Raw genomic sequence first — 72,089 nt, 5'->3', positions numbered from 1 at the left:
AGATAATTCTGAAGGATTTGGGATAAAAAATGTTATCTGTCCCCAGAGAAATAACTGATAGAGGCTGAATGTAGGTTGAAGCATATTTTTTCACTTTTTTTCTTTCTTTGTTTTTTTTTTTGCAACATGATTAATATTAAAATAATTTTACATGATTTCTCATGTATAAGTGATACCACATTTCTTGCCTTCTCAAGGTGTGAGAGGGAGAACGTTTTCTACTCTAAATTATTCTTAAATGAATGTTTAAAATAACTAATAAATCTTCAAATAGAAACTTGGAATAAAAAAACTAAAATAAATTCCTTCTTTTGGTTTTATTTTTTTTTACTATAATAAAGGGATGAGATTTTTATACTGTCCCAACATGATTCAAACCCATTGAATTTTGTTCCATTCAATATATCTTGAAGAGGGAAGGAAATAAAAAATAGGAGATAGGCAAACAAACAGATATGTAATCCTCAAGGAATTCATATTTTTCTTGTAGTTTTACAACTGATTGTCTATATTTTAAACATTAGGCATTCATTTCTACTGTATAAATTCCCAAGGTTCATTGAAGTAAAATTTTAAAAACAACATCATTTCTATGAAAAGGTGGATTTTTTCATGTGTATGAACTCAATTACTCAAATAGTACTATCCAATATAGTACTATCAGATGTTTAAGAGCCTATAATCCCATCCCAGGAAGTAATCCTCATCCCAATCCTTTTTTTTATGTATTTATGTATTTATTTATTTTTAATGTATGAGGTATTTTATTTTTTCCGTTACATGTAAAGATAGTTCTCAACTTTTGTTTATACATGCTTTACAATTTCAGATTTTTCTCCCTCCTTCCCCTCCCTCCCCCCTCCCCTAGACAGCAGGTAATCTGATATAGGTTATATTATATATCTCTATACATATACATATACATATATATATATATATATACACACACACACACATATATATATATACACACACACACATATATATATATACACATAATAACATTAATCCTATTTCTGCATTAATCCTGTTACAAGAGAAAGAATCAGAGCAGTGATGCAAAACCTCAAAATAGAAAAAAAAAAAACAGCACCCTGTGTAATTTAAGATTCTAAATGTGGATTCTAATGTGTTCCCCCAGTTTGGGGGAAACTGACTAAAAATCACTGATAAAACGAGTTTAGGGTTTTAAGGGTTTATTGGAAAATAGAAAGAAAAAGATTGAGAACAGAATTCTAACAGTCTGGCATTCCTATCTTTCCTCAAATCTCCTGTGAAGTCCTCTGCCGCCACCACCATCAAGTCCGGAAGCCAAAAGGGCCTGCGCTCCCTGCGCAGGCTCCCTTTCCTCCTTCCTGTCTCCTCCCAGACCATAGGAGGCTCCTCCAGTTGATTGGCTGGTAGACTTGATAGACAGCACCCATGAGCAAGCGTCATTTCCTGACGCCAAGGAAAAGCCACAATGCCTCTGAGGCATTTTCCTCATGGTGGAGCTCTCCACAGCAAGTCTCCAGTAGGTGGCGTCATTCCAATCATTACAGTCCCCCCTGTTGTTCCTCAAGAAACAAAATGTTTCCTTGACGGAACACTGAAAAACTGGATTCTCTTCTTTAACTGTTTGAATTGCTGTATTTTTACTAAACCTTAGCATAGCATTGTCAATGATCAAATTAATAAATTCCATTACATTCCTTCCTTTATATGGTTAGACTTGTAATAGAGGGTTGAGGTAGTTATGCAATGTGTAACACTTTTTACCACCATGTGTCTGGATCAAAGCCAAATTTAGTATGTGTTCATGACACCTGAAAATGTTATGGAAAGGTTATCATACCATATCTCATGGTTCCAAGACAGCCAGTGATTGTGCTAGGCCACAGGTGAGTTCAACTGAGTGAGATAAAAAGATAATTAAGTTCAGTTAAATTAGGTTAAATTAGGAGGGAGAGAGGATGAATACTGGACTGTGCCTAGTAATTGTGCTCTACATAGTCACCATCATAAGCAAACCATGGACTTACATATACCTGTCTCTCCTTTTGTTGCACATATATTCTCTACAGGGCCTGCATCAGAGTTCACAGCAAATTAGTCTCTGAAATGATAAGTTTCCATACTTCCAAAATCTCATTAATTTCACCAAAGACAGTATGATGGTAAAAATGCGTGCTATGCTGCATAACTGAGAATATATTAGTGATATATACAATAATTCCAAACCATACCCAGAGTATGATGACATATAAATAATAAACGAATGTAAATAGCTGATTACATTAGACATTATCACATAATCTTCTTTTAGCTAGTAAACCACATCATCTTATACATGAATTCTCTAGTATAACAGTAGCAGATACTTAAAGTGGTGATTAATTTTTCAAAAAGAAATAAGATTTCAATATTCAATGTTTTCAGTGAGGTATCAAGCAATAGGGTTCAATAACCCTTTCTGGTCTTTTTTAGTTAAACAGAACAACATAAAAGAGAAAGGAGAAAAAATAAATAAATAAAACAAAACTCATTAGAACTCATGGTTCTCTCAAAAAGAAAGAGTAAAAAAAAAAGAATTCTGGTAGCTTCTGAGGCCCGATAGCCTCACCCACAGCATATACTTAAAATGTCTTTGAATAATCACTTAGTTTATAAAATTTAGTTTTAAAGAAAAGCAAAAGAAACAAAAGTCAAGAAACAAAGCAAAACCAAAAATAAAAATAAAAAACAAAAGATTCGCTAAGCACCCTTTTGTGCTTTTAAAGAACTTAAAGGTGTGGTGAATTCCAGGTTTTTTTAGTGCCTTTCAAAAGTCAAAACAAAAGAATTTTTAAAAAATAGTTGAGGTGGGCCAGAAAACTAGGCCATGTGCTTCAGTGCTTTTGCCTGTAGAAGGAAATGCTTGTTAAATTATAAGGTATTTAAGCTGCTAGAGTTTGGGGTATGCCACATTGTTTTAACTGGTTCCCCAATTCTCTGCAAGCCAAAGTGGCAGGGGTTTCTGAATTGTCATTGATCTTTCTAATGCTGTCATAATGTTCTTTATGGTAGAAAATGTGGAGTTCTCTAGCATCAGGTTTGTCTGTGCCACTGATTTTCAATAAAGGCTGATTTAATTGATGAACCACAACATTCAGCTGATGCTGCTTAGCAAATGCTACAATTGTATCATTTCCTCCCCACTTTCCAAATTTCTTTAATTCATCAACATATTCTTCAAAAGGGGAGTCATTTACTATAAAAGACTCAAACTCTTGTCTATGGTTAATCATATAAGAAGCAGCTTCTTGTCTGTGTCTGAGATGATTTCTACAGTGACCTTTTAGCTGGTCTGCTAAAGCCCTAAAAAGGCAATTTCCGTCTCCTGATACTTTACGAAGACTGAGTCCCAAAGCATTTAACTGATCAGTGGGATTATCAAATGGGAACTGCCTATTTCCTCTGAACTCTCTTTGCTCTTTAACAGTTGCTATCGTTAGGGTTTTTAGCTTTTTAGCATCTACCTCAGGTCTATCTGAAATCTCTTCACCTATGAATGGTGCAGGCTTTATATGAGAGCAATGAATCCATGAGTCTTTTTCACCAATTTTAATGGCAGTAGGAGTTGTCAATAATACCTGAAAAGGTCCTTCCCAGGCAGGTTGGGTTCCACTGGTTCTCTGAAAATTCTTTACATATATTTTATCTCCTGGGTTGAAGTTATGCAATGAAAAGTCTAATGGGCCTGCCTGGACCACAGCTCCTGCCTCATGGAGTTCACGTAGCCTGGTCTGTAATTCCTGTATATAGGAGGCAACAGAAGTATCACCTCCCACCAGTGATGTATAAACTGGGGAAAAAGTTTTAGCTTGGATAGGAAGGTGACCAAAAAGCATTTCATAAGGAGATATATGAAGTTCTCCCCTTGGTCTACTTCGTAGATAGAATAATGCCAATGGTAGAACATCAGGCCATTTCAAATGGGTTTCAGTACATAATTTGCCAATCATGCTCTTAAGCTCTTTATTCATACGTTCAACTTGGCCTGAACTTTGTGGATGGTAGGGCGTGTGGAATTTTGGAGTCACTCCCAAGAAAGAGTAGATTTGGGATAAAATCGAATCAGTGAAATGTGTGCCTTTGTCAGAATCGATGCGGGCTGGTGGGCCAAAACGAGGTACTATCTCTTTAAGAAGAATTTTGGCAACAAAGGCAGCTGTGGCTCGGGGGCTGGGAAAGGCCTCCACCCACCGAGTGAGCTGATCAACTATAACAAGGCAAAATTTATAATGTCCTGCTTTTGGCATAGTAATATAATCAATTTGTAAGTGCTCAAAAGGTGTATATGCTAGAGGACGCCCTCCATAAGCTTTGGCCTTAAAAGCATACTGATTATAAGACTGACATGTGGAACAGCCCGAGCAGATTCGAGATGCTGTATTAGTTACACCTGGTGCTATCCAGGTTCTCTTAATAGAGTCTACAATGCCTTGTGTACCAAAATGGCCTTTTCTGTGAACAGAGAGGCATACCTGGTGGTAGAATTTCCGGGGAAGAAATGGCTTACCTTCCGGAGACACCCAGATGCCATTGATCTGTTTCGCCTTAAATTTCTTTTTCCACTTTTCTACTTCAGAATCGTCATAGGTTAGGTTGGAAGGAATATCCTCAGAAGGTGAAAGGTTAAATACATGTTCAGGAGCTTCTAATGCAGCAAGCTTGGCTGCAGAATCGGCTCGTGCATTTCCCTTTGAAACAGGATCACTATTCCCTGTGTGGGCAGGGCAATGTACAACAGCTAGGGAAGAAGGCAGTTTCAGGGCATCTAAGAGGTCCTTGATAAGGTCCCCATTGGCAATAGCCTTGCCCGAGGATGTTAGAAAGCCTCGTTGACGCCAAATCATACCAATAAAGTGGCATATGCCAAAGCCATATTTCGAGTCAGTAAAAATAGTGGCACTCTTACCTTTGGCTATATTACAGGCCTGTGTAAGAGCCACAAGTTCAGCAGCCTGTGCACTAAAATGGCAAGGCAGAGAAGCTGCCCAGAGGGTGTCATAATCAGAAACTACAGCAGCTCCAGTAAAACGGGTTCCCTCTCTCATAAATGAGGAACCATCTGTATAGAGGACAAGATCAGGATTTTCTAAAGGTGTATCAAAAAGATCATCACGGGGTTTTTCAGCCATATCAACTAAAGAAGCACAGTCATGCAACGGTTCCCCCGAGAATGGTAAATTAGGGAGTAGTGTTGCTGGATTAAGAACTGTGCAGCGTTTTAAAGTGATATTCTCATTACCTAACAGGGTTATTTCATACTTAGCCAGCCTTTGATCTGAAAAGGCTTGTGTCCTGTGACGTAGTAAGAGAGCCTCCACTTCATGAGGGCATTGCACAGTTAGAGGGTTACCTAGGACCAAATCAGAGGCTTTTTCTACCAAAAGGGCTGTGGCCGCCACTGCTCTAAGGCAAGGTGGCACTCCAGCCGCTACAGGGTCCAGCTGAATTGAATAGTAGGCTATAGGGCGTTGGTTAGGCCCCAGTGACTGAGTCAGGACTCCAGAAGCCACCCCCCTTTGTTCATGCACAAAGAGAGTGAAAGGCTTACTATAATCTGGTAGTCCCAGGGCAGGTGCTGATAACAAGGCCCGTTTTAATTCTTTTATGGCTGAGAGATGCTGGGGATCCAACTGTAAAATGTCTGGAACAGAACTTTTTGTAAGAGCTATGAGGGGTTTAGTAATTTCACCAAAAGAGGGTATCCATTGTCTACAGTACCCAACTGCTCCCAGAATGGCTCTCAACTGCCTCTTAGTAGTGGGGGCAGAGAGTTGTTGAATGGCCTGGACTCGCTTAGAAGAGACAGAGCGAGTTCCAGCAGCCAAAATAAATCCTAAATATTCTACCTGGGGCAAACACCATTGTACCTTTGTCTTGGAAACCTTGTGTCCTCTCTTGTGCAACTCCAGCAGTAAGTGACGGCTATCTTCCTGACAAATTTCAGCATTAGGAGAGGCCAAAAGTAAGTCATCAACATATTGTACTAGTGTGGAGGCTTTAAAGGTAATAGAGGCCAGATCCTGCTGTAAAATTTGGGAAAATAATGTGGGACTGTCTACAAATCCCTGTGGGAGTCTAGTCCAGGTCCACTGTCTATTTTTCCAGGTAAAAGCAAATAAATATTGGAAGTCCTCATGTACTGGTATGGAGAAAAAGGCAGAGCAGAGGTCTACCACTGTGAAACATGTAGATTCATAGGGAATGGAAGAAAGTATGGTAGAAGGGGAAGCCAATATAGCATGTCTAGGGATAACATAATTATTAATTGCTCTAAGATCTTGCACAAAACGATAAACAGGTTTACCATCTGGCCCAGGCTTGGGTTTTTTAACTGGCAAAATGGGAGTATTGCATGGAGAGTGATGACATGGAATAATAATACCCTGGCTTTTCAAAGCCTCAATTATAGGGGTGATCCCTTCTATTGCTTCCCTACACAATGGATACTGTGGAATGGAGGGGGGTGGTCCCCCCTTAACTTTAAAGGTAACAGGTATGGCAGACTTAAGGAGCCCCACCTCATTAGGGGATGAGGCCCATAAAGACTCAGGAATGTCAGAGGGGATTTTGGATACCTCCCCTGCTGTTCCTTGAGCTTCTGTAAGTAAAATTGGTAATAAATGAACAGTATCCTCTGGCAATTGTAGGGAGACACCCCCATCTGGAGCACAAGATATGGTTGCTCTAAGCTTACAAAGGAGATCACGACCTAATAAATTTACAGGGGCATCAGGCATGAGTAAAAATGAATGTTCTACTGTTAAGGGCCCCATAGATACCATGCGAGGATTCAATTTTGCCACTCTCTGGCTCTTTCCTGAGACTCCTACTACATTTAAAAATCCTACAGGTCTACACCCAGCATCTGGTTTGCTTATTAATACTGATTTAGAAGCTCCTGTGTCTAGTAAACAGTCATAATACGTGTCCCCTACTTTGAGGGTCACATGAGGTTCATTACTCTGGGGAGGTGAATGAACTGGCACAAGCGCATTCAAAAAATCCAGATCTGGGAATATGTTGCTTTCATTATCTTTGTTCCATTCCTCCCCTTCCTCTTGTCAATCCTGTGCTCCCCTTTGAGGGAGTCCATGGTTACCCTGATTCTGGTTCTGTCCTTCTGTTCCTCCCTGATAGGGTGTACGGTTATCCTGATACTGTCTCTTTGTATCCCCCTGAAAAGATTTATATCCATTTTGATTCTGCCTGTAATAAGGGTTATAATTACTCCGGTTGTTTCCTTTCTGATAGAAGTTTCCAAAATTATTTCGATTTCCCCCAAAGAATTCCTCAAGGCTCTCGGTCATTGTCCTCTTAAGGTCTTGTTTTCTAGTTCTACATTCCCTCAAGAAGTGTCCTTGTTTTTTGCAGTACTCACAAAATTTAGGGGGTTGATAACGATTTTCAATTTTCCAGTTTCTCTGCCCTGTTGTTTCCTGTACTGGAGCTAAAATGTCCTGTCTGTTCCTTTCTTCTCTCTCATTTCCTTCGTAAATATATGTTGCTATTTCTTTAAGTCTGTCAGGACTCAAACTATTCCACCCAGGACATTGCTTTTTAAAATATTTCCGAATTTCTGGTAATGACTGGTTTACAAAATGAGAGCAGATAATATGGGCATCTCTACTGTCTAATGGGTCTAGTCTAGCATATTGCCTGGCATACTTACACAGCCTGTCATAAAATCTATTAGGTCTCTCATCAGGTCCCTGAACTATATCTATAAATTTTTGCCAGTTATCAGTCTTTCTAATACAGGATTCCATTGCCTTCAGCAATGTTTCCCTTGCATCTTTCAACATATCAAAATGCTCAGGGTTATTGGGGTCCCAGTCAGGGTCTTGAATAGGCCACCCAATATCAACCTTTCCCGTGGCTTCCAGGCTGTTTGCTGCAGCTACTATATCTGCTCTTTCTCCTGGGGACAATATTATTTCCATAAGGTCAGTAACATCATTCCAAGTGGGCTGATATGCTCTAAAAATTGCTCTAAACTGCCTGATAACTGCTGTGGGATCTTCATCAAATTTAGGAGTGCTTTGTCCCCATAAAGCCAAATCCTTGGGTGTAAAAGGTGTGTATTGTCTGAGCTTACGTATAGTACCTTTTTGACCATGGGTGAGGATCTCTTGAAGGGGAAAAATTTTTACTTTCTCTGTCTCCTCTACAGGGAAATCATTTCTTTCTTTCTTTATTTGTTTGTTTGGCATGGAGGAAGTAGAGGGTGAGGGAATAAGAGTTGGGTCATTTGGAATTTCAGTCTGAATGGCCTTGGATTTAGTTGTTCTGTTGGGCATTTCGGTTAGGCAGGCCATGTCTGTCTGCCAGTCTATCGTTTCAGTTTGGGTGGCAGACTCAGATGTAAACTGGGGCCTGGATTTTCCTCGTTTTATATTTTTAGTATGATAATTTTCACTTGCTCTGGCCCAGATTTTCCAATAACGTAAATGTTCAGGTGGACATCTACTTAGGGTTCTTTGCAAATGCCTCAATGTTTGGGGATCAAATGACCCATATTTGGGCCATTCTTCCTGTAATTCCTCATGCCACATAAAACACAGTCTGATAAGCTCTCCTCTGGTCATGGTTGTATTTAGTCTAAGTTTTCCCTCATTCCAATCCATAAGTAGCTTTCCTAATGGGGAATCCCAGGGAATCATCTTTATTCTAACATTATCTAGGACATGCCAAATTCTCCATACCACACCAAAAAGCCCCACAAAACCACAAAGAGTAATAAAAATATATTCAAGTTCAAGCTGGCCAACATCTTTGATTAGTGAAGGTAAAGCTAGAAAAGGGGTACTTAGGGTGTTTAAAAGATCCATTTGAAATTTAAAATAGCCTATACTTGGTAGTTCTTTCCAATTTAAGGGGACAAGGGAGGGGAAATCTTACCCAATCAGAAGATCAGAAGATGAACGTTCGGTTTTCCTCTTCGTGGTCAGCCAAACTGTGTAATTTAAGATTCTAAATGTGGATTCTAATGTGTTCCCCCAGTTTGGGGGAAACTGACTAAAAATCACTGATAAAACGAGTTTAGGGTTTTAAGGGTTTATTGGAAAATAGAAAGAAAAAGATTGAGAACAGAATTCTAACAGTCTGGCATTCCTATCTTTCCTCAAATCTCCTGTGAAGTCCTCTGCCACCACCACCATCAAGTCCGGAAGCCAAAAGGGCCTGAGCTCCCTGCGCAGGCTCCCTTTCCTCCTTCCTGTCTCCTCCCAGACCATAGGAGGCTCCTCCAGTTGATTGGCTGGTAGACTTGATAGACAGCACCCATGAGCAAGCGTCATTTCCTGACGCCAAGGAAAAGCCACAATGCCTCTGAGGCATTTTCCTCATGGTGGAGCTCTCCACAGCAAGTCTCCAGTAGGTGGCGTCATTCCAATCATTACAACCCAAAACAAAAGAAATAATATGGTTCAATCGGCATCTATACTCCACAGTTCTTTCTTTCTTTTTTTTTCTTGGATTTGGAGATCCTCTTCTATCATGAGTTCCCTGGAACTCTTCTGTACCATTGCATTGGTGAGAAGAATATAGTCCATCACAGTAGGTCAACACTCAATGTTGATGATACTGTTTACATCCCAATCCTTTTAAGAGGTACTTGTTGTTCAGCCTTTGAGGGAAAACCCATATATCAAAAATCCTTAAAAGATTTGGATACAAAAATCAAGGCATAAAATATATATATATATATATATATATATATATATATATATATATATATATAATGGATGATGTTAAATATTTGAAAGCTTGTTAAATATTGAAAGAGGGGAAAACATCTGTTTTTCAAAGCTTAAAATGGAAGAACTATGATGAATAGGTAGGAATTAAGAGGGGGGGACATTCATATTTTCATTTTTAGGAAGACCTAACCTAACCATCAGAGTTATCCAAAATCAGAATTGCCTTCACTGAATTCCTGTTGCTTGAGATGTTCAAACCTGACTTACCATTTATGTGACTCATATAGGAGCGAATCATTAATCTCTGGGGGAAGCAAGGTGTTAAATTGGATGTCCTTCAACATCCTGACTATTCTTCTATGTTTGTATTATATTACTTCTAATAATAGGAGACCTGTTACCTTATTAGAAAGTTTATGTCATTTTTCTTGGTATATGTAGGGAGGTCCCATATGTTTCAAGGGCTATTTTCCACATGTAACATGACAGTGTGGCTGTGTAACTTTAAAAAGGTGTCAGAATAGAACTCTCTAGCCTCTTTTCTCCCCACCCTTCTACAAGGGGGCACTTCCATAATTCCTATCAGAACAGGAACTAGGAAGTTGGGACCAGAGACCACCATTCTGCTCTCTATAGAAACAAAGGGTACCAGGCTATAATTAGGTTTAATTATTAAGAGATAAGAGGAATCTAAGCTTTATGTCCAAAACTTGACCTCTTTCTCACCAAATACCACTTCCATAATGAATATATATAATACTTAGCCAAGAATCTCATTTATTCAAATTGGTAGCAAAGTATAAGTTAGAGAAAGTATAACTGAGAATATATTCTACATGATACAGAATGAAAAAGCTCTCCCATTGAGAATGTATTCAAACAAGTAAGTGTCCCATATCTCAACAAAGGGATAATTACCCCATATCTGTAGTGTAACAAGCTGTTAATAGAAAAATAATGGATACTGCCAAATCTTCTTACATCAGTTTATTCACAGTCTTTTCCAGGAACCTGGAATGAGTTTGGCATTTTGCATCTTCTCTCTTAAATTTGGAAGTCAAAAGTGAAGTGCCTGATGTCTGAAGAGACTCAAAGAAAACTGAAGAGAATGACACTCAATATTATATTTGCTAGCTTTTCCCCATCTCTCACAAAGGCCCATGCCTTTGATTGATCTTCATTGATAATTGACATTGATCTTTAATAATAAGGAGAGAGTCTCATACCAATAGGGTTTGAGAATGTTGTTACACATATCTCTAGTACTGTTATTTATTTTAAGGCTACGTATACTTTGCTTTAATTTAACCCCATTGTTTCTCATGTGCCCTGAAACAGTATAGAAGAAACCTAATTTTGATTCCAAATGGTAATTATTCAGATATTTTAAATTAGAAATTATAAATCTTGATAAGGAAAGGACCATGTCTTATTAAAAAAAAAAAAAAAACATTTCTATTTATAGTTTTGAATTCCAAATTATGTTACTCCTTCCTTCCCTCCCCCTTGCCCAGGTGGTAAGCAATCAGACATGGGTTATACATGTACAATCATGTAAAGCATTACCATATTAGTCATTTTGTATAAGAATACTTGAATAAAAGAAAAAAATGAAAGAAAGTGAAAAATAACATTAAGTCTGTGTTCCATCAATACCATTTCCTTCTTTGGAGGTGGATAATGTGCTTCATCATTAATCCGTTTGAGATTCTCTTTGGTCAACAGATGCTGACAATAGTTAAGTCATTCACAGTTCTTCATCAAACAACACTGCTGTCACTGTACACAATGTTCTTCTGGTTCTGCTCATTTCACTATACATCAGTTCCTACAATTCTTTCCAGGCCTTTCTGAAATCATCCTGTTTGCCATTTCTTAGAGCACAATTATATTACATTACCACCATACATAACAGCTTGTTTAGCTGTTCCCCAATTGATGGGCATTCCTTTGATTTCCAACTCTTAGCCACCACAAAAACAAATGCTACACATATTTTTTTTACATATAGGTTTTTTTTTTCTCTTTTGGGGGATGTCTTTTAGATAGAAAACCTAGCAGAGGTATTGATGGATGAAAGGATATGTACAGTTATACAGTCTTTGGGGCACAATTCCAAATTGCTCTCCAGAATGGTTAGATCAACTCACAACTCCACCAACAGTGGATTAGCATACCAGTTTTCCCCAAAACCCCCCAGCATTCAATATTTTTCCTTTTTTTTATATTTACCACTCTGATAGATGTGAGGTGATACCTTAGAGTTGTTTTAATTTGCATCTCTCTGATCAATAATAATCTAGAGCACTTTTATATGACTATAGATAGCTTTGATTTATTTGTCTGAAAACTACCTCGTCATATCCTTTGAACATTTATCAATTGGGAAATGATGTGTATTTCTGTTTGTTTTTTTGCAAGGCAACAGGGGTTGACTGCCCCCAATGATTTGTATTTTTATAAATTTTACTCAGTTCTCTCTATATATTTTTTACTATTTTCTCTATATATTTATTTATATCTCTTTACCAGAGATAATTGTTTAAAAATTGTTTCCCAGTTTTCTACTTCCCTTATAATTTTATTTACATTTGTTTTGTTTGTGCAAAATTTTTCTAATTTTATATAATCAAAATTATTCATTTTACATTTTGTATTTCTCTCTATATCTTCTTTGTTCCTAAATTCTTAATCTGTCCATAAATTTGAGAGATAAACTATTCCTTGCTCTCTTAATTTGCTTATGGGATCACCCTTTATATGTAAATCATGTACCCATTTTGATTTTGTTTCAGTATATTATGTGAGATGTTGGTCAATGCCTGGTTTCTGGCATACTGTTTACAGTTTTCCCAGCAACATGTCTTATTTAGATTTTGTATATTGTGAATAAGAGACTGCTTTCATATAATATATATAATTGGTTATCTTAGAGCAAGGAAGAGTGGAGGTTAAACATAACATCTGATACTTGAGAGTTGTGTGACTATGTGTAAATCATTTAACATCTCAATGTTTTAATTTCCCAATCTGCAAAATGAGAATGATAATGCCTGAACTATAATATATTACTCATAGCCTGTGATGAAACTAAAAGAAATAGTGTCCTAAAATGCTTTGTAGTCTTCAACGTGCTATGCATATGTGAGCTAGTATCTTATCCAATGCTTACCTATAAAATACTGATTAAAAAAGCACAGTAGAATCATTAACAGAAGTCATAAAGATATAATGAGTCAGATTTACTTAGTTTTAAGATCACTACATTTTTTTAATTTAGAATTTAATTTTCCCCAATTACATGTAAATACAATTTTTAACATTCATTTTTAAAATTTGTGTTTGAAATTCTCTTCCTTACTCCCTCCCCACCCCCACCCCCACCCCCTTTAAGAAGGCAAGCAATTCACTATGTTATGCATGTCTAGTCATGCAAAGCATTTACATATCAGTCAGGTTGTGAAAAAAAACAGGCAAAGAATACTCAAGAAAAATAAACTTTAAAACGTATACTTTAATATATATTCAGACACCATCAGTTCTTTCTCCAAAGATGGATCACATTTTTCATCATAAGAGTAAGGTTCACTCACTCCCCAGCATCTCCCCCATCTTCCTTTCCACTTTATAATCTTTTTCTTGTCTCTTTTATGTGAGATGCTTTACCCCATTCCACCTCTCCCTTTCCCTTTCTCCCAGTTCACTCCTCTCACCCCTTAATTGTATGTTTTTTAACCCTTGGGGGGCAGCTAGGTGCCGCAGTGGATAAAGCACCAGCCTTGAATTCAGGAGGACCTAAGTTCAAATCCAGCCTCAGACACTTGACACTTACTAGCTGTGTGACCCTGGGCAAGTCACTTAACCCTCATTGCCCCACCAAAAAAAAATAATAAATAATAAATAAATAATATCAACCCTTCATATTCAACTCACACCTGTGTCCTCTGTCTAAATATACTCCATTCAGCTGCCTAATAATGAGAAAGTTCTTATGAGTTAGAAGTAACATCTTCCCATGTAGGAATATATACAGTTTTACCTTTTAATATCCCGTATGATTTCTTTTTCTTGTTTGCCTTTTTATGCTTCCCTTGACTCTTATATTTGAAAGTGAAATTTTCTATGCAGCTCAGATCTTTTCATTAAGTATGCCTGAAAGCCCTATGTGAGTCCCCATTTCCCTCCCTGAAGAATTATACTCAGTTTTGTTGGGTAGGTGATTCTTTGTTTAATCCTAGTTCATTTGCCGTTTGGAATTTCATATACCCTACAGTCCTTTAAGGTAGAAGCTGCTAAATCTTGTGTTATGCTGACTGTGGTTCCACAATACTTGAATTGTTTCTTTCTGGCTGTTTGAAATATTTTTTACTTTACCGGGGAGTTCTGGAATTTGGCTATAATATTCCTGGGAGTTTTTATTTTGGGATATTTTTCAGGAGGTGATCAGAAGAAAAGCAAACATATCTAACTAGGTCACAATTAAGAGTCTAGTATAAAATACATCATGGGATTCCCAAAGGGAATAAAACATATAGAAATGGCACTAATTGTATCTGATAAAGCAGAATTCATAATAGAAAACAATGAAAAAGACAGGTATGTGCATTGTTTATTGATCAAAGAAAAGAATGATAAATATGTAATTGTTCTTAATTTATTCAACAAAATTTCCCAATTCACCCTATACACAAACATATACATATATAGATACATGTATATACATACATATACATATATATATTTATTTATTTATTGGTGGGGCAATGAGGATTAAGTGACTTGCCTAGGATCACAATTATAAATGAAAAAGAAACTGGAAGATTAAATGATATAATAATACAAAACAAAAAAAAATGGCTTGTCACTATGCCTGATACACCATAAGTACTATATAAATGCTTATCTTTTTCACCTTCTCTTTCTGACACTATCATCACCCTCATATAAGCCCTCATCACCAGAAGCCTGAAGTATTTTGATAGGCTCCTGGTTGGTCACATTAACACAACACAAATCTCTCCCTCTCCAGTCCATCTTTACTCAGTTAAAGTGATTTTCCTAAAGAAAAGTTCTGAGACAATCCCCTTCACTCCATTTCTATCCCTTGAGTGATTAAATAGAAAATCCTATAGTTGACATTGAAATTTCCTCACTACCTTTCTCCTCTCCACTTTATGGTTGCCTTAGTTCACCATTTATTCAGTGACCCAAAGACACTGATCCCCTTCCATGTTTCTTGAATAAGATAGCCTATCCAGTGACAGCTAGGTGGCACAGTGGATAGAGTACCAGCCCTGGAGTCAGGAGGACCTGAGTTCAAATCCGGCCCCAGACACTTGACACTAGCTGTGTTACCCTGTGCAAGTCACTTAACCCTCATTGCCCCACAAAAAACAAAAGCAAAAAACAAAAATAATAAGATAGCCTATCACCTGACTCTGGCCATTTTCACTGCTATTGCTCCATACATGGAATGATATCTCTTCTCATTTCTGTCTGAATACTTTCCTGTTTTCCTTTAAGTCCCAGCTTAAATCCAACCTTATTCAAGAAGTCGTTCCTAAATCCCTTTAATTCTAGTGCTCTCCCTCTGTTGATTTTTTCAAAATGTATCCTGTACATAGTTGATTGCACATAGTTGCTTGCTTGTTGTCTCCCCCCATAAAAGTGTGAAGCAGATGGCAGAGACTCTTGCCTTTCTTTGTATCCTTAGTACTTAGCCTATGACTGGCATATAGTAGGAATTTAATACATGTTTATTGACTGACTGAATGATAACTTGACAATTTCTTCCTTCCAATGATATAGATTACAATCCATGCATGGTACTTATTCTGTGCATCTCTTATCTTGTAATCTCCCATACATTCACCATGGGAGATCATCCAACTAATGGGCTGGAAACCTCCCTTCTTTTCTTCAAAATTATAAAGATATACATAAAATACTGTGAGTATCCATCTATCAGTTGTTGCCTTTGTTTGCTAGTTGGACAACCTATATTCTTTTTCTTTCATGCATATCATTAATAACATCTTCTATTCTTGTTTTTTTCTTTTAAGACCCTTGGTTGCTATCTTGCTACCTGCTCAAACCCATAATAACATAAGCCTGTCAATGCCCTTTAAGTGATATTAATTTTGAATTAATTGCAAGGTTTTATAGTCTATGTCTTGCTGCTATAGATCAATACCAATAAAATCTTGGTTTTAAAGTAATATATGGGAAGTTTCCCTGGGGTCATTAAAAGAGCACTATAATTTCCCAAAGCAATTCTTACTCTCTTTTTCATGTTTAATTCTGGTCTCAATTCATTATTCATTTGTATTTTGTCTTCCAGTAATACATATGATAAACACATTCACAATTCATATGTGTATATATGTATGCATGTTATAAATACACAACATAGATCCAGTGCCATGCCTAGCACATAGTCACATAGTTAGTGATTAATAAATGATAAATCTTTTTCAATATACATTTTTATTCTGGATTCAAATGAAGAAAAATTAAAATTATTTAGGGGAGCTCTTACTTTTCACTTATGACAGAATAATATTGTTACAATCCATTCAATTAAGTATTAATTTACATGTGTCATATAACTATAATTGTCATATCAATTGATTTTCTTATTGAGTATATAAAATGAAAGCTCTTGTGGAACAACAAAAATGATATTTAATATAATCTCACTCTCCTAGGAGGCATCAAGCAATAAAATAAAATGAAAATAGAGCAAAAAAAAAAGAAATAGCAACATTTAACTAAAACAAAGATAAGCATTTGATGACTATCAAAACTGGTGACAAATTCATCAGTTAATAATAGGTTGTCCATTTCCAAAATCTAGGTCTATTCTGTTTTGTAATTGTTGAGTTTGAAATGCATCTAGAATATCAAGTAAAGATGACCATTAGGTAGTTGTTGATATAGGGATGAAACTTAGGTAAAATATGTAGGATTTGATATATACCTAAATATAGATGCTTTCTTAACCTTGTGTGCTTCACTTTTGTCTGACTGAAGAAACTTATCAGGGACATTTTGGGTAGTATTTCTCTCAGGATGATTTGTAGAGCTGAATGCCATAAGAGTGTCAAAAGTCCTCAAGGTCTTTAAAAACTTTATACATTGGGGCAGCTAGGTGGTGAAGTAGATAGAGCACTGGCCCTGGAGTCAGGAGGACCTGAGTTCAAATCTGATCTCAGACACTTGACACTTACTAGCTGTGTGACCCTGGACAAGTCACTTAACCCCAATTGCCTCACAAAAAAACAAAACGAAACAAACAAAAAAACTTTATACATTCCAGATTTTTCCAAGAATTTCATGTAAAATGTGACTTCTTTTGAAGAATTTATGTTACTTCTGTTGTTTTTTTCAATTCTTCCTTTTGTTGTTGACTTCTTAAATCCTAGAAAATGTATATTTATGGCTTGTTTCTCAACATCATGTGAGGTTGATTGTGAATTAGTCCCAATCCCTCGGAAATGCCAAGATGGTTGAGAGAAGATACTGGAACAAAAAACAAGACAAGCAAGCATATAAAAACTTATTCAATATAGTTTTAGTGCCACATATTGAACATGTTTTGTCAGTTCCCTAGCACTGGTATCCCCTTTTATATTGGTGCCCTTGAATCTATTTATGCACCTTTGTCCCATTTGAAGACCATTGTCCTCAATAAATATATGGAAGTAAAATAGGAGTGACTAATTTTAATTTAGTCAATCAAGTTTGGTTAGAAATAATTCAAATTAGTTATTAACAAAGACTTTTCTGGCACAAGCATATTTACTAGATGTTTGCATAAGAAAATATCTAAATGCTTTAAAATGAAGCATTCTACCTTGTCTATCTACGTCATGGCTCAAAGGGATACAATGTGGAGGTTGGTGTGAAGAAAAGAACTATGAGACAGAGAAGCAGAGCAAATAAAAGGAAAGGTGATGTGTGTATGCATGTACATATACATATACATAATACACACATACATATTTGTAAATATGTGTAAATATCCATGTGTATGTGTATGCACACACATAAATGTGTGCACAAATATGCTATATAGATGCATCATATATGCATGCACATATACACACATACAGGTTATAAGAAGTAAGAACTTCATGGCAAAAAAGCTTTAGAGACAAGATCTTCTTTTTCATTCCATCACAGACTCTGTGTGTTGGCTGATCTTTCTGCTTTACCATAATTTCAACTTCCCACCTGAGAATTTTCTCACAAACACCCAGTCTTATAGAATGATTTTAAGGAAATTTATTTTTTTTAATTTAAGAGAGATATAAATTTCTCGTGGACATCATTCATGCCCTTTAATATTTTCCATTGTAATAGCAATGGGCAAAACTGAGATAATTCCTCAACATATCATTCCTTCTTCTAACTAATTCCCATTTTTTAGATAATAAAACTTTTTACATTATATTCAGTTCTTGATATGTAGACAAAGAAAGCTATTGATAAATTATAAACCATTCAGGGCAATAAGGATGGGCATGGAAGGGGACAGCTAGGTGGTACAGTTAATAGAGCACCAGCCCCGGAGTCAGGAGTACCTGAGTTCAAATCCGGCCTCAGACACTTGACACTTACTAGCTGTGTGATCTTGGGCAAGTCACTTAACCCCAATTGACTCACTAAAATAAATAAATAAATAAATATTTTTTTAAAAGGATGGGCATGCAAGGAGGAAACCAATAAAGATAGTGAAGACCCTTTATTCCATGACATAAGAGATTTGGCAGAATTAACTAGATTATGCTTAAATTCTGAAAGAAAAGACGTGAGATGGGAGATTGGCATGGAAATGGTTGAATTAAAATGAAACTGAGGATGTCCATGCATGTTCTACATTATGTGCCTTCATTGGCTAGGCCCTCAATTACACAAGTATTGGAAGGGTTGCCATGTAAAAGAATAATTAAATTTCTTTCATTTGGGTACAGGGGCTAAACTAGGAGCAATGAGCAGAAATTGCACAAAAGATCAATTGGGTCTTTATGTGAGGCCAAGCTTCCCAATGATTAGTATTATCCCATTTTGAAATGGATTGCTTCATAACGAAAAGTGTTCTCCTACTTCCATATTCCTGGATAAGCTTTAATAGGTTATGTTGTAATGAATACTCTTCTTCTAGTTTAGGTTGGACTGAATCACCATTGACTACTCTTACAACATTAAAAATCTGTGTTTCTGTAATTCTGTCTTCAATAGGTCCAATGATCATGTGAGATATTCACTGAACTAATGCCAAACTCTCATTACAAGTATTCTAGCTTGAAATAATACTTTAGAAAATACTTTAGTTTGAAAACTGATTTTGTGTCTATATCATTTTGAGTAGATAATGGGATCAGAGAATTCAACTGGAAATCATCTCTGGCTTGTGATACTAGCTTGTCTCTGAGTATCTCAGCATCTCAAAGGGCTTAAGGTGTGTGATAAAATACTTTTTAAAAATTATAAAACAATCAATTTTGATTTTATTACTTTAAAAATAATATTCTGTATGTCACTTTTAAAAGAGGTTTCATGAAATTAAATGATCTTTGCAAAAATATTTGGAAATCATCAGTATACAATGTTTTCATTATAGCTTATGCTTTGGAGAGAATTATTGGCGAATATCAAACTCATTTTCTTCAAGCTGATACTCATGACAACGTTTTATTTTCCTGCTATACCAAAGGCTTTTTGGTTGACAGGCTCTCATAATTTCTTCCACTTACATTTTATACTATTGCAGTTGGTCTGGCCATCAGGAGGGTCAAACTGTTCTTCAGCAATGTTATTACCAGCTGTGGAGTTGCTTTTTTGTATTACAGCCTAGTATGAAAATGCTTTACCAAATATAAAAGATATATTGTCTTTCCCATGCCCATCCTTGTAGAACTTCTAAGCAATGATAGTGTCTTGTTTTGAATGCATGAATAATATGCAGGTGGTCTTTGTGCATTGATTAGAAATAGAGTTGGAATTGATCATAATTCCTACTTTAACATTTAGAAGTTAGGATTCATATTGTTCATGGACAATGTGCATCATTAAATATTTAGGACTGATGCATCATGTCAGTCTTACCTGTAGGAAATAAACACATTTAAGAATAAATATAAAAGAGTTGGAAGAGGAGTTATTAGAAACTTATCAAAATTATACTTGATTATTTTACCTAATAATTGACAAAAAGCCTTTTGTCAATTTTTGTCCTCAGCCACTTCAGCCTTTCTAATTATGAATCAGAAAATTAGTACTTAAGATTTTGTTCTTCCCTTTTTTTGTTAACTCCTCTTGTTGGTCTCATTTTCCCAAACCTGTATATGGGTGCTCCTCCATGTTCTGTCCTCTTCTCCCTACATTGTCTTTGACAACTTCAACCATCACTTTCATGAACATCATATATTCAGAGTTCCAATGACACTCAGTGACGTCTTTCATTTTAAAGATAGATATTGGCAGCTGAGAAGTATCTTTATCCAATGTAAAATAGGGATTTAGAACCTACGTCAGTATTGTAATTGAGGGACTCTGTTGCAAGTCATTTGCAATGTACTGATGATGACTCCTAAAACTATATATTTAGTCTATCCTCTTGTTCTAAGCACTAGTCTCATTGTTCTTGTTTATTGCTAGGATGGGGGGTGGCAAAGCAATATAATGGAAAGAGCATTGCTTTTGGAGTCACAGGGCCATCATTCAATCCCTATCTTTCCTAATTTGTCACTAAATCTCTATCAACCCTAATTTCTTCAACTGTAGAATGACACATTTGAAATCAAGAGTATGGTGAGGCTCAATTGTGATAATAAAGCACATTGCAAACTTTTCAGTGCTATATAAATGCCAGTTATTTCTATCATCACCAGTACCATCATCATCATCATTAGTCAGTCACCAGGCCTCCCCAATCTTTTGATGACTTAATTATTTGGCCTTCTATTGCATTTTTGCTGAAATCAATAAGTCTTTATAAAACAATAAAATGATTTGATAGCACATGTTTAATGGTGTGAGGGAGGACATACTTTTAAATTCACTCCGCATTCATTTACTCTTTCTAAAATCTAGATAATACACAAAACAATTCACCAAGTCCTGATTTATAATCTTTACCAATGTCTTAAGTATAAATATTCACACCAAAAATTTAATAATGGGTACCTAGTCAGTTAACACTGGTTCCAATTCCCTCTGTCATGCACCTCAGGTTTAAATAAATAATCTCCTTAAATTCTAGACCTCATTATCTAAAACTGGATATTCTGCTGCAATGTTAATCTCAATATACACAAAATAAAATTGATCTTTTTCTGTCCTTCCACAGACACACTTACTTCTCCCCATTGCTTTTGGTGGAGCCACCATTTTGCCAATCACTCAAGTGATTCTTTTGTTTTTATTTCATCTCCACATCCAAGCAGTTGTCAAATTTGTTTTATTTCAATGCCTCTCTCATCTGTCTTCTTCTTGCCATAGCCATAGCCATAGGCCAGGAATTCATCACATCTTGCCTGGTCTTTTATGATAAACTTCTAACTAGCCTTTTTGGATCTGAAATCTCTTATGTTTGGTCCATTTTGAACACTGTTGTGAAATTCATAGTCATATTAGCTAGGTCTATCAAGTCACTCTTCTACTATAAATCCTTCAAGGATTCCCAATGATTTTTTCTTCCCAATACTGCTCTAGGAAGAAATTGATTTGATATTTCTCCACTTAAAGAGCTGTTAAATGGAGTATGATATTCTATGACTCAGTATTTCACAAAATGCAGTCCAGGGATTTCTGGAAATACTCAAGACCCTTTCTAGAGAGCCATGAAAATTGTCAAACTATTTTCATAACATTATTAAGATGTTTTATTTTCTAATATAGTAAATATTGATTTTCTGATAGAGTAAATATTGATATAAGTCATATAAACATAAGTTGGGGGAGGTCAATGATTTTTGTTTGTTTTGTTTTTTGGTGAGGCAATTGGGGTTAAGTGACTTGCCCAGCGTCACACACCTAGTAAGTGTTAAGTGTCTGAGGCCACATTTGAACTCAGGTCCTCCTAAATCCAGGACTGGTGCTCTATCCACTGCACCACCTAGCTGCCCCAAGGTCAATGATTTTTAAGGATGTAAAGGGATCCTGAGATCAAAAAGTTTGAGAATTACTATCCTAAGTGATGAAATACTGGCTATGCTCAGATAGCAGCCCCTGATGTGAACACTCATACACACACACACACACACACACACCCTTTCATGATAGGCCCATCCAATGATATACTTCTACAGTTTCTTTTTTTGTCACAGCAGAAAATTCAATAAGCTATCCCTCTATCCAAATTATTGATAAAATTTTGAATATAACCTAGCCAAGGATAGCAACTTATCAAATATCACTAGAAATGCCCTTCTAGCTCATGATTTCCTAAATTTTCTCAGTATCCTTAGTGTGTCAGTATGTTTTTCATGATGACTTTGGCAAAAAACAAAACAACAACAAAAAAACTAAACAAAACAAACAAAAAAACTCTTAAAAGATCAGTTTATTAAGGAGTTATGTTTCTACGTTTTCTGAAGTACCTGGCCTATCATTTTGAAAACCTATGAATCTCACTTAGAAGTATTCCCTTTTTCGGGGCAGCTAGATGGAGCAGTAGATAGAGCACTGACCCTGGAGTCAGGAGTACCTGAGTTAAAATCTGACCTCACACACTTAACACTTCCTAGCTCTGTGACCCTGGGCAAGTCACTTAACCCCAATTGCCTCACTTAAAAAAAAAAAGTATTCCCTTTTTCAATAGTCCTTGGGTTTTCCCATTCCAGTATTTAACTCTGATAAAAGCCCGGTGATACCATGAATTTATTTTTCCTTCCTTCCTTCCTCCCTTCTTATCTATCTATCTATCTATCTATCTATCTATCTATCTATCTATCTATTATCTATGTTTATCCTGAAGAAAAGAAAACTGAGAAAAAGGGGAAGGAGACAGGATTGGATTAGAATAAACATACATATGAAACAGTGAATATTGCAGAAAGAATGAAATGGAGAAATTTTTTTCAATATTTATTTAATTTATGGAGACTAATTTCATTTTCAATGTTGATATAGTCATGGAAGAAAAATAGAATGCCATAGATTTTTAATCTATATTTACATAGAGTTATAGCACATATCTAAATATGTATCTTTATCTTCTACTATGTAGTTTGTACAATATAAATATTGGTAAAATTTGATAATTTATATATGCCAGCATTTGGTACTATATATGGAATTCCCCACACACATGAATGCATAATGCATACTATAAATATATAGATGAAGATTGACATGATCTTTTCTAGTTTCATGTCTTAAATTAGGGGAAAATGTTATTTTCTTTTCATTCTTTAGAAAATGTTTGTAGATTACTTCTTCAGAATGTCTTTATCTCTTAAGGCCTAAGCAGCTTTGATTGGTTGGGTTCTTTCAAAATTAATTTAATTTAGAAGACATTCTCGGTAAAAATTAAATGAGATAAAGGAGAAATTGTCAATGTTAACTTGCTTCTGGAAGACTTTAAGTATCATTTTTAATAGTTAAAACAATCTAATATAGCTTCCTCTGCTGATGTGTTAAATAAAAGTCACCAAATGCCTCAGTTATGTGACCGTGAAGGTAAAAATACATTGATGAAGTCACAATCAGACTATGAAATACAATGAAAATGATAATATAAGCTGTTTCAAATGTGGTATATAATAAAGATGTTACTGCTTTGGTAATGTTCCTGGTGTCTGGAAAGGAGCTAAAAAAGCATTATAACATAATGCTTCCATCTTCTGAAATTATTTAGCAGAAAGAGCATTTGGGTAGATGATAATGAAAGAATGGGAATAGGAAGAGATCAGATGAAATCATAAAGCAAAAGTGACAAATGTCAAACTGACAAGACATTTATTTAGCAAAAGCCACAATGCAAAAAATGTCTTATATTACTAAATATGCCTCTTTTGCTCCAACATTTATCTCTCCAGAGCATTAGCTTGTTACTCCAAAACAGTCTAGTAATACAACTCAAGGGTAACTATACCTTAGGCTGGAAATCTTTCATGGCAAATCAAATGACTGGATCAGAAGGAGTGATAGGTGTGTGATCAAATTATGTAATAACAACTTTTCTTCTCTGTTAGTCAGTCTAGTCTTTCTGAAAGTTGCTTAATAAGAGATGAGCCTGGCTTTGTCTCTGACCTGTATGTGAAAAATCAATTACTGCACTTATTATGCAAACTGTATTGTTTCATAATATGTTCTATCCCATTTGAGAGACTCATGTCCTCTGATTTCCAAAAATAAAGTGCAAATAAATACTTTAATAAAGAAGTTCAGAAGCCAAGATAAGAACAAAATTATTTTAAAGGTCAAAAGAAAAGAGGGATATGGTTGAGATATGTACTACTATACAATACAATACATCATTCTCCTATTTATAAAGTCAAATGAACCAGGAAACATGCAGGTAACATTTAGCAATATCAAATTTGCTCATGATGCACAACGATTCTTCAGTCTTGAGAAATAGCCTGGCAGCAAGCTATTATCCATATATGTGTTTACTGAGATATTTTGCCACATTGTTTCATCACTAACGCTTTCAGTATGATTACCTTACAAATGTTACTACAAGATAGAGTTTATGGAAATCAGTCAATATCACAATAAACAAAAATAATAGTGAATCTCATAGCCCATGTGTTTGTGCCTCAAGAAGTATTTTAAGGGTGTTATAACATTGCACACTTTGTATCAAACCAACACAGATCTGGTGATCTTTGGTAAGCAGCCCTACAGAATCCAAACACTTTTACTTTTGTCACTCAAAAACTATATTTCAGTTCTTCCAAAATGGTGATTGGGAAAGAGTAGGTAACATATGGACCTTCTTCCAATCTGAACTGGTTCAAGAAGGGAAGAATAAACATACACACATAGTTAGGTAAAAAAAAAATGTATGTTACCCGACATGGAAGTAGAAAAGAGAAGGCTTAAGAAAAAAGGAGGGAAGAGATGAAAGGTGGGTGAGTATATTAAGGGAGACAGTAGTCAGATACAAAACATGCACTTGAGAAGAAAATAGGGCAAATTCTTCTTTTTTATGTTATTTTTCTTTGGTGGGGCAATGGGGGTTAAGTTACTTGCCCAGGGTAACACAGCTAGTGTCAAGTGTCTGAGGCCAGATTTGAACTCAGGTACTCCTGAATCCAGGGCTGGTGCTTTATCCACTGTGCCACCTAGCTGCCCCCAAGGACAAATTCTTAAAGTAAAAGTTAATGAGTTACAGAAGTAAGCAGACAGTAAAATTATAATAGTAGGTAGGGGACTTCAATTATTATTCACACATAGACAAATCCAACCATAAAATAAACCAGAAAGGAAAGAAAAAGCTGAATTTATTTATTTATTTGAAGCCACAGAACATTAGTTTGTATCCTAAAGTTTTAATTCAATTACAGAAGGCAGTTATTTTATCCACCTACGTAATAGTTCGTTACATATTGAATATAAAAAATATAATAGCAGGCTATTGATTTGTTCTAAGGTGATTTCTAATCTCAACTCTTTGAAAAAGAAGAGAATGAGATGAAAAATAATGATAATAAGCATGGGAAATTAGTTTGGCAAAGATGCTGATAGCTATTTTTCCTTTGGTTACTTTTGGGTTCTTGGCAGGGGGGATTTAATTTGAATGATTTGTTCTCTAGGAATAGTTTGCCCACAATTTCTCTAATGTATCAATATTAAGAAGTTATCTTCTCACTTTTTCAGAACGATCTTACTTAGAAAAGATATCCATATTTCGAAGAAAAAAAAACCCTCCTAAATTCAGTTGATCAATTCATTCATGATACAAACACTCAGTTTTACTTGTATGTTATACAGATTTAATTATGTAATTGTTACTTGAGTGAATCAATCCATTGTTATATTACCATTACTAGATGCCTGCAACCACACTGATCAGAATCTAGGGGACAAAATATATTCTTCTGTAGAGTTATAAAATGAATTTGAACAACTATGCTCTAATTTTTTTATTCAGGTCTATTTTAAGGCAGAGAAATAGAATACACTGTTTCAGGGAATTATTTCTGAATATTTTCTTTTCTTCACCTCTCTTTCATCATTTATTTTTCATATTTTACAGCTATATATCTAAAATCAGTTAATACCCACAACAGGAACCCATGTTTGAAACCGTTGATTTTTTCTTTCTTAATTCCTAAATATAATTATCAGATCCTCATATTTTTAATTCTACAAATATTTAACACCTGTCTGTGCCCTACATTTCTATTACTATCCACAGATATTAATGAAGCTTTCTGAAAGATCTTATTCAGTCCATTTTCCTTATAGGTAATCATGTTCATTTTCCAAGCTTTAGCCCAAATAATCTTCGCTATACAGTTCCCTGCTACATGCTAATATATTCAAATGGATCAGTGTTCTCATTGATGTTTACCCTACTAAATAAAGGTCATGTGAACTTTAGCAAATTACAACTAGCACAGTAGATAAAATACTGGGTTTAAAGTAATAAAGATCTGAGTTCAAATCCTAACTGACAATTTCTAGTTTTATTAGTGTGGAAAAATCACAATCACTTTCAGCCTTATTTTTCTCATCTCTAAAATAAGGAGTTTAACTGGATACCCTCTAACATGACTTCCATCTTATAATCTATAAGTTTCAATTTCCATGAGTTTCAATTTCCTCTTCAGTAAAGTATGGATAATAATATTTTCATGAACCTTATATCCAGGTTATTTTGAGGAACATGCTTTACAAAGATCTCTAAAGTCTATGTCCTTTTATCATTGTCATCAATCATGTTCATATTTATGATCAGTGTCATGTTCATTATTTCCATCATAGTAATCATCATCAAATATTCATGAACACCCTCCTTAACTTCTAAGCCCTCTTCATGTCCAAGCGTATCAACTTTCTGTCCACATGTCTTGTGGTTGGCAGAGCCAAGATGGCAGAGAGAAGCCAGGAAGTTGCCTGAGCTCTCCCAAATTTCCCTCAGAAACAAGACTCTAAACATATCCTGAAACTACAGAACCTACAAAAAGACAGAGAGACACAATGTTCCAACTTGATATAATTTAGAAGACTTCAGGAAATTCTGTTTAACTTGGGAAGTGCAGTGCATCACAGTGCAGAGGGGTTCTGGGCAAGTCAGTAGGAGGCTCTTGGCCACAGCATGGATCAGCAGGTAAGGACCCTTGGTCTGGCTCAGCAGGCTGATGGCACAGCAGGTCAGTTGTAAGACCCACTAGCCCTGGCTGAGAGAACAAACTGCCAGCTAGAGAACCATCCACAGGACAGGCATGACTAGGTCAAACCATTCCAGCCTAGGAAGCAAGCCTAGTGTGGTAAGGAATCCAAAAGCCACAGAGACCACAGAGCAGAAAGCCAGTGACCAGGCCCCTATCTTCCAGCACAAAAAAGCTTTCAACTGTGGCTCCTGTGGCCCAGGAGCTGACCTCAACTCCACAAGTCAATAAATAGGCTACAATATGAGTTAGAAACAGAAAAGGGCCCTTACAATTGAAAGCTTCTTGGATGACAGAGAAGACCAAAACACAAACTCAGATAAGGACAATACTGTCAAAATGCATACACGTGAAGCTTCAAGGGGGAAGATGAATTGGTCTCAACCAAAAAACCTTCTTGGAACACCTTATAAAGTATTTTTAAAATCAAATAAAAGAGGTAGGAGAAAAATGAGAAAAGAAATGAGTGTTGAACAAGAAAATTATGAAAAAAGAGTCAACAGCTTGGAAAAGGAAGCACAAAAATTGACTGAAGAAAACAATTGGTCAAATAGGAAAGGAGGTGCAATAGCCTGTTGAAGAATATAATGTCTTAAAATTAGAATTGGGCAAATGGAAGCTAATGACTCCATGAGACACAAAGAGTCAAACAGAATCAAAAGAATGAAAAAAAAAATAGAAGAAAATATGAAATACTTCATTCGGAAAGACAGACCCAGGAAACAGTTCTAGGAGAGATAATTTAAGAATTATTGGACTACCTGAAAGCCATGATCATACTTCTTATGTTCTATCCAAACTAAAACCTTTCCCATGCCCCAATAATGTTCCATGTTTTCCTATATCCCTGATTTTTGCCCATATTCAGTTATACAGTAATACCTCTTACTCAACTGCATCCTTTTATCTCATTCATATATTAAGTATCATATTTAATCCTCTTTCCTCCATGAATCTATCTGGGAAACCTTTTGTCATACATCGTTCTTTTTTCAGACTGGCCAATAATATTTGGTTATACCCTTTTATGCTCTTAAGAATTTTAAAAACTTATTTATATATTTGTTGTACCCTGTCTCCTAACAATAGATTATGAGTTTGCAGAGGGCAGGTATTAGTTGGACTTTTTATAGTGTGTTCAACAGTTCATAATGGATATTTAGATATAAATGAATCATAACGATGATGAAATCCTACTCTGTTAGAAGAGGAATTGGCAAGTGAGGTTTTTCCAGCCAATTAATTAACCAACAAGCTTTTATTAACTATCTATTATGTGCCAAGTATTGAGGTAAGTGCTGAGGGTACAGAGAAACGTTTTTGTTTCATATTTATCTATTTATCATTTTAGTTATATAAAACATTTCCATATTTGTCATATTGTGAAAAAACAGACAAAAAACTCAAGAAAAATAAATGAAGTAAAGAAAATATTCTTTATTCTGTATTTAGACACCATCAGTTCTTTCTCTGGGGATGGATAGCAGTTTTCATCATAAGTCCTTCAGATGTCTTTGATGACTGTATTGCTAAGGTTAGTTGTTACTCATAGCTGATCAGCATATCAGTGCTTCTCCCCACCTGGGTACCTCCGCCCAGTACCACAATCTAGATGTGCACATGGGCAAAGCAACTGAGTCCTGCCTCAGTGCCAGCAAAGAGATCCCTGTAATCCACTGCCCCACCAGCCATTTGATGCCTACCCCCACCCCACAGTCCATGGGCCAAGAGTTTCAGAATCATTGGCTGCTGCTACTACTAGATCAGTGATTCCCAAAGTCTGTTCCTGGTTCAGTCTGTGCTGGCACAGTCAGTGCTGGACTATGTGCCACTCTCACCTGGGCACAACAGACTCTATTCCCCCACATTCCACTCCTACCCCCACTGACCATCTAAGCTGTCCCTGGATGGAAAACCAACCCACACTGTCAGTTTGTGGGCTCTGCTACTTCAGGAATTATTCCAAATCATCATTCAAAGGTTTTTAGAAGGGTTTTAAAGAGAGCTCAGGCAAATTGTTGCCTGTCCTCCACCATATTGACTCTGTCTCCCACTAAGTGATTAATTTTAAAGAAAATGATCTTAGTTGGTGATCAAAAATTCAAAAGTTGACTTCTTGGAGCCAAGATGGTAAAGTAAATCACCATAACTATCCCATATTCACTTCCAAACAAACATAAAAGAATTACCCTAAACAAATCCTGGGACAGCAGAACCATCAAAAATATGGGGTTAAATAATTTTTTAGCCCAAAAAACTTAGAAGATAGGTAAAAAAAAGTCTGTCTCACTCAGAGGGTAATGTAGTCCAGGACGGGAAGAGTACCAACAAGCCAGTAGTAAGCCCCACCTTAGTAAACCAGTGGGGGATCCTGAGTCCCATTGTTTCTGATAAAGGCCTCATTTCTAAAATAGATAGGGAACTGAATGAAATATATAATAATACAGGTCAATCCCAATTGAAAAAAATGGTCAAAGGATATGTACAGGGAGTTTATAGATGAAGAAATTAAAGCTATATATAGTCAAAAAAAAAAAAAACTGTTCTCAATCAGTGATTAGAGCAATGAAAATTAAAACTATTCTGAAGTACCACCTCAGACCTATCAGATTGGCTATTAATATGACAAAAAAAGGGAAGTAATAAGTGTTGGAGAAGATGTAGAAAAACTGGAACACTAATGCTTTGCTGGTAAAGTTGTGAACTGATCCAAACATTTTGGAGAACAATTTGTAACAATGCCCAAAGGACTATGGGGCTGTGAATACCCTTTGACCCAGTAATACCACTACTAGGTCTATATCACAAAGAGATCATTTAAAAAAGGGAATAGGATCCACATGCACAAAAATATTTATACCTCCTCTTTTTCTGGTGGCAAAGAATTGGAAACTGAGGGGATGCCCATCAAATGGGAAATGGATAAACAAGTTGTGGCACATGAATATAATGGAATACTATTGTGTGCTGTAAAAAATGATGAACAGGCAGATTTCAGGAAAATCTGGAAAGAATTAAGGGGACTGATGAAGTGAGCAGAACCAGGACAAAATCGTACACAGTAACAGCAAAATTCTGTGATGATCAGCTGTGATAGATTTAGCTTTTCTCAAAAATACAATGATCCAAAACAATTCCAAAGGACTCATGTTGGAAAATGCTCTCTACATGCAGAAAAAGATCTATGGAATCTGAAGCAGATTGAACCATACTATTACTTTTGTTTTTTGTTTTTTTCTTTCTTGAACATTTTCCCCTTTTGTTCTGATTCTTATTTTAAAACATGACTAATGTGTAAATATGTTTAATATAATTGTACTTATATAACCCATATCAAGTTGCTTGCCATCTTCAGGAGAGGGGAGGAAAGAGATAGTATAAAAATTTGGAACTCAAAATCTTATAAAAATTAATGTTGAGGGGGTAGCTAGGTGGCATAGTGGATAAAGCTCTGGCCCTGGATTTAGGAGGACCTGAGTTTAAATCAGGCCTCAGACACTTAGCACTTACTAGCTGTGCGACCCTGGGCAAGTCACTTAATCCTCAATGCCTGACCAAAAAAAATTAATGTTGAAAACAATATTTACATGTAACTGGAAAAAAAATACTATTAAGATTTTTTTTAGAAGAAAGCTTACCAACCTCATTCTCTCCTCCAGAGCCATCTGGGTCCAGTTCCATCAGGATGACAGGACATGGTCCTGGATATTTAAGGCAATTAGGGTTAAGTGACTTGCCCAGGGTCACATGACGAGTAAGTGTTTGAGATCAGACACTTTATCCACTCTGCCACTTAGCTGCCCCATAATAAAATGTAAAATATCTCATTAGAAAAATAATTGGCTTCAAACATAGATCCAGGAGAAACAATGCCAGAATCACTGGACTACCTGAAAGCCATAATCAAAGGGAGGACATGATAGCATCTTTCAAGAAATTATCAAGGAAAACTTTCCTGATATCCTGGAACCAGAGGACAAAATAGGCATTGAAAGAATACACTGATTACCTCAGGAAAGAGATCTCAAAATAAAATAAAATAATAAAATCTCCAAAGAACATTATAGCCAAATTAGAGAACTAATAAGTCAAGGAAAAAAATACTACAAGTGGCAAGAAAGAAATAATTTGAATATTAGGAAGCCAGAATCAGGATTACTCAGGAATTAGCAGCTACTGCATTAAAGGATTGGAGGACATGGCCCATGAAATTCTGAAAGGCAAAGGAGCCAGGACTACAACAAAGCATCACCTACCCAGTGAAATTAAGCATAATATTTCAAGGGGAAAAAATGGTCATGCAATGAAATGAAAGGGAAGGATTCCAAGCTTTCATAAAGAAATAAGAATATATATATATATATATATATTATATACATATACATATATATATATATATATATATATATATATATATATATATCCAATAGAAGCAAGACAAGAATAAAAATAGGAAAAAAGGGTAAAGCAAACATGAGGGATTCAATAGAGTTGAACTGTTTATGTTCCTACATGGGAAGATGATGCTTGTAATTCTTTTTTTTTCAAATTTATTTTTTTTCCAAATAAATATTTTATTATTTTCCAGTTACATTTAGAAATAGTTTTCAACATTTGTTTTTATAATTTTTCTCCCTCTCTTCCCTCCCTCCCCTCTCCCCAAGACAGCAAGTAATTTTATAAAGGTTATATATGTAAAATCACATTAAACATATTTCTGCATTAGTCATGTTATGAGAGAAGACACAGAGCAAAAAGGAAAAACTTCAAAAAAGAAAAACAACAACAACAAAACAGTACATCTGTATCTGGATTCCACAGTTCTTTTTTTTTCTGGATTTGGAAAGCATTTTCCATCATGAGTTCTTTGGAGCTATCTTTGACCATGATGCTTGTAATTCTTAAAAATTATTATACCATTGATAGTAGAGCTAGATAGAATATGCATAGACAGAGGGTATGGGTATAAAATGAATTTCAATCAATGACAAAAAAATTAAAGGATGAGAAAGAAGATTATACTGGATGCAGAAGAAGGTGAGAGGTAGAATGGGGTAGATTATTTCACATGAAGATGTGTGAAAAACCTATTATAATGAAGGGGATATGGGATAGTGGATGATGGGCATCACTTGAACCTTACTCTGATCAATGTTGGCTCAAGGATGGAATAATATACACAACTATATATATATATATATATATATATATATAAGATGGAAATCTATCTTATCTCACAGGAAATTAAGAGGGGAGAGGATTAAATGGAGAGAGGTGTGACAGAAGAGAAGACAGACAAGGAGTTAGACAAAATTGAGACACTTTTGAGGAGGGAAAAGGTTAAAGAAGAAAGAGGACAAAGAGGAGGAAAAATAGTATGGAGAGAAATACACAGTAATCATGACTGTGAATATGAATGGGATGAAATCTCCCATAAAATGGATGCAGATAGCGGAATGGATCAAAAACCAGAATCTTACAATATGTTGTTTACGAGAAACCCACTTGAGCAAAGTAAAGGTAAAAGGCTGGAGAAGAATCTATTATGCTTCAACTAAGGTAAAAACAAAATAGGTCTAGCAATACTTACATAAAAGCAAAAGCAAAAATAGATCTAATTAGATTAGGAAGGAAACTATGTTTTGCTGTGTGAGAAATAATTATTAATAATCAGTATCTTGGGGACCCAGAGATCATCTCTCTTTCTTAGTTATTTCTCCCCCAAACACACACTCCAGAAATTTCTCCTTGAGAGACTTCATCAAATCTTATCTATGTCGAAGCCACTCAGACCACTAAACCACACCTAGATGAGTGGATTTTGCTCTGACCAGGTTGAGTGGGGATTCTTGCATTCCTTTCTCTGATGTCATCCCTGGACTTCATTTTAATATAATCTACCTCAAAATCATGTCAACCAATTAGATTTGAATAATGCTAACCAATTAGATTTGATTTGCTATGGAATGGACCTCATAGATTTAGTCAAGTATATAACCTGAGATCCTACGACCATTACAGATCTTTATTCTGATGGCCATAGGCTTAATTTTATTAATAACCCACTAGCTGTATTAATAAAACTATTAAATTATCCTGATACCATGTCCGTCATATTTTAATAGTCATGGCTGAAAGAGACCACAGAGAATGAAGCAATATCCATAATAAACATTTATGCACTAAGTGGTATAGGATACAAACAGTTAAAGTAGAATATAAGTTAGTTAGAGGTTCATGACCAAACAAGAGATAGAAAGCACTCCAAAAGGTAAAACAGATGATTTTGATTATATTGGGGTTTTTTGTTGTTGTTGTTGTTGGCAGGGCAATGAGGCTTAAGTGACTTGCCCAGGGTCACATAGCTACTAAGTGTTAAGTGTCTGAGGCCAGATTTGAACTCAGGACCTCTTGAATCCAGAACTGGTGTTTATTCACTGCACCACCTAGCTGCCCCTGATTTTGATTATATTGTTAAAAAACTTTTGCACAAACAAAATGAATGCAATTAAGATTAGAAGGAAAGCAAAAGGCTGGGAAATGATCTTTCCAGAAAGTGTCTCTGATAAAGACCTAATTTCTCAAGTATATACAAAACTGAGGCAAATTTATAAGAATACAAGCCATTCTTATCATGTCCTTCTCATATCAAAAGCTATGAATATGAAGTTTTAAAATGAAGAAAGTAAAGCTTTCTATAGGCAAATGAAGGAGTACTCTAAATCCCATTTGATCAGAGAAAAACAACTCTGAGTTACCACCTCACACCTATCAGATTGGCTAATATAAGGGACAAAAAATGAAAATGATAAATGTTGGAGAGGATGTGGGAAAATTGGGACACTAATGCACTGATGGTGGAGTTGGGAACTGATCCAACCATTCTGGAGAGCAATTTAGGACTATGTCCAAAGGGCAAGGCAATTGTGCTTACGTTTTGATCCAACAATACCACTCTATATCCCAAAGAGATTATAAAAAGGGGGAAAAGATCTACATGTGCAAAAAATATGTACAGCAGCCCTTTTTGGGTGACAAAATAATGGAAATCATGGAGATGCCCATCACTTTGGGGAATGGTTGAACAAGCTGTGGTATATGAATATAAAGGAATTTTATTGTCGTAAGAAATGATGACCAGGCAGATTTCAGAAAAAAAAAAAAAAAAACACATGGAAAGACTTGTACAAACTGATGCAAAAGGAAATGAGCAGGGGGGCAGCTAGGTGGCACAGTTGATAGAGCACTGGCCCTGGATTCAGGAGGACCTGAGTTCAAACCCAGCCTCAGATACTTGACACTTACTAGCTGTGTGACCCTGGGCAAGTCACTTAACCCCAATTGCCTCACCAAAAAAAAAAAAAATGAGCAGAAGCAGGAAAATGCTATCCTTATCCAGATAAAGAACTGATGGAATCTGAATGAAGATCAAAGCATTTTTTTAAACTTTATTGTTTTCCACGATTTTTTTCTTTTGATCTGTTTTTGTTGTTGTTGTTGTTTTACAAACATGACTGATATGGAAATATGTTTTACATGATAGCACATGAATAGACTATATCAAATTGCCTACCATTTTAGGAAGGGGGAGGGAGAAAAATTACTCAAAATCTTGTAAAAATGAATGCTAAAAATGATCTTTCACATGTAATTGGGAAAAATAACAAAATACTATTAAAAATGAAATTTTCAAGTTGTAAAATGCAAAGTCTTATCTAGTTTCATTTGTTGACCTACTAGTAGTCAGTGATTAATATACAACTTAGTTATCAAGGGGGCAGCTAGGTGGTGCAGTGGATAAAGCACGGGCCTTAGATTCAGGAGGACCTGAGTTCAAATCCATCCTTAGACCTTGACATTTACTAGCTGTGTGATCCTGGGCAAGTCACTTGACACTCCTTGTCCCCCACACAAAAAAAAAACAAACAAACAAAAAACAAAAAAACCCACAACAAAAAAACCCAACTTATTTATCAAACATAAGATGATCTGAAGTATAAACAAAAGACATATTGTTTCCTTTTTTAGATATTTTTTATCCACAATTTTCTATAAACATTTATTTTTCACATTTAAAAATAGCAATAGTGAAATCTCAGCACTAATCATGTCTACATGTATGATTAATGTAAAAAAAATCAATGAAATGTGCTCAAATCTTGCCACATAATCTATAGAAATCTTTGCTTATCATAAACTGAAATTAGCTCTGTCATTTTCTCTTTGGAATATAGAAGGTTTTTTTTTTTTCTTTTCTTTTTTTTTTGCACTCTTGTTACAAACCTCTAATTTCAATGATTTAGAAAGTTACCTGATGGAGAAACTTCATCTATCCATATGCATCAGCACTTTTTTGCTGCCTTATAGTATTAGAACTTTGTCTGGAACACTGAGAGTTTAATACTGCATGAATTTGCATGTCATCCTTGCGCAAGGGCCATGTTAATCTTCTCTGTATTGTTCCAATTTTGGTGTACATGCTGCCAAAATGAGCATGACACTGAGAATTTAAGTGGCTTGAATGACAAACCAGTATGTGTCAGAGGCAGGATATGAACCTACATCTTTCTAGGTTCAAGGCCAGCTCTCCATCCATTCTGCCACACTAATTTATTTTAGTAAATACATATATAAGGTCAAAGTTCAAGCTAAAAAGATCATTTAAATAATTAATTTGAAAAATATAAAGGTAGGGGCAGCTAGCTGGCACAGTGGATAGAGCACCGGCCCTGCAGTCAGGAGGACTTGAGTTCAAATCTGGCCTCAGACACTTAACCCTTTCTAGCTGTGTGACCCTAGGCAAGTCACTTAACCCCAATTGCCTCACCAAAAAAAAAAAGAAAGAAAGAAAAGAAAAGAAACAGAAAAAAAAAGAAAAATATAAAGGTAGTGAGGTCCAGAAAAATACTTCAAAAGTATCAACTATTCACAATAATAGTTTCTGCTTTGTATTTTTATCTCTTTCATGAATCAGCAATGATAGTGGCAAATGCATTATTTTTGTTCAGTGTATTACCTGGAACATAAAAAAAATGAATTATATATATATATTGAGATTCTCATCACAAATGAAGCCAGGATATATGCAGATATAGCTACTAAACGAGCAGATGGGTCACAGATTCTCTTTAGAATGATAAATAAAATTTAGCAGAAATGCTTCATCATATGCCCAAAGACAACTAGAAAAATATTTCATGAGACATTTTGTCATCTTGTTGTAGTGTTTATGATGAATATAATGCACATACAGGACAAAAAGGAGATGGTTAAAGTTTATGCACTAAAGATCTCTTGAAAGACTATGAAAAGGCAAAAACCATTACATGAACAATGTGATGAGATTCTCCCACCAAAGTCAGCATACATCTTGATGTTCCTTGTCTTTAATGCTAAGGTAGTCCCAGCAGAACAAGGTAAAATATATGTGAGGAAATATGGATTAATATAAGTGAAAAAAGGCAAAGTCCTACTTGGAAAACTAACGTTTCTACATCATTTTTGTAGGATTCATAAGGAGGATTGGAGAGCACTAGTTATGGTGAATACCTAATACATTTTTTTTGTTGTTTTTGTTTTTGTTTTTAGTAAGGCAATTGGGGTTAAGTGACTTGCCCAGAGTCACACAGCTAGTAAGTGTTAAGTGTCTGAGGCCGGATTTGAACTCAGGTACTCCTGAATCCAGGGCCAGTGCTCTATCCACTGGGCCATCTAGCTGCCCTGTACATTTTCAAATTCTGTGATTTATCTTATCAGAAATGCAGTGGTTTAAGCACCTTCCCTGGATTCAGGAGTACTTGAGTTCAAATCTGACCTCAGACACTTGAAGCTTACTAGTTGTGTGAGCCTGGGCAAGTCACTTAACCCCCATTGCCTGAAAAAGAAAAAGAAATGCAAGCATAAATTATTAGATAAAGTATCATAGCATCAGATATTTTTGTTTGTGTGAAGTCAAATTTAGCACAGAAACCAAACAGAAACAAAAATTTAATAAGTTGTTACTATGTTCCAAGTGCTAGGCTAAGTGCTGATACAAATATAGAAAAAAAGAAAGGTAATAAAGGATTTTACATTCTAATGACTGAACACAATAAACAAGAGAGCTGGGAGGGCAGAGAGTGAACTGAAAATACCCAGCTGAGGGCAAAGTTTTCAAAGTCCAGAGAAAGTCAGTTTAGTTGCTGGGAGGCAAAGGAAAAATGGGCCCACCTGTGCCCTTCTACAAAATGGTGGTGAGTGGTACCTGGAAGTGTTAAGCTGCTCCAGGTTCTGAAAATCTCAGGTATAGAGAGCTTGTTCCAGAGTGAGATAGCATTAGACAGGGTATGAATGTTAAATCCAGAGAAAGTTAAGAACATGGTTGGGAGGGAAAAACTAAAGAAGGGGCAAATATGAAAAGAAGGTACCATATGCAATTATAACATCCACAACCTGTATAATTTAAACAAAATATTGCCTGTAGAGAATGGGGAATTACATGGTAAAAATATTGATTCTATCAACAATTTTAGAGGAATTTCAACTACTTCAAAGTAGTTATAATGAAAAGGCTGAAAGACTCTAAAACCAGAGACCAAACAACAGATTTCTGTGTCTAGTAGAGTGTCATTGGAGTCAAGGGTAACCCCAATTTTAAATATATGTTTATTGGCAAAACATGGAAAAGAAATGGTACTGCCTCAGAAAATAATCAAAAGCAATTTAACAGAAAACAAAAGCCTGTCGAGCGATTAGCATGAGCTCTAACTGAACCTGATTTTCCCAAGACAATTTATTTATAAAACTGGATGTAGTACAACAAAAAGATCTAAAACAAAGCAGCTCTTCAAGTATTTCTATAGTTAAATGTTCCTATCAGTATGAATGGTGGAAACACCAAATCTGGACTCAGTATAACATATGAAAGTGTCTATGACACTTAATATGACTTTAGGAAAAACTGTACCCACTTCTTGAAGTTAATCTTCATTCTTCCAGCACTTATTATCATTTCAGTCTCTCTAGAATCCTGTCTCTTACTCCTCAAATAATTGAAATCTTAATGTTCTGACTGAGCTTTTCTTATTTAGGTGACGTTGAGATGCAGAGGTGACTTCTTTTTGCTTTTTCTCATTGCCTCTGTTCTAACTGAAACTGAAACTAAACTGAGAACATGACAGATTTACCTCCTTTTGTTCTTCACCTGACCTCGTGTCCCAATCCTGATTATGTTTGGAATGAATTATTTAGTGATTGTCCTGTCTTTGAAACATGATGAACTGTTTATTTTCAATATGAATATGGTAATTACTGTCAAAATACTCACACCATTTATTTCAAGGTGTTTTGATATTAGATTTTATGAACACATGTTAAAGTAGGTATTTTAATAACTTTCTATCTTTGTAACAATGAGATGTAAGGATATTTGCTGTCCTTGGCTGTTTGGGGTAAAATAGATCTTTAAAAGAGGAAATATTGGATGAGTTTTAACATATGAAAAATATAAATGACATAAACAAAGAAAATATATGAGCAACTGTAAATTAAATAGTTACTACATACAAGTCGCATATATAGGCACATTTCTTTGTTTTCTTTTTGTTGAATTAAAGATCAAGGAGGCCTGAGTTCAAGTTCCATCTCTGAGTTATTACACATATATGAGTCTGGATCTCATAGCCTGTCTGTGACTTCTCAGTATCCATAAAGCAATATTCTATGATTATAAATTTTGAATAGTCATTAATCTGCATAGATAGAAGACAGTTTCTTAACTAGATATTCCCTAATATATGACATGCTATATCATAGTTTGTGTGTACACACATGCACATAGTAGACACACATGTGTATATATGTATATATAGTATGTATATTTCTTTATATATACACATGTGTATAAACACATATGATAGATTTCAAAGGATCAATTAATTTAGTTTAGGAGAAAAGTCTCATCTTCATTTTTACAAACCTCCAACCTCTTTTATGAGCCTATGTATTTTATTTTAATTTTTTAAAAAACATCATTCTGAGAAATCCATAGGTTTCACCACAATTGGCAAAGGGTTCTGTTCATTTTATACATGAACAAACTGAGGCTTGAGCTCATCCTATGAAAATCATGCCACCAGGTTCTCTTTTCCTTCCAAAATAATATCCAACTCTGTTTTAGTAATCTAGTGCTTGATAAACTCAAAGATCAAAGCTTTGGGGAAAAGAACTCACTATTTAACAAAACTTGCTTGAAAAACTGGAAAGAAGTTTAGCAGAAGCTAGGCTAGACTAACAATTCACACTGTATACCAAAATAAGACCAAAATAGGTACAATATTTAGACATGAAAGGTGATACATATAAGGGTATAATACATAGATATGAAAGGTAAGTAACTTAGGAGAGCAGGAGAAATTTTTCCTGTCAAATCTCTGGATAGGGCAAGAATGTATAACAAAGCAAAAGATAGAGAGAATAATGAGATGTAAAATGGGTAATTCTGATTATATGAAATTGAAAAGGTTTTGTACAAACTAAACCAATGTGGCCAAAATTAGAAAGCAGAAAAATGGGAAATAAATTTTATGGCAAATTTCAATAATAAAGGCCTAATTATTCAAATATATAGGGAACTGAGTCAATTTTATAATAAAAAAAGGAACCATTTCTCAATTAATAAATGGTCAAGGTATATGAACAAGGAGTTTTCAGAAGAGGAAATCAAAGGCTCTGAATCACTACTGAATAGAGAAATGCAAACTAAAACAACTCTGAGGTATATCTCATACCTATCAGATTGATAGAAAAGGAAAATAACAAATACTGGAGAGGATATGGAAAAGCAGAGACACTAATGCATTGTTGATGAGGTTGTGAACTGATCTAACCCTTCTGGAAAACAATTTGTAACTTGGCACAAAGTGCTAAATCATAACATTCAATTTAACCAAGCAATATTACTACTAGGTTTGTATCCCAGAGATCAAAGAAAAAGGAAAAGGACTTATATGTACAAAAAAATGTTGCTTTTTATGAGAGGAAATAATTGGAAGGTGAGGATAAGACTACTAATTGGGTGAAGGCTAAAAAAGTTATGATATATGATTGTTTTGGTTTGTTTTCCATTTTATACTGCTTGTTTTATTAAGTTTATAAGGAATTCAACAAGTTAGTTTCTAAACTATCCCTCTTGTCTGCATTTCCTTCTGAACTTCATTATGCTTTCTTCTGTGCATTTTTTAAGATGATTCGATCATCCTCTTTTTTTTTAGTATTACTATATATGAGCCCCTGACTCTGTCCCCCTCCCACCCCTAATTCAAATAAAAAAGGGGGGGGGTGGAAGAATTTAACAAGTAAATGTAGTTAAGCAAAAGAATCCACAATGTCCATGTTCAAAAAGATGTGATTTTTCTACACTTTGTGTTTACCACCCCTGTCAGGAGGTAGATAACATATTTTATTTATAAGTCCTCTGAAGACATGACTGTTCATTGCATTCATTATAGTCCTGAAATATTTTAAACTTGTTTCTTTTTACAATGTTGTTGACATGGTACATATTTTTGATGGAATACTATTGTACTAGGAGAAATGATGAGCAGATGGTTTCAGCAAAAACCTGGGAAGGTCTACATGAATTCATGCAAAGTCAGGTGAGACATAACCAGGAGATCTTATATACAATAATAGAAATATTATAATGATGATCAACTGATCATCAACTGAGAATGATTCAAGACGATTCCAAAGGATTCATGATAGAAAATGCCTCCAGAGAATGAACTGGTGAACCGTGAATACAAACTGAAGTTATAATATTTTTCACTTCTTTTTTGTTTTTTGCAAATTAGCTAATGGGGAAATTTGTTTTTAATTAGTTCACATGTATAATTGATATATTATGTGTATTCTCAATAGGTGTGGTAGGGGTGAAAGGAAGAGAGAGAATTTGGAACTCAAAATTAAAAAAAAAAGTTTTTAAAAAATGAACGTAGTGATATGTGGCCCTTTGGAGGTAGAATAAGAAGACCTGTATTCAATATCCATTGTTGCTATAACTTTTGAGTCGTTTCAGTCATATCCGACTCTCTGTGATCCCATTTGGGGTTTTCTTGTAAAAGATACTGAAGTGGTTTGTCATTTACCATTTCAAGTCCTATACCTCAGTCAAATTACTAAACACCCTAAGTTTGTTAATTTACCTGTAAAATGAATACAAGGCTTATACTCCTTAGCTTGTAAGATTATTGTAAGAAAAATGCTTTTTAAAATTTCACAAATTTTGTGTGAATTTATTAGTAATAGTATGATCAACCCTGCCTTTAAGAGGGGGAGGTGGGATTAATTAGTTTGTCAACAATAATTTATTAAGTACTTACCTTGTATTGGCATATACTATGTGTTAGGAATTGTGCTAAGCACTCTGGATACACAGACAAGAAAACAGAAAATATTGTCCCTGCTCACAAAAAGCCAATATTTTAATGGAGCAGATTTGAAAATATATAGGTACAAAGTATATATATATTAGCTGAAAGTTCATCTGAGAGGTGTGATAATTCGAGTGATGCCACTTGCTGGAGAGTTACTGTAGGAAAGCTCCACCATGAGGAGAAGGCGTCTAAGGGCAAGCCATGTGGCTTGGAAGGTCAGTTCCTTGGCGTCAGGAAGTGATGTTTGCTTGTGGGTACTGTCTATCAAAGCTACCAGCCAATTAGCTTGGAGCTGTGTGTGCATGTGGATGGGATGTTTCCGGTTTTCACAGGAGGCTTCTGGGAGGAAGAAGGGACAAGGATCTCTCTCTTTCATCAGGACCTTGTGGAGAGTGGAGCTAGAAATGTTGGCTCCCTGAAATAGATAGACGTAGGCTTCTAGTCCTCTTTCTCTCTCTTTACCAAATTCTTATGCTCTTTAATAAATGCTTAAAAGTCTAAATTCTTGCTAAAGCTAATTTATTGGTGACCACTCATTAGATTTTTAGACAGTATAGCTAGATAGCAACTTTACAGAGTAGAGTACATGCCATTGGGTGTATGGTGAAAGGTGGTGGGATTTGAGCTGACTGACATTGGTATAAATAACTATTCTACAAAGGTAATCTGGTAGTTTACAGCAGTCAAATAAGAGGCCTGCTAAGCGGAGTTGAGGGCCAAGTTGAAGCTGAACAGTTTATTTTAGTAAAATTTCCCTATTTTAATATCTAAGAATTGTGGGAAATGTTAACATAATTATGCTGCCTGTCACTATGTGACTCAATGAAAATGTTGACAGCCCCATCACACTATCCCCTCTATAATTATTACCAATGCTGATAATGGTAATGTAAACCTATAGTCTATAACTATTTTCCTTTTACTAAAATGACTTAGTTTAGTGACTCTCCTGGGACAACTGTGCTCACAAAGAGGATATTCTAGGGAACCTATATAATTAGAGTCTAATAGAGGCAGTGGATAATATTAGCCAGCACCCAGACTGTCTCTTTGACACTGCCAAGGGTATACTTGGTATATAATAATAGAAAGCACCTTCCTTGGAGGAATTTTAAAAATACAGTTGCTCTAGGAATAGTAATAGGGTATTGTGAGTGAGATTTTCCTCACCCCTTAGATATAAATGATATAACTATGGTAATAATAAACATATAGACTACAAATTGTGATTTAACATATTTAGGTATTCTTTATGGAGCAAATAAGGCAAATATTAGTAGTGCTTATAAAGTGCTATATTGTAGACTGGTCTAGAAAATAGCCAACTAATGGAACTATATACCACCACCCCTAGTAGCTTGTTTTTACATGAGCTTGTCTTTTCTTTGGACTCTATTTCAGATATGCATCACTTTGGCTGTGTTTTAGTGGTCTAAAAACAGTAGTGTATAAATACTTTTTAGCTGGGTGGGTATAAAAACCCAGGGGACCTGTGACTCGGGGTCTTTGAGTCCTAGACCTGAGACCTGCTTTATTGTGAGATAGGATTTCTCTCAATAAACCTGTTACATATGGCTTAAAGAATTTGAATTTTCTTTGTCTGACTCTGTGACTTAGAAATTGTTGCAACAGCATCCAATTCAGAAAGGATTTATTAAGTGTTTTCTATGCATAAGACATTGTGGTAGGTCCTGCAGACTGCTGACATACCTTTATGGCTCTATCATTTTATTGCCATTGGTACTACCACTATGAATATGGGTTCTGAAGCATTCACACTTCTTCATACTACATTACTGCCAACCATGTCCTCCCAGAAATCCTCCACAGGGTGTACCTGTATGATTTCTTTGTAACCAGCTTTCTATATTTATGAAAAGCACTTTATGAGCTCAAACTCCTAAATTTATAGCAGGGGCTGTGCTGTTGTTATTTTGTTTTGTTTTCTTTCTGGCCCCCAGTGCCTAGGAAAATAACTTAATCAAGGTTTGTTTATTGATTGATTTATTCTAGAGTGAGTCCAAGTCTTTGACACTGTTAATCATAGATTAAATTGAATATGGGACCAGAGATTTGCATATAAGGATTATTACAGTTTGTCACTGTTAATTCTAGATTAGCCAAGTTACATTTCCAGGTTGATCTGGACAATACTTTAAAAGTAATCAAAAATTATATTAACATGTAAACACAAAATAACATGTTATCATTTTATTTTCCCTCCCATTAATAATTGTTGATGTAGATATTTAATTGAATTTATAACTTGGTGCTTTTCTCTATATATTTAGACACAGGATACCAATGGAGTACATGGGCAATGGGTACATGGGCAATGTGTATAGAAAAAGACAAGTTAAAGAACATTTGCTTCACTTCTATGCTACACTTATATCCTGACCCCTCTCTTATCATTCTAAAGTCTCCAAAGCTCAGTAATGCTTTCTTTGAAAATCATGTTTCTTAAGAAGACTTATAGTAAATTCAACATAAGTCCCAAACAGAAAGAGGGAAGGATAGATTTTGTTTTGCATGTTTTGTACTTGCCTATGTTGTCATGCTATCTGTATTCAAGGCATTATTCAAGCACATAAATAGAGATCAGATACAGAGGTCTCAACTGCCTCAGGTGTTCTGTTCCTGGTTGTAAAAAAGAATTTCTTGAGTTTGAAGAGCAACAACAGGGAGTTGAGAGCTTGCATCAGATTGTAAAGTCATTTTAATTTGCCCCTGAGGAGTTTGTGGTTTTGCTTATCAGGAAGTTTACATGTGGGTGGCTAGAGGCTCTTCTTTCAGGTTACAACCTCAGCTTTATCTTATCTTGCATAGGTACTCAATTGAGTTGCTACATTTCAACTCTGCACTTTAAAAACAGGACATTTTAAGTATTGTGTTAACTCTTTAGGGTCTCAGGTTATTTGAAAGAGGTAATTTACTTCAAATATCCCTTTCCTTAATCATTTATTAAATTCCTGGTAGCTTCAAAACCCTAATATAATCCCTGGGGTAGTTTCAACTTTCTAAAATAATTTTCTAGTGTACATATATAATACTCTAAATTGTAACAATCTATCTTGGTTCCTAATTGCCTTATTCGTTTTAAGTTCCTTGAAAGCAAGGGCCCTGTCTTATCTAAACTGTGTATCACCTCACTGCCTAGCATTGTAATTAAGAGCTTAAATATTTTGTGGGAATACATGTGTATTCCAGGTGCTATTGCCTTGGATCTAAACATTACAATTAAGTTTCCTTTTATTATTTAAGTTCAACTTGTACTTTCAATTTATTCTTTTTTATTGGTTAATTGGACTTGTTATTTCATCAGACTAGAGGCTCCCAGGAAAGCTCTCCTACTTAATGCCTGCTATACAACCTGTAATTTTAAAAATTTGCCTGAGAAATCAATTAACCAAAAAACATTTTAAGTAGTACTTCCTAGGTGCCTGGTACTATGCTAAATGCTGAAGATACAAAGATACAAAAAAAAAAATGTCCCTGGTCTCAGGAAGCACTCATTCTAACTGGAAAGACATCCTGTAAATTGTTATCTATATGAAAGATACTTACAGAATAGATAGAAGGTAATTTCCTGGAGAAGAACATCTTGGATTGTCTCCCTGAAGAGAATATCATTTGATCTGAATCAGTCTTTAAGCATTTATTAAGTACCTACTGTGTTCCATACACTGAGTAAAGTGCTAGGGATATAAAGACCTGCAAAAAAGCAGTCCCTGATCTCAAGGAGCTCATAATCTAATAATGGAAAGAAGCAACACACATATAGACAAACAATCTATATGTAGGATAAATAAGAAATAAAAAGGGAAGGGAAGGCATTAAAATTAAGGAGGGGTTCGAAAAGACTTCCGGTAGAAGATAGGATTTTATTTGGGACTTGTAGGAAGCTAAGGAAGCCAGGAAGCAAAGATAAGCAGGGAAAACATTCCGGGCATGGGGAAAAAACTGAGAAAATACTTAGATCTGAGAGGTGCAAGATAATGTTCATGAACAACAAGGAGGCCAGTGTTACTGGATCAAAGAACATGTGGCAGGTATAAAGTATTTTTGTAGTTGTTTGTCTTTGGATTTGTTTCATTTATTTATTTGTTTGTTTATTTGCTTGCTTATTGATTTATTTATTTTCTCATTTATTTATTGATTTATTGATTTGTTTATTTATTGATTTGTTTGTTATTTATTTGTCCATTCATTCATTCATTCATTTATTTATTTTAACTTAGTTTTTCCACATCTTACATATATTGTAACATTGATTTTTAAAACTTTATGTTTGTGTATTGATCAACTGTGATAGACTAGATTCTTCTCACCAATCCAATGGTACAAGAAAGTTCCAAAGGACTCATGATGGAAAAGGCTATCCAATACAGAAAAAAAGAAAGGAAAAAGAAACTGTGAAATATGGATGCTGATTGGACCATACTATCTCTTTTGTTTTGGGTGCTATTGTTTTTCTTTTCTGAGGTTTTTCCTTCTTGTTCTGATTCTTCTTGTATAACATGACTAATGCAAAAATATGTTTAATGTTATATATCAGATTACCTGCTGTCTAGGGGAGGACTGCAGGGAGGGGAGGGAGGGAAAAAAATTTGAAATTGGAAATCTTATCTAAACAAAGGTTGAAAACTTAAATAAATAAATACATTTTTTAAAAAGTTTAATATGTAATGATAAAAAAGAAAACAAAAAAAACCCTTTATGTTCCAAATTCTCTTCCTTCCTCTCTATCCCACCATAAGAATTCAAGCAATTCAATATAAGTTATATATGTGCAGTCATGTAAAACATAGCGACAAAAAACTTTAGAAAAAGGAACTAAGAAAAACAAAAAAATATGCTTCAATCTGTATTCAGATACCATCAGTTCTTTCTCTGTAGATGGATAACATTTTTCATAAGTCCTTTGGAGTTGTCTTGGATCATTGTATTGATGAAAATAACTAAGTCATTCACAGCAGATCATCTTAAAATACTGTTGTTATTTGTATACAGTGCATTTCACTTTGCATGAGCTCGTGTAAGTCTTTCCAGGATTTTCTGATAACATCCTGCTCATTTTTTAAAAAATAGTAAACTACATTTATATAGCACTTTAAAGGGAGATTTCCTTACAAAACACCCATGAGGTTGGTTATTGCACAGCAATAATAATTAACATTTATTGAGTACCTTATACCTGACAAAATTTTTTCTTCACAACAGCCCATCACCATCATCACCATCATCACCATCTTCTTCTTCTTCTTCTTCTTCTTCTTCTTCTTCTTCTTCTTCTTCTTCTTCTTCTTCTTCTTCTTCTTCTTCTTCTTCTTCTTCCTCATCCTCATCTTACATTGTTCTTCCCTCTGCTTCCAATTTTTCCCCAGTTACTATTGCTAATTGTGTTTCCTTCTATCCTATTTGCTCCCCATGATATTTACTCTATTCAGTTGTGATTAACAGGTATTGTCATCTAAAAACCTACTAATAGAAAATATGTACAATAAAGGTAAATTACTACTTGGGGGATTTAATAAAATAACTTTTCTTTTTAATGAAGCAACTAAAAAGTCCTTTTTGTTAAAAGCATTGATGAATATAGCTCTCTGCCTTAGTAAATAGAGTGAACATAATTTACCTTCTTTCATGAATTCAAAATGCTATATTGCTCAGTTATTATTTTGAACAGAAATTATAATATAGTTTTCTAGATATAAAACATAGGAGTAAGTGATTTAAATCTGTATTGACTTTAGAAAATGTCATGGAACCAGATACATGTGTGCATATCTTCATATGTTCATGTGCTCATTTGATTCCCTGATAAGAGTGTTTTGAAATTTGCCTTTATTCAAATAGAGTATAAAAATATTCTGGTGAATTAGTATTCTGTTGATTTAGGTTCTAATTAGTTCCAAGTTCAGTGCTCTAAAGAGTATGCTTTCCATGTGCCCAATTACCTTTCAAAGACTGAAACATGTCTAATTAACCAAAATTATTGGATTTATTCTACAGATAGAGTTAACAACTTGAAATATGGCAATAGCAGATTAAAATGGGTATTGGACCACAGATTCATACATCAGGATGTTTTCAGTTTGTCTTTTATATACAGCTTAGTCATCATTTTTCTGTTATGAAAATTTGGGTTGACTCAGAACAGTGAAAGTTTTGATGGTCTCTCAAGAAATAAATCAGTATACAAATATAGAAAATAAGGATAATTGTATTATTTTTATTTTCCCTATAATTAATAGCTGCTGAAATATACAGTTATTTAATTAAATTTACAGTGTTTTCTTGCTAATCCAGTAAATAGAATAACATTGCTGTTTTGCATCGGTTAGCTATTGTGCTAACTTGATGATTTACTACATATACCTACAGAATGGGAAAAGTAGAAATTAAGTTCTATTCCCAAATGAAATGACTAAAATTAATTATTCCATTTTCATAAAGCAAAAAGGTGATTCTAAAAACAAAATGAAGCTTCTATCTATAGAAATTCTATGATGTTCTGAAAATGGATAGATTTCCGCTTCTGTCAGAAGGAAGAGCAGAGTCAGCTTTAAGTTTTTTTTTTTTTAATGAGTCGATCAGCCTCTTGATATTTGTGATAAATTGAGCAATTATTTTCTCCAACCTCAAAGGAAAAATTAGATAAAATGGGTGTTTCATCTGGTTTTAAGTTAATAACAAGCTAAATTATCAAATGTCTTCTGATTTCTATTACAGACCATGTATGTCTTACACAAATTTGATGCTTGCATTTAAGAGATTTACAAGTTATTAAAAATCCAGATCTATGTTTTAAAAAATTGCATGACAGATCTTTGATGGCAGCTATCTTTAAAATAGGATATAATCTGCAGATATCTATGGACATATGTTTTAACTCTACATTTATTTGCAAATGTGTTGAATATGTATATGTATATATCTAATTTATATTTGCATAGCTGTGTGCAGGTATCTTTAAAATTATGTGTTCAATCCAATAAACTATACAGAGATTACAGTTTACATGCTATTGCATTATATAAAAATGTGAAATATGAAAACATATGGATTTTAATCAAACAGACCTGTATAAAAAGTAGAATGAATTTGTTTTGGAAAATAAAGAAATATCCCATATTGTTCAGCTTTAAGAACAAGTAGGTTGTAACCACTTTTCACGTATGTTTTAGAAGATATTTCATTCATTCATCATTCATTCATTCACTCATTCATTCCTAAATTCATTTATTAATTTCTTTGTTTATTTATGCATTTGCTTGTATGTTTTTTATTTATAGGATTTGAAATGGTTGGCCTCTGAAATCCTTCCAACTCTGAGATCCTCTGATCTTTGTAATGTGGAAGAAAGCCATTGACACTGCATTTTGCTAACGGCTGTCAGAGGCACATTTATTATTATATAAGCAATTTGCTTGGAGAGATTCTGGCCAAGTGTTCCCCCTACTAATCAGAAAATTCTATGCCTAAAGAAATTTCCAACTCATATTTACAAGAATTGTAAAGCAAAAGATGAAGAAATACTGCAGAAGTGAAAGGACAAAAGTACACAGTTTTCCATTATGGATTTTAGTTCTTGGCCAAAGGGAACAATGCTAATGTAGACAAACCTTTGGGGAAGATCTGACTTCTTCAAAAACTAAGGTCATTCCTTACTTTGGTCTGATCAACCACTTCTCTAGGAGACTAAGAACATTTTATCTTGATTTGGTCTGCAATTCAGAGGAGAAAATGCTAGAAAACATGGGTTGTTAATACTAATTCTGAAATTTTACAACAAAAATTAGTGCTATTGGCTTTCACAGTCTGAAAATGTTTAGAAAAGAGACATATTGAATCTCTTTCTCACCATGTGTGCTATTCTCAATTCTTCTTTTTCCCTACTGGAACTCAAGTTACTCTGGATTTGTTTCACAAGATGTTATCATACTGAATTCCATTTAAAGAATAGTTCTAGAAAATCCTTGAAACATGGCTACAGGGTTCATTAATAATCCCCTGAAGTTTCTAAAAGGTAATGTTATGGACCTGGGTACCTCATTTGAATGACCCTAGGTACTCCAGAACTTTTGTGAGGTAAATCAAAAGAACCTTCTCCTTGAGAAACTAAACCAAAGAACAGACACCCCTAAAGAGATAAGCTTCACCAGATCAGGACTGAGTTAGCTCCAGGACCACCACCCTTCATTCCAGTCTCCCCCAGCCCTAGGGGAGATAAGATTAGGTGTGCTTGTTGCCTTTGTGGCATGAGGAAGACAGAGATGGCTTGAGAGATCCAAAGCTGATTGGTTGAGGGTGGTCTCCTGCTGATGTCATACTCCACAGGCTCTGAGAACAACACCCCACTCAGGGCCAGCCAGGCATGATCTTGATTTTATCAATCTTTTTTTTGTTTTGTTTTGTTTTGTTTTGTTTTTTTGGTGAGGCAATTGGGGTTAAGTGACTTGCCCAGGGTCACACAGCTAGTAAATGTTAAGTGACTAAGGCCGGATTTGAACTCAGGTACTCCTGACTCCAGGGCCGGTGCTCCATCCACTGTGCCACCTAGCTGCCCCTGATTTTATCAATCTTAAGTAGGTTCTCAGTCAGTTTTTCAGTCTCACCCAATTCAATCAATTCCAAATCAATCTTCAGGTGGGGTCCCTGGGCATCTGCCAAATTCCATTATTTTACCACAGGAAGATATAACTTCTAAAAGTTATCATTCAGGGGCAGATAGGTGGTGCAGTGGATAGAGCATCAGCCCTGAACTCAGGAGGAACTGAGTTCAAATCCGGACTCAGACACTTGACACTTACTAGCTGTGTGACCCTGGGTAAGTCACTTAACCCCAATTGCCTCCCCCCAAAATAAAAGTTAGCATTCAAAAATTAAAAACTCGTGTACCTAATATGCAAATGTATTATCCTTCTCATTCTAGTTGTCCTTTATATATCACCTTCCCCATTTTATAATGTAAATTACTCTAGGTAAGGGACTTTCTTCTTTGTTGATTTTTGTAACTCTTATTACTTGGCCCAGTGGTCTGCATATAGCAAGTGGTTAACAAATTTTTCTCCTATTCCTTCTTGCATTTTTGTGATACCCCAAATCTCATTAATGTATCTGGCCTCTTTCAGCTTATATTATAGTGTAACTCAATAACATCACTCAAACCTATCAATAACACTCAACTATCAATAACAGCACTCCACCCTATAAAACAAAAAAGTTTAAAAAAGAAAACCAGCTCTCCTATAAATGTCACGCTCTCTTCATCAGCACCACATACATTAACATGCCACTGTAGAAGTGATGCTATCTCCAAATTGAAAAGAACAAAAACAATGCTTTTTATTATAGGGTAAGTTAACTTTTCATTACTTTCCTGAGTTAGCTTTTCCTGTGAGGATTTTTTTCTTTCTTTTTTTTTTGGGGGGGGAAGGTATTTGGGTAATAGGGTAATGGTTGAAATATTGTGTACCCAGAAATATTAGAAATAGAGATTAAATATAACTAAAGAAACATGAGCTAAAGTCAGTTATAATTATTTTAAAATGCTACCCACTGCTGCTCTTTTGTATAATCCATTCAGAGATGGCTATGAAAATTAGGTTCAACAAACCAATTATATGACAGCAGAGCTTCTAAACTCTAGCTTATTTTTACTTTGATATAACCACCCACTAACCAACTGAAAAATTGAAAAAAATTTGTTCCAGTATTTACCTCCTTACCCCAACACCTGCTCCCCCTCTAAAAATAAAATACATTACCAACAGCAACAACAACAACAAAACCAGAAAGAAAAACTAATAAATCTAGTTTAGAAAGTTGTAGAGATGAATTAAGAGAAAAATCAAATATTTGGCATTTAAATAAAAGTACAGATTCAACAGATACCTTCCCTTATATCCTATGTAATTTTGAACTTTCAATTAAAAGAAAAATTTGAGGAAGCATATAAATCTGTAAATAGCACCCTTGTGCCACTGAAAGTGGATATATATGTTAACAATTTCTAATTAATTAAGTTCAATACAAAGTATGTGAATGTAGGCACAGGGTCCACTTTAGGAAAAAAAAAATTTTTACCCAGTTTGCATATTTTTTGTTACTCTAAATCTGGACTTTTTCAATTCAAATCTCTTGGCCTCTTTCCCAAAGAAATCTGCATTCTGCCTTGTTTAGTTTGACCTGAATTAAACCCTGAATTTAACCTTCCTCTATTGCATAAGTGGTCTGGTCTTCCTGAATTACACATCACTTCTGAACCAACCTCTTTTCTTGCCATTTCACCTCTCCTACTATTTCTGATGTCTGATTCCTCTTTAGTATTTTCGGTATCACCTGGAGAAAGCAGAGAACACTTGATCTAATAGTGAGGCTGTAGACATTAATGTAAATGAACAACATGATACAGTCAAATCTATACATAGGGTAATTAGCACAGGATTCATATTTGAAAATCTTGGAACTATTTTTTTTCTAAAAAAAAAATATATATATATATATATATATATGTATATATGTAATGCTTAATATTATCCTTGAAATGAAAGTAATATTTCACCTACAAAGATTCAGCTATTCAATACTTTCACTTGTTCAGAACACAGCTTAGATTCGGTAAATAGAAAAAGCCTCTAGGAATTATAATATTCACAAAGTATATGCCTACTCTAATGCACATATACTTCTCTCATAGTTTATCTCTTCAAGCTCTTATTCCTCACAGTTCCAACATTGCGGGGCAATGGGGGTTAAGTGACTTGCCCAGGGTCACATGGCTAGTAAGTGTCAAGTGTCTGAGGCCGGATTTGAACTCAGGTACTCCTGAATCCAGGGCCGGTGCTTTATCCACTGTGCCACCTAGCCGCCCCCAAAGAAGAATTATTTTAATACCATATATTATGTTATATTAATTATATTATAATATTTATACAACGGCAAGAATTAGAGATAGATTATATATCATATCTATATAATATATAATATATCTATATCTATATCTATCTATCTATCCATCTGTCTATGTGGAATACAAGACAATGATTCTCAATTAAATATAGGAGTATACAAGGACACTCAATGGATGTATGATATTTCTTGAGTACAAGGTTACTAAGTTCATTTGTTTCAATATGTTATAATCCTAATTTATTCTACTGATTGACCTGTCTTTTTAAACAATTACCTTTTTTTTAATGATTGCTATTTTGTATTATTGGTATCTGATATTGCTAAAATCTCTTCCCAAACATGTTTTCTCCTCATTTCCTTTTAATTTTTTTATTATTTTTCTTCCAGAAGAATTTTATCTTTTTTCCTACTTCTATAATGTAGTCCTTTGGTGGTTTGATTGGTAGGGTATTGAATGAGTAAATTCGTATAGGCAGTATAATTTTATTTATTATATTGTCTCAGTCAATGAATTAGGAATGGACATTCATCTAATTATTTAGATCTTCATTGTCTTAAAAATATTTTTTCAATATTTATATTATTTCTTTGTATATTTTTGTAGGCAGACTCCTCTACATTTATATATGCTGTGGTTCTTTTAATTGAAATCTCATCAACAGTTTCTAATGGGATTTAGCTGGCAATATACAGAAAAGCTGATTATTTCTAGGATTTATGTTATAGCCTACAATTTTGCTGACCTTACTTTTATTTTTTTTTAATGTTTTTCCAAGATGTAAACATGTTTAAACATTTAAAAAAAAAAATTTGTGTTTGAAATTCCCTCCCTATTGCTGCTCCCTTCAGAGCTACCTTTGGGTGTCTGCAAGCTCTTAGTCCTTCTGAGATAGTATGATTTTAGGGGAGGTATGGTCAATGCCCTCTTCTCCTGTGTTCTGGTCTGTGAACTAACACAAATACTCTTTTCCACCCTGAAATTTTGGCCAGTGTCCATGCTCCTTCTAATGTTCCTCTTCTCTTTGAGACTGCAACCTGCAACCATGTATGGATAATGCAAGAGTCCTGACTCCAGTGCCAACTGTGAGTGAGATTTTCCCCACCCCTTAGATTTAAGTTATTTAACTATGGTAATAATCAGTATATTAACTAAAATTGTGATTTAATATATTTAGATATTCTTTTCTAGTAGATTAAGTCAACAATAATAGATTAAGTAAGGTAGATGTTAGTAAGGCTATCCACATATTACATTGAAATGGTTCTGCAAAGTCCACAATTTTAAAAGAATAGTAACTACAGAGCTAGATAGACCAATCAGGAAGAGTCACCTACTGAGTAGGTAGAACCACATAATAAACCACATACTTCAGTTGTGACAGCCTCACATTGCTTATGCTTTGTGTTTTTTTTTTTACAAGATATGCACAAATATATATATATATATCACTTTGAGTGTATTTGCCTTGCAGAAATGCCCCAATTGCCCCATTTTGATTATATTGTGTGTCTAAAATAGTACGGTATGGATAATTTACAGTCCTGTTGGGGTATAAAAGCAGTCAAGTGACACTACTTGGGGTCTCAGACCAGCTTTATTGTGAGACAGGTACCCTTTTCTTAATAAACCTATTTTCTATGGCTTGGAGACTTAGCTGCTTCTTTTCCTTCATTAGACTTAGAAATTTTCCTGACACAACACAGGTTCCTGCAAACTCCCTCTGATCTCCATACTGTCTGTGGGCCAAGAGCTCTGGAAGCAGCAGCTGCTGATGATTCAGTTTCCCCTGATGCCTGCTGCTGGTTTTTTGGCAAAGCTTGATCTGGTGATGCCTTCCATGAACTTGATCTACTCTTTTCTCCTGCTCAGTGACAAATTTCCTACAAAACTTTTAATTTGTCTTGTGCTAGAAAATTGTTTCACTCCATCTTTTTTTGTTGGTTCTATAACTCCAGAATACATTTTGAACCATAATATTAAGGGGAATTGGAGGGGAATTATGGAGGACTCAGGTGAATACCTGCTTTTACTCTGCTATCTTGGCTTCCTGTGTACCCACATTCCTGTTTCTATTAATTTTAATTAAATCTTTGGGGTTTTCTGGGTATACTTTCATATCATTTACAAAAGATGTTATTTTTTTCCCTCAGAACTATCTCAAACACTAGTAGTGGCGGAGAGTACCCTTACTCTATCTTTATTTTGATTAAAATTTCTCTAGTTTATCCTCATTATATGTTATGTTGATTTTATAGCTTAAATATTATGTTATGTAAAGATTTATTTATATCTTCCTAATGTTATTGTAACAGAAATGGGAGTTGCATTTGTCAAAGAGCTTCCTCCCCCCTATATCTATTGATATAAGTGTACATAATTTTGTTCTTGTTATCTTATCTAGGATGATGGCAGCTTTCATAATATTGAACCAAACCTTCAATCTTGATTTCAATCTAACCTGGCCACAGTGTAAGTCATATTGATAGATATGTCCCATTACATTTTTATTAATATTCTATTTAAAAGTTTGCATTAATATTCAATAGAGACATTAGTCTATAGTTTTCTTTTTAGTATTGCTTTGTTTTTAAGTATGAAGACCAAGATATTAGTATCATAGAAGGAATTTGGTAATTTCCTTTTTCTTATTTTTACAAACTACTTATGGCTTGTTCAATTACTTTTTCAGAAATTGGTTTTCTTATATAGTTTTAATGGACTATCATTCATATTCTCAAATAGATGATTTATGCAACTTAAAAATTACAAAATTCACTTGAAGAAACAATAAAGCTAGAACATCAAGGGTCATGTTTAAGGTAGGATTAAAATGGGAATGGCACAGAAGTCAAACCATATTATAAATATAAAATATCCTACCTTCTAAAGGAATTCTTTCCTTATTCTTCTTTACTATAATTTCCTTCTGTTGATTAGCTTGTTTGTACATAGTTATTTGCATGTTGTATACCTAAGTAGATTATGAGCTCCTTAAGAACAGAGACTTTCACCTTGCTTTGCATCCCTAGAATTTAAAATAGTACCAGGCCTACAGGGAATCATTAGTAATTTTATGTATTGATTTAAAAAATAAGATTGGTTAAAAATTGGGAAGAAGATCAGTGGAACAGAGTAGAAAAATAAAAATCAGAAATAATAGAATTCAACAAACCAGTACAAGCGTACCTTATTTTATTGGGCTTCATATTATTGTGATTCCCAGATACTATTTTTTCTTACAGATTGAACGCTTGTGACAAGCCTGTTTTGAACAAATAAATTGGTACCATTTTTCTACCATCATGTGTTCACATCGTTTCTCTGTATCATATTTTGGTAATTCTTAGAATATTTGAAAAAATTGTCATTATTATTATTATTATATCTGTTATGGTGATCTGAGATCATTGATCTTTGATGTAACTATTTTAATTTTAATTATTTGGGGGGTCCCAAAAACCATATCCATATAAGACAACAAACTTAACCTATACACACACAAACACACACACACATGTATTTAAGCAAATACAAAAACATTTACAGAATCCTTATCTTCTTTGATCTGTATGAGGTAATCTATGCAGTTTACTACCATGCTTTCTCCAGCCATCACAATACTACACACAATGTAAAACTAACCCATTAAGCCTCCCCAAATTCTGCTTTTATTTATATGATTCCTTGTAGTCTTCCTGCCAGTCAAAAAATGGATCAAGGTGTTAAATGTTCTCACTAGATAAGTTCATTCCTGTTAGCTCTTTGGGAGTGGCTAATTGTAGAAAAGAATGCTGGCTAATTTAGCCACTAGAGTTTTTCCCCCATTAGTTCTATTAGTTTATGTTTCTGATGTTATTGTTTCTAATTTGATTAAGCTAATGACTTCTCAAAGATCTTGCTGTCCCTACATATACTTGACAAATGGAAAGCTATATCAATTTATATTAGTAACATGCTAAGGTGTTCTATGCTAAGGTATTTACCTCCAGTTCTAGAACCCTGATAAAATGAAATGTGCCACTCTTCATGGAAGAGGTGTGTCATTCTACATCTCAGTGGCCCCACTCATCATCCCTGCATACATGGGTTCTAATTTTATATACTGAGAGTTTTATTAAGGGAATGTATATAATCCAGGACAATTATTAGAGAAATTAAAAAATAATGAAAGAATTTAAGCGTCTGAGAAAAAACACTCCAGGGAAAGATGAGAAAGATGTCCTAAGAATCTTATTTTTAGACATGTAATTTGCATATGACTATCAATGCAATACCCATTAAACTGACAAGTTCATGAGAGTAGGATCTTTATTTTGTTGTTTTGCTCAGGATTTAACAATGTGCCTGGGACTAAATAGGTAACTAACTTTAAATGTCCCTTTGAGGAGAATAACTGAGAAACCCTTGCCCAATAGAAATAAGGCTATGGGATGGCTATGGGGGAAAATGTGTATTGTCTAGTTATAGTGTACATTCTTCCAATGTGAGTTTATCATTGAGAAGAAACAAACCTGATTTGGGCAGATAGGATAAAGTTAGCTGAGTTGAACCCAGGTTAGAGCTCATAAAAGTGATCATATCTGGGAGTATACCCATAGGTAAAAGCCAACTTAGGGTTGAAACAATGGACTTGACCTGGAGAAGTTCTATGTATCTCATGTTTCTGTCTTGTTTCCTCTTATTTTCTCATTCTTTTATCTATTCATTCTCCCTCAGACATGATTTATTTTCTGTCTTTTTTGGTAGCTTTAAATGTTTCTCAAATGAGAAGCTATATGTAGGGATTTTCTAACATTCTGTCCCCAACTTTATACTCTTCTCCCTCTCCCCTTTAATCATACCAACCATCCCAACTTTTTCTATAGTACTATCTCTATATATATGGCTACCTGAATTATATCTCCAGTTATTGGCTTCTATTTTAAATTCTAGACCCATAATTTCAAAGAGTGTGTTAATCATCTCCACCTCCAAAGTTCTTCAGTCTTACTTACTGTATTAACTGTAGGCCATTTTATTACTACTATTTAAAAACCCAAACCAGACATCTTTTAGTGTTATTTAAAAATGCAACCAAACCAGATCCAGATACCCAACCTGGGGTACTTGTGAAAAGCCTAAACCTATCCAACCCCCCACCTATCCAGCCAGGGAAGCTGCGGAGAAGGTTGGGAAGGGTACAGGGACTCAGAGATGGTTGTATATCTCACAGCTATGTCAGGAGGTTGGAGGCAAAGGAGTGTTCCACAAAGACCAGTAGATGGGGGAGGTTCTTAGGCCTGCCCAAGTCCTAGTCCTCCTGCTCTTCCCACCTCTAAGGTGTTCTAGTTCTTCTCCATCCCTCTCCTTTTCCTCCTTCCTCTCTTTCCCTTTATGCCTCCTCCTTCTGCTCTTTCTCCTTCCTTCTACTTTCCCTCATCCCTCTGCCTTGTCTTCCTCCTCTTCTTCCCTCCCCATCCTCCTCCCTCTTTTCTCTCCTTTCCTTCCCCCTTATTATCTTACTCCCTCATGTTAAACATTAAATCTCCTCATCCTATAGAATAAGAGAAAAAAGAAAGCTTATCATTTAAACTATGCGATTATTATTATGTAACAGAACCACCATTATTCTTATTATTCCTGATCAAAATTTTGTATTCCCATTCCCCTCAATCAACAATTCCTTACTAGTTCACCTCTATAATTTATCTAATCTTGTGCTGGTGGCATTGCCATTTGATTGGTCTCCTCAATCTAACACATAAAGCTCTCCTCCAATTCATTCTAAATGAATGCTACCAGATTGGTCTTACTAAAATATAGACCTGTTCATGTTAGTCCTTTGACTGAAAGTTTTCAGTGTTTTCTCATCACTTACACCATAAAATCCAAATTCTTAGACCTAGCAGTCATAGCCCTCAATGAATTTGCTCCAACATATCTTGGTAATCTTGTTTCACTACCCAACTAATATATTTTATGTTTCAAATGAGGCATCAAATGTCATTAACATACTTCACAGTATTCTAGGCTTTTCCTCAAATAATTTTCTCTTTCTAAAAGAGACTTGGAACATTTTATCCTGTTAAATATTTTGCAAATTCTTCCATGTCCACCCCAACTCAAAAGTTAACTCCTAAATCCTTCCTTAATTTCTATAGCCAAAAAGTATCTACTTCTGAATTCCTATAAATCTTTTATTTATGCATCTGCTCTTACTAGGTATCATGATCTTCCCTGTATTATGTTTCTGTGCCTTATCCCCTACTAGATTATAGTCTTTTTGGGCAAAGACTGTGTTTTATTCATCTCTATCACATCAAAAAGGAGATGCAGCAGGTAGAATTCTGTGCCTGTAGTCAGGAAGATATGAGTAAATATACAGCCTCAGTCATTTGCTAATTGTGGAAACCTGGGAAATTAGCCTTTCTTTTGTCTATTGCACGTAGATAGGACAGTGGATAGAGCACTGGTCCTGAAGTTGGGAGCATCTGAGTTCAAATCTGGCCTCAGACACTAGCTGTGTAACCCTGGGTAAGTCACTTAACCCCAATTGCCCTAAAAACCATCCAGGGCCATCTTCAGTCATACTGAAATATATCTTGCCACTGGACCCAGATGGCTCTGGAAAAGAGAATACGGTTGGTGACTTTGCACAGTCCTCCTTCACTTGAATCCAATTCAGGGCAAGTCATGGCATCACCACAAAGTCATGGTCCTCTTTGAGAATGAAGGACTAACAACAACTCAGTTCCTTTATGTATAAAATTGGGATAATAATTAACACCTAGCACCCAGGGATGTTATGAGGTTTAAATGAAATAATATTTGTAAAGTACTTCACACAGTACCTAGTTTATAGTAGGTACTTAATAAATGCTTATTCCCTTTTCCTTCTTGTAGTAGTAGTAGTAGTAGTAGAAGAAGAAGAAGAAATAGAAGTAATAATCTAATTTACATAGCACTTAAAATTTTCCAAAAGTATTTTGTCATTTTATCCTTCCAAAAATAATTCTGAGAATAAGACACAATTATCATTCATCTCTCTACATCACAGATCTGCAAACTGAGGTGGAGGGAGGTTAAGTGAATTGACAAGGTTCATTTAACTAGTCGGAGTCTGAGGCTAAATTTGAATTAAGATATTCTTGACTCTAAATCCTGGACTCCATCCACTGGACACCTGTTATTACAATTATTAATGTTTTGTACATAGTAATTAAGAAATATTTTTAAAAAATAGAAAATTTAAATGTTTTAAGGCCTGAAGGCCCAATTTACTCAATTCTTTGAAAAAACAAACAAACAAGCTATCCTAAATATTTCAGTCCCCAAAACTTCAGAATAACAGAGGATTTGATCCATCTCTTCAATGAAAACTTGAAAGATTAATAACTCACTCAATGGACTCAAAATAGTTCCCAGAGTTCAGATAAGATTGGGTGAAGCCTCTTAGGTTTGTGCTATTCAAATCTTGAACAGTTTGTCATTTATCTGGGTGTATTCCAGGAATGATACACAGAGGGATATGATTTCCTCTGAGTCAACAAATCATTTGCATAATTTTCATAGATTATGCTTTCTTCTTCCTTCTTTCTTTTTTTTTTCACTTCTGTTTGGTCTCCTTCATCTGAGTACTGAATTTCTGTATTATACTTGATGACATGTCATTCACTATTGCAAATGAAGTGTCAGTTTGTGTGACTTTTGCCAAGCAGATGGCTTTCATGTTTACTTAAGAGTACAGACAGAGGAGACAGAGATGAACACATCACCCAGATGCTGTACCACGTGACCCATGGTTTAATCAGTTTCTCAAATGGAAGGCAGCATTTTCATTCTGAAGAGGTTTCAAGTTCTAAGTACTTCACCTGTTTCCGCTCTTATTTTCTTTTTCCCTCCCTAATTCTGCTTTAGTTACATTATGCAAATGGGGACCAGGATCATTTTTAAATTAACATTTATGTAGAGAAAAATTAAATGTGAAATTAGGTACTGGTGCTAAGCAGATGTGATCACAGAAAAATATATCTCTGCGTGCTCATTTTAAAAGCAAGGTAGTGGGAAGAAGGAAGGTAGTAAACAGATGCATGCTGATATTTCGATCACATTCCCTGTTGATTTGACTGAAATAAGATTTAATTATTGAATAAATTATTATAGGCCATGTACATTTAGCTAAAAGAAATCCACAGTACTGCTGTCTAAATATAAGTTGATGACTTTTCAAAGCCTCCATATAAGACTGAGAGATATCTCCCAAACCCTTTTTTATCCCATCAGTGGCTCTAGCAGTTTACCTTTAAATAGTGACAACCCACAAGCCCAAAATATAATTTAAAAGCATTTCCCTCAAGGAGGTTACAATACTGAAAGATCTAAATAGTGACAATGTGGATGCTTAAGTTTAATTCAATGTTATACTATGTATGTACTTCATCCAAATTGAATAGTCAATTACCTAATTATCTAAACCTTTATAAATGAATTTTCATGCCAAAATTCCCCACAGCAGAGATGGCCTTTAAGAGTTTGGGAGACAGAATATATTTGGCTGGGAAGCCATCAGATATTTGTAAAGCTTCACTGAAAGGGAATCATGACAACACATGACTTGAGGTAACAGGACTGCCTGTTATAATCATCCCCATTAGTTGTGTGGCATCAAAAGCTGACAGATTCCAGTTATGTTTGAGTATGAAAAGGATAAAAATGGAAGCCCAACAAGGTTGTTACTATATGTTCTATTCTCTCTTTTGTGACATTTGTCACTCTATTCCTCAGGGAACATGAGTTTAGGGGAACAAAGTGTTACTGTTTCTATACATACATGCTGTCATGATTAATCCTTTGGGGAAACTGAGGGGGTTGTACAGATCAATACTTGCACAAATAACCAAATGACAGTCCATTGAAAGAGTTCATAGAATGTTTAGATTGTAATACTATAGATGTAGAGTTGAAGGAAAGTGAGAGACCCTCTAGTCCAACTCCTTCATTTCACGGATGAAAACATTATGGTCCAGGAAAGTTAATTGAATTTCCTATATTCACATAGGTGGTAAGAGTGGTAGAGTCAGTACCTATTTCTTAAATAAGGATTCTTATTGATGTGTATCAAATGTACAAAGAACACTTAATTTTAGTATTACTTTTTATAATAATCAAAGAAGGCACTTTTCTGATATCTTTTATAGAAACAAATTTTTTGATACATAATAAAGGAAGAGACAATTCAGAGAAATATTACTACAGATAGATATGTTTAATGAAGATTGATGCAAATACTTTTTTTAAAAAATTAATACATTTGTATTGATATATTTGGGGTTTTTTTACATTATCATGGCTTCTCACAGTACTCTTCTCTCTTCTTCTCAGAGACACATCAAATATTACAACTATTATCTTTTTGAAGAAGAAACAGGAGGAAATTGAAAAAAGAAGAAAAATCAGAAAAAGGAGGAGGAGGAGAAGGAAAAAAAATCAGTTAAACTTTTCAGTAAATTGAAAAAGTCCAGAATTATATTTGATCTATAACATTTGTGGATTCCTCATCTCTGTAAAGGACTGGATAGGAAATGTCCTTACATGTCTTTTTTTCTGTGCCACATTTGTTCTTTATAATTTTGCCATATTAACTTTTGATTTGTATGCATCATTATTCTTTCCATTTTCAATGTTGTAGTGATTGTGTACACACACAAACACACATGCACGCTCACATTTTTTTCTTGACCCAGCTAACTTTATTTTGCATTAGTTACTATATTTCCATGCTTGTCTATCACTTTAATTATTTCTTCCATCATGACAATATTCCATTACATTCATGTGCCATAATCATTTCCCAACCAATGGGAATCTACTTTGTTTCTAATCATTTGCTATCATGAAAAATGCTGCTATAAATATGTTGGTGCATATTAGTGGCTTCCTTTTTTTTCAGTGGAATCTTTGAGACATAAGTTATGTAATGTAATCACTGGATCAAAAGATGTGGACATTTTATTTATTTTTATAATTCCAAATGCTTTTCTAAAGAATTCTACCAGTTCACTGCTATACCAACAATGCACTACTATGCCTATCTTACCTCTTGGAATCCTTGCCAATTGTCACGGAATGAGATGAAACCTCATTGATTTGCATTTTTCTTATCATTAGTGACTTGGAGCATTCTTTCATGTAGTTGATAGTTTTCATTTCTTTGAAATTGATTTGTTCATATCACTTACCTATTGAGAAACAGCTTGTAGTGTTAGATGGGAATATAGATACATACAGATATAGATAGGTTGATTTTTATAACCATTTTGCTTATTAGTGCATTTTGTTTTTACTAGGCTTATGGTTTCATGATATCAAGCTCATCTGTTTCATATTAAAATATACATATATTACTTTTTTGGCTTGACTACAGCTAACATCTGACTGAGCTCTAAGTGCTCCACAGCCACCTTCATGGCAATTAGTATAAATTATTCTCATCTAGCTATTCTTCTGGGGGAAGTCTTCATGTGATTAAGGTAGACATCCCCTATATCACCAACAAGTTTGAGGCCTGTTGCTTACCCTCAACCTGGTTTGAAAACTATATTGATAATGACATGAGCACATCACCCACAATAAAACCTAGAAAAAATAAAGTTGTAGACAAAAAAATTGTTCAAAATAATCAACTTCGGACTGAGAAATGTGTTTAAATATAGATAATTGATATTGGTATTTAAATGATCATTATCCTTCAGTGTGGAAAAGGAGTCCTTCCAGTTTTAACTTTGTTGGAATAAACTAACCATTAAAATGTTTTCTTTTCTGATTTTTAAAAATTTATTTCAGGGGCAGCTAGGTGGCGCAGTCAATAGAGCACTGGCTGTGGAGTCAGGAGTACCTGAGTTCAAATCCGGCCTCAGACACTTAACACTTACTAGCTGTGTGACCCTGGGCAAGTCACTTAACCCCAATTGCCTCACTAAAAAAAAATATATATATATATATATATATATATTTCAAGCTGATATAGCCTCCTGGGAATTAGTATTACTTCCTGTGTTGAGTAATTTACAAATCCAAGAGTAGCCAATATTGTCATTTCATACTGGTGGTTGTAATTTTTTTAACATATCCAACAATAATTTAAGTCATACTTATATGGTAATTTAAAGTTTTGTTTTTTTTATAATTATCTTTATTTTGCCATTGAGGAAAGTGAAAATAAAATGTTAATTGGAATTCACAGGATCACAAAGCTGGTTCTGAGGCAAGATTTGAACCTAGGATTTCATAACTAAAAGATATTTTCAAAGTTCTTTCAATGCCTTCCTTTTTCAAATGAGGAAATTGAGACTTGAAAAGGCAAAGTGATTTCTTCCAAGCCATATAGCTTGAATGTGACATAGCCAGTATTAGGAACACAGTCATCTAACTCCTAGACTAGTTACTGCCATTTCCATTATGCCATATCTTTTTCTCAGTCTGGTTGATGGGAATCATTTCATGGAAACCTAGTGATCCATGTCCCTCCCTCCACGATCTGACAAGTGAGTTCTTACCCTTGAACAGATAAAAGCCAGACTTTTGATCATAGATAAATATCCTGAAGCACAATACTAGATTTCAGCCACCTAAAAAATCCCAACACTATGTCATGATCAAGCTAATTCAGGGTTTCATATAACTTCACACAATCAAATTTGGAAGAAACCTAAATTGAACTTCTAGTTTAATCTATAATTGACAGCATAATTCTTTGACAGCATAAGTGATGGATTGCCATTCAGACTTTGCTTAGAAATCTTAAGTGAGGGAGAATCATCTATTTATAACATTAAAAAGACAGGAAACAAGGTAGCCTAGAGGTCATCTAGGGTTCATTTTATAGATTAGGAAACTGAAGCCCAGAAATTTGGTGTCTTGTATAAGGTGACATGAATAACAAGTAGTAGAACTGGCATTTGAACTAGATCTTCTGACTCTAAATTCAGTAGTCTTTCAACTGTCATAAGATACCTTTCAATCCATTGACTCTTGGGGCAACTCTACATGTATGTGATGAAGAAGTTTTCTTTTTATCAAGCTTTATTTTTAAATAAATCATATGTGGTTCAACTTAAAGCTTGATGTTGTATTTGTAATAACCAAGTGTATAGACAGAACTTTTAAAAAATTTCTAATAATTTCAAATTTTCTCCCACCCTTTTGGCCCTATAATAGCCATGGAGAAGGCATGCAATATGATTATACCTGCATATCATGCAAAACATTTCCATATTAGTCATATCACAAAAAATAAGAAAAATAAAGTGAGAACATTATACTTCAATTTGCACTTAGAAGTCATCAATTCTCTCTCTGTCAGTGATTAGCATTTTTCATCCTGAGTCCTTTGGGATTATTTTATATCATTGAATTGGTCAGAACAGCTGACTCATTCATGATTGATGATCTATACAATATTGATATTATTGTGTATAATGATTTTCTGGCTTTGCTTATTTCACTTCACATCAGGTTTTTTTTTTTTTTTTGTTGTTGTTGTTTTGTTTTGTTTTGGTGAGGGGCAATAGGAGTTAAGTGACTTGCCCAGGGTCACACAGCTAGTAAGTTTCAAGTGTCTGATGCCAGATTTAAACTCAGGTCCTCTTGAATCCAGGGACGGTGTTTTATCCAATGTGCCACCTAGCTGCCCCATTTCTCATTAGTTTCTGAAAGACCCCACTCAAAATATCTTATAACACAATATGTACTCCATAACAATCATTACAACTTGTTCAGTCATTCAACAGTTGATGATCCATTCAATTTCCAATTCTTTGCTACCACAAAAAGAGTTGGTATAAATATTTTTATACAAATTGGTTATTTTCCTTTTTCTATGATCTCTTTGGAATACACACTTAGTAGTAGCATTATTGGGTCAAACGGTATGCACAATTTTATAGCCTTTTGTGTATAGCTCCAAATTGTTCTCCAGAATTGTTGGGGCCAGATATCAACTCCCCTAGCATTTCATTATGTACCTATTTTCCCTCAGCCACTGAAGCATTTTCCATTTCTGAGTAATGTTAACTAGTATCTTATAGATACTTTAATTTATCTTTCTCTAATAATTAGTGATTTAGAGCATTTTTAATGATTATAGACAGCTTTGATTTCTTCTTCTGGAAACTGCCTGTCCATTTCCTTTCATCATTTATGATTTGGGGAATGGCTCTTATTTTTGTAAATTTGACTCAGTTCCCTATATGTTTTAAGAAATCATGCCTTTATTACAAAAACATGCTTTTTATATTACTTCATTGTCTATGGTACTTTCAACAAAATGTACTTTCCCTGATTAACTCTTTTAATTACTTTTTTGTTTTGTTTTACTTCTGACCACTTTCTCTTAACATTCCAGTCCCCTTTCTCTTATTCCTTTCCCTTCCTATTTGCTTTTGCTTTATCTGAGATGGTACATTCTCCTATATTTCCCACCCCCACCCTTTTATTTTTGGTAAGGCAATTGGGCTTAAGTGACTTGCCCAGGGTCACACAGCTAGTTAGTGTCAAGTGTCTGAGGCTGGATTTGAACTCAGGTCCTCCTGACTCCAGGGCCGGTGCTCTATCCACTGTGCCACCTAGCTGCCCCCCCCCCCTTCTTAATTCTATGTATGTATTGCTGTTTCAAGTGTGTTTGTCTTATAAATAACAGATTGTTGGGTTCTAGTTTCTAAGCAATATTGTTATCTGCTTTCATTTTATTGGTGAGCTCATCCTCTTCACATTTATGATCACTGTGTATCACTATCTATCCTATTTTTTTTTCTGTTTATCTTTCTCTCTGTGTTTTTAACATGTTCCTCCTCAAAAATCTATTTTTACTTCTGACCACTTTCTCTTAACATTCCAATCCCCTTTGTCTTATTCCTTTCCCTTCCTATTTCTCTTTCGGGTAAGATAGATTACTATATCCAACCCTGTGTGTGTGTATACACATACATCCATTTATACAGATATATACATATATGTGTGTTTCTGTATATTCTTCACTCTTTGAATTAATTCTGATGAAAATTAGGTCCCTTCACTGTCTTCCTTCCCCTCCCATTTTTTTAACCACCATTATAGATCTTCCTTGAAGAGCTCTTATTTATGAGATATTTTCTTCCATTCTGCCTCTTCTTTTCCTTTTTATCTTCTCCTTGTTTATCCCTCTTTCTCACCTCTTCATTTTTTTTCTGATATCATCCCAACATATTCAATTCACACCTATGCCCTCTATGTAGACTTCTTCTAATTGCTCAAATATTGACAAAGTTCTTAGAAGTTACATGTATCATCTTCCCAAATATCAGTTTAAAGAGTTTAATCTTTTTGAGTCCTTTGTGGATTGTCTTTCATATTTACCTTTTTTATGTTTCTCATGAGTCTTGTGTTTGATTGTTAAATTTTCTAATTAGCTCTGGTCTTTTCATGAAGAATGCTAGAAAGTCCTCCATTTCATGAAATGTTAATTTTCTCCCCAAGTAATTATAATTATTTTTGCTGGGTTAGCTATTCTTGGATGTAATCCTAGCTCTGGAATATTATATTCCAAGCCCTCTGCTACTTTTATGGGGAAGCTGCTAAATCTTGTGTGATCCTGACTGTAGCTTCATTATGTTTCAATTGTTTCTTCTACTTGCAATATTTTCTCCTTGAACAGGGAACTCTAAACTTTGACTCCTCAGTATTTTCATATTGAGATCTCTTCCAGGAGGTGATTAGTGAATTTTTTCAAAGTCTATTTTACCTTATGCTTCTAAGATATTGCAGCAATGTTATAATTTCTTCATATTTGATTTGTAGACTTTTTAAAAATCATACCTTTCACATAGTCCAATATTTCTTAAATGATATTTGCTCAAACTATTTTGTAGCACAGTCATTGTTTTTCTGATGAGATACTTCACCTTTTCTTCATTTTTTTCATTCTTTTGACTTTGCTTCATTGTTTCCTGGTGTGTCATGGAGTCATTAGTTTCCACTTGACCAATTCTAATTTTTAAGGAATTGTTTTCTTGATGAGCTTTTGCTAGTTCTTCAACTATGACCAGGTGCCCTTTTCCCCTGATGTCACAAATACTAATGTTATTCTCTGCCCTGGAATTGTAACCAGGAACCCAGGTCCCTTCTGATCAACCAAAAGCTTTCTTCTCCATCCTGAAATTGTGGCTCATAATTGACTATGAGCAATAGTTTTGCCAATCAGTACTATAACTCAGTGCCTACAAAGCGTCCCTTGCAATATTGTTCTGACCAGTTGTTCAGCCTCCTTATGGTCTCTGGGCTGAGAGCTCCTATAGCTACTGCTTTAGCTGTCTCTGCCACTGCTGCCTTCAAGGCCTGCTGCTGGAAATGCTATTGCCTCTGCCCATTGCCAGCTTCTCCTCTCATGTCACAGACTATTCCCAACGACCTAAGTTGGCTTAAACTGGAAAAAAATGTCTCACCTTGAAATTTTTTTGGTTCTGCTGCTTTAAAATTCAATTTTAGATGTTATCTTAATGGTTTTGGAAATTGACTGTTGTGAGAGTTTAGCTTTATTACTACCACTCCTCCACAATCTTCTATAGAAAAAATTTGTGAGAATTGTTCTGACTCAAAAGAGTATACACACATATGTGTTTATGTATGTTATATATATATATATAAACACAGACACATATATACATAAATATATACATATATGTGTATATACATGCATATATACACACATATAAGCCCTACTACTTATAATTAAACTTCCCATTTTTAGATATTATTTCAGTAATCTCACCAGTACAATGTTTCTTGAATCTAAAAAAAAAGCTTTCCTGATTTTGATTGTAGATTTTGACTTGTAGATGTCACTTTTGAAGTGGGCTAATGTTTCTAAAAATGGGAGGGAGAAGCAATTCTAGTAGTAACTGAATGAGATGATAAAATTATATGTAGAGAAATTTAGGATATCTCTCAAAGGGAAAATGCTAACAGAATCGTCAATACATGTACCATATATGAAGGGTTTCTCTGGGAAATATCTATACCACTGAAACACAGATTCCATAGCATACCACTGGCAAGAAAACATAATTTTGGTATTAGTTCTGACTCTTTCCATCTCTGAGTAAAGCCTATTTCTACCCCAAGTGCTTTTGTATAAAATGGACAAAAGATGTTAATTAATTAATAAATCATTCAATGCTTATACATGTCTCAATTTTGCTAAATCTGTGGTCTTGTGGGAAAAGAAATAGAGTAATCCTTGAATTCAGGAAGAATAGGGTCCCCATCTTTTCTCCGATACACACTGGCTTTATGAATCTGTTTAAGTTATACTCTCAGTAATCTAGGCAGCTTTCTAATATTATAAGTAGCAGAGAAAGTGCTGACTTGCTTTGAGAGAATGTTTCCTCCTACAGGAGTAAACTGTATGAAATAAAACATTGATCTAGCCCCTATTCCTATCTATTTTTTTTTCTATTCTCCAATTAGTGGGAACATATCCAAATCATTTAGTTTTAAATCAACCTTCTTCCACTAAAACATTAAGGAAAGTACTATGCAAAATTGAAAGTGCTATACAAATGCATCATTAATAATATATGCAACTTTGATTACATTTAAACCCTAAGTAAAGATTTTTATCTCAACTATCTGAGAGCTGCTATCACTAGGTGAGAGAATTGCCAAAAGTAATACCTGAACTGTCTAGCAACCTTGCAGAGATGTTAATTGGTTATTCTGAGATAAAAAATCACACTTTAAATACTTCTAGTTTATAAGCAAAAGTTAATCTTTTTATGAACATATTGAATATTTTGTAACTTATTAGTTTCAAATATAAAGAAAATATAGTGAAATTGATAATGTTGAAATATCTAACTTCTATCATATTTCAAAATGAACATAAAAGTTTCCACAAACATATATTTATCAAATGCCTATTTAATAACTGTCAGCAACTTTTTACAAGACAGAAAGCAAATCAAAACAGCACTTGCTTTCAGAGAACTTATACTCTAAGCATGAAGGGAAGGAGAGAAGAAACATCATGCCGAATATATACTTAAAAACAAAACAAAATAAAACCCAAGAAAACTTTGTTGGGGCTCATAGGAAGACATGAGAAACTGGGTGTATCATGAAATAATACATGCAGAATACATCATTTCAACTGAGTGCTAATGGGAAGCAAGAATTTTAAGATAGTATGAAGAGGAGGGAGAAGAATTACCAGAATGGAGGAGAGATAGTGAAAATGCAAAGGGCATGAGGCAAGTGTAACGATTGGAATGATGCCACCTGCTGGAGACTTACTGTAGAAGAGTTCCGCCCATGAAGCGAAGGTCTTTGAGGGCAAGACCAGGAGTCTTTTCTTTGGTGTCAGGAAGTGACGCGGGCTAGTGGGAGTAGGAAGGAAGAGACTGGCGCTTGGTCTGGGTCTTTCCTCTGGACTCTGGTGGAGAGCAGAGCTAGAAATGTGCTCTCCCTTTAATAGATAGGAATCTAGGCCTTTCTCTCTATTTACCAAATTCTAATTCTCCTTAATAAATGCTTAAAAGTCTAACTCTTGCTAAAGCTTATAATTTATTGGCGACCACTCATTAGATATTTTAGACAGTTTAGCTAGAATTTTAGCCCTTAACGGATGGCTGACCACGAAGAGGAAAGCTAAACCTCAGTCTTCTGATCTTCTGGTTGGGTAAGAAATTTCCCCTACCCTCTCCCTTTAACTGCTAAGTACTGGCGTACTGGTGTACTGGTGTACTGGCGTACTGGCGTACTGGCTGCGTTTTCCCTTTAAATTTTTTCAAATGGACCTTTTAAACTCCCTAGTTTTCCTATTTTTGATTTTAGTCTGTTTAACCAGACAAATGGGAGATAAGATCATGTTAATGCTTTGTTTTTCTGAATTTTCTATTTTTCTTTTTATTTTTGTTAAAAGAGCCAGCAACTTACTCACACAAGGAAATATCTCTCCCTCTCCCAACCATGCTTTTTCAGAGAAACCTGAAGAGATTCCCGCAGCTTTTCCCAGTTCTAACACTAATTGTTGCTCTAATTTTGCATGCCTGGAGGCAATGACCCACCCTCTAGAAGCTTTTAATCCCCTAGCGCCTGGAGGCAAAGTGGGAGAAGAGGAATCCAGGCCTGAGTTCAAAATCAAGTCTGATTCTAATTGCCCTGGTCCCTCCCCTCCTCTCCAGACCCCACCCTCTACTCCTCCCATGGCCAAGCCCATTGCTTCCCCTGCCTGGGAAGTCTAGAGATCTGATGCGCATGCTCAACTTTCTCTAACTACATTTGCAGCTTCAGGCTCATCCCTTCCCCAGCCTGGATGTGCTTCTGAGACAACCTTAGAAAGCCCTTTAAATTCCACATATGCCTGTTTTGTTCATAATTTTGCTAACCTGCTTTTGTCTTTAATTAGTAATATTATAAAGCATTTGTATGGTGAAAAGACTGACAGACAATATAGAGGGGTTAAAGAAGAAAAACTTAAGCTGAATAAGAATGACAATCATCAACATAGTCGTAGACTCTGCTTCTTTTGCCATGGAAGGGTACATATTTTACAGAAATGTAGAAGTAAGCAGCAAGGTATTGATACGAGTATTGGGGATTTTAGATATCGGAATCAAAAGTGTTCTGAATTCACTCAGAGTAATAATGTCAGTTCAGAGGTTACATAGATTTCTATGCTATTACATATACATTTTGAAATTAATGGTATGGGTTTATTTTGAGAGATTTTCATGCTTTTGAGATTGTATTTTATACTTAGTTTTTAAAACAAGGAGAATATTTGTAAAAGCCTTTTATAGTCATGTGATCAACTTTATATTTTATAATACTCTTATTAATATTAAGTTCATATAAATTTAGATTTCCCTAGTTTGAATTTCATTGTCTTTTATTGTTCCATGTGTATTTTTTTCTATTTATTCATCTCTCTAATTTTGAAACCTTGCAAGATGGTTTTGATTTCATAATACAATGTTAATTCTAGGAGTATTGTGCTCCCATATTCTGAGTTGTTTGTTTTTGTTATTTTTTCTCAACTGATTATTTGATCAAACTCTTTGAAGCATTTCCCTGGCAAATTGGTTGCCATGGCAAGTGTAAAGAAGTATTATTTTTGATAAGCATATTCCAAAAAAAAAAAAAAAGAGGGGAACATTTGTAAAAGTTTTCTTTTTTTTTAAAAAAAAAAGTTTTCTTTGAGATTGTGTTGTGCTTTAACTTGTATTTAAATGTTTCAATTTTTCACAAAAGTAATTGTATGCTAAGTAAAAAAAAGATATTATTTGAAATTGTTGCATAATTATATATTGTGTTCTGAGTCGAGATGTGTTCACATTTTTTGCAATCATTTATTATCCTCAATTTTTAAATCCATATGAGACTCGGATTATGGGAATTTATCATTTAAGACATTAATTGCCTTTATTCTGAGTTATCAGATGCCAGCTGGCCAAGATGCCATCCAATCACAAGAGGAATACATGCAAGAGCAGACACTGAACTGTCACATGAGGGGAGACATGCATGAAGTCAAGGTATGGCCGAGAGAACGGCTTTTGACAAATGTTGAGGTTGGATTCTCTTGGTTTAATATTTTATTTTATTTTTCCCCACAATACTGCACAGATGGCTGGAAGTTTTGATCCCACCCATCTCACTT

The 72,089-nt window shown here is 34.8% G+C and overlaps 1 non-coding gene across 1 annotated transcript; it reads right to left on the bottom strand.

Annotated features, from left to right (window-relative positions):
* Window positions 1-35,471: 35,471 nt before the first annotated feature.
* LOC122737628 lies at window positions 35,472-35,578 on the bottom strand. Its single transcript, XR_006354444.1, has one exon. It is a non-coding gene; the product is annotated as a U6 spliceosomal RNA (small nuclear RNA).
* Between the last annotated feature and the right edge of the window lie 36,511 nt (window positions 35,579-72,089).

Source organism: Dromiciops gliroides, chromosome 1 (assembly GCF_019393635.1).
Source record: "Dromiciops gliroides isolate mDroGli1 chromosome 1, mDroGli1.pri, whole genome shotgun sequence".
Taxonomy (NCBI): Eukaryota; Metazoa; Chordata; class Mammalia; order Microbiotheria; family Microbiotheriidae; genus Dromiciops; species Dromiciops gliroides.
This window is presented reverse-complemented; position numbering and strand designations above follow the sequence as displayed.